General features: G+C 41.1%; 1 protein-coding gene and 1 long non-coding RNA gene across 5 annotated transcripts; both read right to left on the bottom strand.

Moving 5' to 3' along the window:
* Positions 1 to 25121: 25121 nt before the first annotated feature.
* LOC121680005 (potassium voltage-gated channel subfamily C member 1-like) lies at positions 25122 to 71723 on the bottom strand. 4 transcript variants are annotated; one of them, XM_042059148.1, is made up of 7 exons: positions 71709 to 71723; positions 70700 to 70773; positions 64395 to 64450; positions 50923 to 51583; positions 38519 to 38521; positions 29182 to 29261; positions 25122 to 25960 (listed from the first exon to the last, which is right to left on the bottom strand). In XM_042059148.1, the coding sequence occupies exons 3-7, from the start codon at positions 64432 to 64434 to the stop codon at positions 25950 to 25952; spliced, it is 795 nt and encodes a 264-aa protein (XP_041915082.1). In that variant the 5' UTR covers positions 64435 to 64450; positions 70700 to 70773; positions 71709 to 71723; the 3' UTR covers positions 25122 to 25949. The 4 variants fall into 4 exon arrangements, with proteins under 4 accessions (XP_041915082.1, XP_041915080.1, XP_041915079.1 ...); XM_042059146.1 differs by lacking the exons at positions 38519 to 38521; positions 50923 to 51583; positions 64395 to 64450; positions 70700 to 70773; positions 71709 to 71723 and adding exons at positions 31014 to 31590; positions 41999 to 42095 and having other exon boundaries at positions 29182 to 30067; XM_042059145.1 differs by lacking the exons at positions 38519 to 38521; positions 50923 to 51583; positions 64395 to 64450; positions 70700 to 70773; positions 71709 to 71723 and adding exons at positions 31014 to 31590; positions 41712 to 42092 and having other exon boundaries at positions 29182 to 30067.
* On the bottom strand, positions 48390 to 49033 carry LOC121680019. The gene is made up of 2 exons (XR_006021526.1): positions 48981 to 49033; positions 48390 to 48923 (listed from the first exon to the last, which is right to left on the bottom strand). It is a non-coding gene; the product is annotated as an uncharacterized LOC121680019 (long non-coding RNA).
* Positions 71724 to 72089: the final 366 nt, after the last annotated feature.

The raw sequence follows: 72089 nt of genomic DNA, 5'->3' as shown, positions 1-72089 counted from the left end.
AGTCAAGGAAAGCGCGAATGAAGTAGCCAAATGGGACCCACTACACAGTAGCTTAAGGTGTATTGCTAAAGCAGCCATAATGAAATGAAGGTGTCATTATTTGGATACTTCACACACACGTGCTTTTTAATTTCACAGACTACAACTACCAAGCTGTAATCAAAGCACATCGATTCCCCTCTCACACCCTGCTTGCACTTAAAACAAAATAAACAGGCGTCTCAGTCTCACGCATGTATAGGCAAAACTGTATCAGACCGTTGTAACGTTGGTAAATCTTCCATTGCACAGAATTATTTTTGTAGTACGTGCAACAAATGACAGTCGAAAGATACAATTACAGTGCTGCTATCAATTTGCTTGGTATAACCGCATTTATAGTTGTCTACAAATGCAATCAATCAAATTGGCCTCCATCACTCAACCAACGCTAACGGTAACATATAGGTCCTTATTGATATTATAAGATTAACGTACCTGCAGTAAAAACCAAGCATGTCCGATAAACATCCTCAGATTTATTTCGGCTTCAAGAAGAAATTGGAATTACATTTCATGTGAACATCGTCCTATCCTTATTAGACATTCTCTGCAGTAAACTACAGTCCTTGTAAGCGTCCATTGTTTTTCCAACCCACTTTTAACTTCCAACAAAATTACGTCTCACTGCAACGATGCGCCATCTAGTGGACAAACGACTACTTATCGCCAATACTGGAAATGCAGCCATGATGATGATGAATATTTATTTTGGCTTTCTTTTAATCCTACTGAATTTGTAATTATGTATCGGCTGTTCTAATACCGATAGTATGTGGGTGCCTGTGTGTGTGTGTGCATGTGTATATGTGTGCACCGCCATCTACAGGCCAATGAGTGTACAGTCACTAAATGTACACATAACCTAATTTTTTTAGACCCCCCCATGGATGAAATTCTACGAAACTTGGCATACCTCCAGAGAATGCCAGGTCAATCATACACATAAAATTTGGTGCAGTTCTGAACATCTTAACTGAAGATAGGGGCGATTAAATCACAAATGAGTGATTATGGGCCAGGTTGATGTGGGCCCTTGAGACCAACATACCATAAAAGATTCTTCATCCTCAGTGCCACGGTTCAGGTAGTTATTTAGGAAAAACTGCTTTTTTTGTGGTTCGGGGGGGGGGGAGTGGCCCCCGGGGACGAAACCAAATTTTGTGCCCCGGTGGTTCGGTGTCCCGGGTATCGTTGAGCAAAAATTCAGGAAGTAGATGCCGTCGCTAGCGGCGGTCATAATAAAAGATTAATGGCAAGTGTTACAATACACATTAAGGTGTTCTTCATCAAATAACATATTATTCAAAATAGGATAAAAAAAATAAAAAAAACCTTTTTCTGAGAAAAATCACCAAAATATGTATGACAACATAAAAAAAAACAATGTTTATCCAGTGAGCTGTGTGCTTTATGCCCTTAATACAGTTATTATTCAAATAACTACTGGCTAACAAATTGATAATAGTGAAATAATGTGAAATATACCCCCATAGTCCCCCATATTGCGAGGTGATTTCCTGAATTTGGCAACAATTTCGACCATTCATAAAGGTTAATGGTTGGCCACCTAAATATTGTCCAATTTACTTCAAAATTTACCAGGAATGTTTTTTTGCTTATTGGAACATAATAGGGACAGATTCATTTGCATATGTCAAGGCGGATGATGCACCCTAATGGCCATTTTAGATGACTCCAACACTAAAGAAAGTGAGACAAAGGTTCACCGTGTCTGTGCGGGACGGGAGTGCATGTTAATCTTGAATCTAGCACATGTGCGGGAGTGCATGTTAATCTTGAATCTACCGCATAAAGAACAGTGTTTACCAGGAGAAGGTGGACCCAGATCGATGCCCACCACTGTTCCCAATGTCTCCTCTTAGTATCACATAGAATAGTGATATATTCTTTGTGTTGACCTACTGCATCAGATACAGCCAATGACAGAACCAGGATACAGATGCTTATCCACATCAGTTTTCCCAGATAGTTCCACATGGTTTGTCCTATTCTGAACAACTCGGTGGGAGCAAACTAAAGGCTTTTAGGTTATGTAAGTAATGACATACCAAACTGGCCTTTTACTTTGGTAAATTGAAGACTAAAACAGTTCCCAGTTTGGCAATTCCAACTGGAGCAGGTTATGGCCTAGTGCAGGGGTTCCCAAACTTTTCCACAACAAGGCCCCCCAAATACCACTGAGTTCTGGCCAAGGACCCCCCTTGATGAGTTATTAAAGCAACACCAAAGAGTTTTTTGTACCTTAAAATAATTTTTCCAAAATCGTTTCAGTGGTTCATCAACTTGTAACAGGGTGAACAGCACTTCTGCATTCGCTTCGCAGCCCTCTATCGGCTATAACCACACTATGTAAGTTTGCCAGATCGGGTAGCGGATCTGTAGTTAAGATGGAATGAGACATAAGAAACTACAAATTTGACTTGCGTTTGATGTTGCAATACATCATACTTTCATAAATCATGCAACATATTCTACCTTGTCTGTGGACATTGTTATTTGCAAAGCCGGTGCTGGATAAACAAATAGCATGCGTGCGACAGAGGGACAGTTCTTTGGTGTTGCTTTAAACCCATCAACAATACTACGGCAAATGTAAAAATACATTAAGCTAATCCTAATAATTATTTTAGCCACAAGCACTTTGCGATGAAGCATACAGTGTGTAAAAATTGTATTTGGGGCTTTCTGCTATATGAGAGCTATCACTCTACTATTATTCCCAGTCATTATCATGGGAAATATAATGTTCAGATATGCGTCACATTATTATAATGCCATTGTAGAACAACCCTCATAGTAGGTATATTTTAAAATTGTCAAATGTATTTATTTGTTGCTTTAATTTTTCCTTCCAACTTGCTGAGGCCCCCCTGGCACCCCTTTGTGGCCCCCACTTTGAAAACCACTGGCCTAGTGGACATTAGTTTTCCTGCAGGTAGTGCACATTATTGGCTTTGAAAGAGTGCATTCGGAGTGGTGTATAGGAAGAGGTGGAATTGTTTTCATTCAGTTGTTTACTTTCAAAACCCATCTTATTCCTGCTGGTTTCTCCCCAATAATTTACTACAGGAGTAGGTTAACTGAAGAGTGAATATGAAAAATATCGTAGTATCATCAGCCTTTATATGCAGTGTGGCACGCTGTGTAGCAAACGTGCCATGATAGTCAAAGTTTGAAACTGATTTGGACCCTACCAATTGAAGATGGGGCCAAATGGCTCCAAAGTTGTGTGGTTCACACCTTAATTGTTGAACTCCAATTGATTTGAATATTAATGGGCACAATGCCAAAGGTATTGGGGCAGTGGAATAGAACAAACCACCCCTATTGAGTCAAGATATAAAAAGTCAGGAGTTTTCAATGAAAGACTTGAAAAGGCAGTTCCCAAATCTTTCATTGAAAACTCCTGACTTTTTATATCTTGTCTCAATAGGGGTGGTTTAGTCAGATTTTTTTTCTTTTTTTTCTTTTTCGCATGTCCAAATTTCCGTCAAGGATTCCCAGGACACTGTAAGACCGGGTATACGAAACTTGGTGGGCATGTAACCCCACATGGATAGCATGGAACCTCCTTTTTTCGTTTTGATCTGTAGCCCCCCCGCTGGACTGGACCCCCCGAAAGGAGGGTAGGGCAGACACAGTTTTCTGTGAATATCTCGAGAACCGTAGGGTTTAGGAGGACCATTACTTTTTGTATGTTGATCTCAAAGGGCCATGTCAACCCATTCCATAACCACTCATTTCATGTATAGCGCCACCTAGTTAAATACAAAAAAGTAAAAATGAGGTGTTGTAATCGCACGTATCTGTGACCTAACATAGTCAAAACTGCACGAAACTGGAAGTGTAAGATCATTATGACACCCTCTGAATTCACGCCAAGTTTCGTGGAATTCCGTTCATGGGGGGCCTCACAATAAATTAATTTATGTTACTATACACCAACTGGCCTGCAGGTGGCCGGAGACAGTTTCTGTGAATATCTCGAGAACCGTAGGTCCACCTTTTTTTTGTATGTTGGTCTTAAGGGGGCATGTCAACCTATCCCATTACCACTTATTTCATGTATAGCGCCATCTAGTTAAAAATTAAAAAGCAAAACATTAGGTGTCATTTTCATCACAATATCTCTGGCTGACATGGTCAAAACTGCACGAAATTGAAAGTGTAGGATCATTATGACACCCTCCGAATGCATGCCAAGTTTTGTGGACTTTCGTTCATGGGGGGCCTTACAATAAAATAATTTATGTGTACATTTAGTGACCGTACACCAACAGAGTTTTCTGTGAATATCTTGAGAACCATAGGGCCTAGGATGACCAATTTTTTGCGTATGTTTGCCTCCAGGGGTCATGTTAACCAATTCCATGTGCACACATGTGCATAAACAGATACACACGCACACACATACATTCACAGTAATCATACGTATGACACATACTCACACAGTAGACATATGTACGCATGCATGCACATGCACAAACACACATACGCAGGCAAACACACAAGCACGCACACACACAAGCACACACACACACACATAAACATAAACGTGTACATGCACACATGCACACAATTCAAGAATTTCTCAGAATTATGAACAGGCAAGATGGGGGTGGGGTTGTATAAAATGAATTTTACATGTGAAATCTATGAACTAATCATGTTTTGGTACTTGTTGTCTAGCAGATACCAGTGAGAATTGAGTGTGGATAATGCAATTTAGTGAGACAGTTACAATCATATAGGCCTTTCAGCGTGATTTATTTTTGTGGAAAAAATGTGCTGGACTGGGCGGCGGTCATATTTTGTACCGCTCATTTTTTGTACTGCGGTACATCTAGTTCTTTAATGATGTGGTCTGATGTGGCCCTCCAATCAGATGACATTGGCAGAAGTGGCCCCCAGCTCATTTGAGTTTGAGACCCCTGCTCTAACAACATCCAAAAACCTTATGTAATTCTCAACACTGCCAATACACACTTGTAAGCAACATCTTTCACTCAGAGAGAAAACTAATTGCCATAATCAGCTTGCTTTAATGTTGCTCCACTTCGGAGAAACGTCTTGTTACATATTATTGACAGATGCAAGATTTTGGGAACCGATACGGGAACTAAATTTATGGGGACAGATACTAGAATAGAGTAGAATAGGTCTAAACAAATAAATAAGAAAAATACATAATAATTTAAGTGCTAGTGTTACCTAAAAAATGAATAGAAACATATAACAGCATACATAAACACACACAGTCATACACACCCAGTCATTGCATAAAAACAGTATGAACATACAAGATTTATGGTATCTACTTCAGTCGAACAGGGAACTGTTAGTGCTGTTACAGTTTTTTCTGAATGCTTAAACACATTTTTTGTAACTAAGGCTTTTTTTGCAAAACTCTACACTCAAATGGCAAAACCACTCACTGAGTTCGCAAAACTAAAAGCACAAACACTGCTTTGCACTCAGTTTGCAATTTTGTAACACACACTTTGCACAACTGTAGGCACAATGGCTATTATTTACACTATTTTGCCAACTCTCTGGCACACTTTCTCATGTGAAAACTGTTTTAGATAATTAGTTCACTTTGCAATCAGCCTAAGCACTATAAATAAGCCACAGGTAATGTACAATGGGTACGATGGAGTGAGCAGGAAGAGTGAGAAGAGAAAAAAACAGTCTACATGTGGGGATATTGTCATGTCAGGCCTGGATACGTCATTCCAGAATATATTTTTCCCGGTGCCTTGGACTAGGACATTGCATGTGATGTAGACAGAATTTTGAGAGAGACGACCCGATGCAGACTGATTTGTTTTGTCTCAGTGAAATGCTATTTTGTGTTTTGACTTGGAAAAACACACTTGTGTTTGTTTTGATGTGTGTAAATAAACACTAATACTTGAAGTTGGGATCCCTGTATGTTTACAGAACTATGACAAAAGTATGACCTCAAACTGACATAGTCTACCTTGTGCACAGAGAAAGCAAAAGCCAGATGTGTTTTTTATTCATACCATCAGTGTGTTGTTGGCACATTGTGTGCTTACTATTGTGATGGCTTGTGTTTACTGTTAGATACGAAAACACCATTTCTACGAAGGTGTGAAGAGTTAAGCAAGGTGTGTTAGCTTTTGCAAGAGAACTACAATGTTTTGCTGATTGCGTGAGAGGTTTTGCCATTTGTGTGTAAAGTTTTGCAAAAAAAGCCATAGTTACAAAAATGTGCTTAAGCAATCAGAAAAAACTGTAAACAAGTCATGAAGAAGCAGTATCCTTAATTCTTCTGCAATGTAGAGCTAGATCGTTTTGCTTTACAAATTAAGTAGTCACTTCTGTTGCTAGACAACCCTAAACAAATGCTACGTGGTCTATTTTTAACATTTAGTTTTATTGCATGGTATTCAGCTCCAAAAGCCGGTTCAGTCCCAATTCGGCCGTGTGTGTGTTTCTGAAAATAAAACAGATAATAAGTACGTGACTACGTTAAATAAACCACTGCCTATTTAGAGCATGTTACATGCATCACGTAATGACAGTTATCTGAAGAAATGCGCATTGTAGGCTAAGCTAGAAGCTAAGAACAGCGACTTTGCTAACGTTACACCAAGCATCACATCAGCTAACATTTTGATAAAATCCCTTCCCTAGTTTGTAACATTATACATTAACGTTAAACTTAAAATGTATGTGCTACATAATTCAGCAATTTTGAGTTTAACGTTCACAACCCTTTTCCCAGTTTATGAAGTTGTGCGTCTATGAGCAAAGTAGACATATGGTTCTACTTTGCTCTTAGACGCACAACTTAATAAAATGTATGACATGTTACCTTAGACTACGGTAGGCTAATGCAGCTACTGCTAGAGACTAGATAGATAGATACTTTAGTCATCCCCAGACGTGTAACGTGAAGTCGTGCATGGATGTATGTCTCCGTCCTGCAGGCGGTAGCCAGAGCGCTCTCAACTCCGCTGCCATGTGTGAATAAACAAACGTCCCCCCCATGTCCCCGGTATAACGTTATTGTCGGGTCAAATGCAAATGTCATCCGAGTGACCTGACGGTGACGTCCCCAGAAAGTCCTGCACCGGACATCACGCAATAACCAAACGATAACTTGCTCCGGACATCAATAAGGTCACCGGAACGTCCGCTAGAGAACATGACGTTCGGGACCAATCGGGGACGTCGTGAATGTCGGCATAAGGTCCGGGGGACGTCCTGTGTTTGTCGGGTAAATAGTGCTAGTATTTGAATTTGTTTTTAATTGGTTGGTATTGTGTTTACATTCTATTATTTCATATTTTTAGTTTGATGTCGTTTCATCTGAGAACCTTAATACTATCTTAATGAAACTAGGATTTTATTTTATTTAAAGAGACACTATGAGGAAAAAGAAAGGGCACACAGACATCAGGCACTTTTTTGGTGCTAAAGGTTTTATACACTGTTCATATGTGTTAAGGAAAGGAGTGCTCAGCAGACAGGAGAGACACAGAATGAATGCCTTGAGCAGGCCGCAGGGAGACGACAGGATATATAAGAACGATGAGATATTCTGTAGCCTACTGATTATCAGTGTTTGGACCTTGTATGTGTGTTGCACAACACATGTTGCACTTGGCGATCACGGTGGGGATTGATATGGTAGTGGACCATGATGGTCTTAAAAGAAGTGAAGGAGCAGTTACCCCCCAATTATGGTGGGGTAATTCGCGCTCTGATCAGAATCAGGCGCGCCGGAAAGAATTTCAAAGTGAAGTGGCCAGATAACGAACCCCGCCCCCCTAATCGTGTGCGCTGTCATTCTGTGTGCGTTCCAAAAAAGCCTAGTGTGTAATTTTGCTTCATAAAGTTGAACAAATGCATGTGGTTATTTTACAGAACAATATGAATAGCCTACTGTCGTGCAGCTTAAGGGCTACAGTGCACAGCTGGTAAGTTATGGTAGGCCAACTTTGAGTGAATATATACACAGGGGAGATTCTTTCTTTACTCGTAGCTGAGTAGCCTGATGGTACGCACAGCGCGTACGGCCATATACCTGCAGGCGCCACTGGCTACAGACAGCTAAATGGGACCAAACACGCATTTGCCACGGTTTCAGCCCCGCATATAATTTCAAAAGTAGACAGACAAAGCCTATTTGAAGCTAAACAAAAAACCTAATTGTAGCCATACACCTTTGAGTGCGGTTCATGACGCTGCTTATGAAAATAGACGCAGCAGGTCTCTTTCAAAATGTCCTTTTGTTACAACTGCAGTTAATCTCCCCGACTATGTTGAATAGAAAGAAGTCTATATGAAGCCATTTTTAAGCGAACGAGAGAGTCAGATTTTTGGCTTCTGGTAGTAGCTTGCTAATTAACTAAAGCAAGGCTTGAGAATGGATATCACACATTTGAAAGGGAAAAAATGAAGGCAACAAGTGGCGGGCGAGGCTAGACTTCGAAGAGTCGTGTGTCCTGTAAACAAAGGACGTGAGAGTGCCGCAGACTGATATAATAGGCTCAGGTAAACCGCACGATGTGCACAAACCAAGGGCATAGGTTTGGTCTCAGCTTTGGTGGGGACACATCCCCAACTCCTGTTGACACAAAAATGATTGTTTCAATACCAATACCAAGTGAAGAATCTCAATTTCGATACTTTTGTGATTTTTTAAAATTTGATTTGATTTGGGGGCCCCCAGCACCTTGACGCCATCAGTAATATTGAATATTGTGTGATCATTCACATCAGTGGCAATCATAGAATTTGATTGACCCTACACACACACATGCACACACACACACACACACACACACACACACACACACACACACAAAGTAATGGTTGTCATGGGTTTCTATTTCATATTTTGGAATTCATATAAACTTTAGGCCTATTTTGTTAATTATTTATAGTATTTTATGATCTGCATAATTACTAATAGCTAAACATATTTGGTAATTTGAATACATCTTGTTGATATTTAAATTATTAGACACTTGTCTTTACTGTAATATCATCACATTTATGGTGTGTACATCTAATTGAGTGCCTGTCACTTTAAGAAGAAGAATGTGAACGTAATTAGCTTTCAGTCTCAAGGTTTTGGGCCAGTGGAAAATAGTTTCGCATAATGCAAGGATATATGGATTCAATTAATCATATTTGCTATGTCATTAAATAAAATAAATGTTCAAAAAACTAACAAGTCAAAGAAAATCTTTCTGGGATGAGATCAAAGAAAAGATAAGTGTCTCACAATGTTCATTTATGGAAATACCCATAGTTTGGCACCATAGTTTAATTTAATTTTCATTAATTTTCATTCATTCCTTTGCATTGTGCAGGCTACATTCACAAATACATTAGCCTACATAAACAGAATATAGGAGCAGGAAAATGTCTCAGATCCATTGTTTATTGCGACTGCAAGGTTATAGCCAATTAACAGTGAGTGGCATGGTGACTTCTATTCTGTGCTATATGCACACCTCTATTCAACATGACTCCTAACTTGGTTGAAAGATTACAGAAGCTAGGTGTAGCTGTGACAATATCCTGGGTAATATCCTAACAGTTAACACTATTTTTCACTGTAGAATCTGCATTTGAAAGCCTGATCACTAGCCTAGTTGCCAGTTTGTGTGGCTAGTTATTTTGCCTACTTCGACTCTGCATAATGAAAAAGCTTTGAATATTTCTTTTCGTCTTTGGTGGCACAGCTGATCTACAAAGCACAAAAAGGGGCAACATGTGCATGCTGAAGGGCGAAGGGAATATTAAAATGTTTTACATTGGCCTTTTTTAGGTTATGTATAGGTAGACATCCCTGATAACTTAGCCTATACCCACACACTCGCTGGCTGTGTCACCACCACAAAGTGAAGTAGGCTATGCTTTGACCCTGTTGTGCTTTAGTTTCTTCACTTGTATTGAAACAATCATTTTGGTATCATGACAACAGGAGTTGGGGATGTGTCCCCACCAAAGCTCAGACCAAAACCTACGCCCTTGGTCCAAGGCCAGCCAGGCATTTGCTTCCTTGCACAACACCTGGAACTCCAACATCATACAGCTGGAAACTAGGTTGTGTATATTTTAATGTAATTTTAATTATAAGTTGGTAAACTAGTTATTAGCCGTAGTGGGTAGTGGTAGTTGATATTGTTTTCATTACGGCTGTCTGTTTAATTGCGCTTAGACTGGCCTTGGTGTCGTGAGGTTTTAGAGGGGGTGGTGTTTTTAAGTGTAGCTGGACTAAGTAGATTCGTAACGTTAGCTTTACTGAACTCAACTGGTTTTTTTTCTGGAGCTGCGTCCGCACTTGCTGTAAGTTTTAATTGTATGGGAGTCTCGTGTTGTTAAGGGATTTGTTTACGTAGTTGTCATAGTTACAAGGTGGTAAACTAGTTATTAGCCGTAGTGGGTAGTGGTAGTTGATATTGTTTTCATTACGGCTGTCTGTTTAATTGCGCTTAGACTGGCCTTGGTGTCGTGAGGTTTTAGAGGGGGTGGTTTTCCGCGTGATCAATTAGGACTAGCATTTAAAGTGGTTATTGTGCTGGAGCGTCAGCGCTCGTGTGCAGCCATCCTCGTGTCAAGACTTAGCCTACACGTGTCAAGACGAATCGAGTCTACCTGCGACGAGTCCACCGAGCAAGGACACAAGCAAGGCACCTCTCAGATAAGTTTCACTCTTGTCTCACCTTGTCTTGTTAGCTGACAATCCTTCTAATAATGTGCCTTCAACATATCCCTGTATCCGGTCAGGTTAATAAGCGTACTGGTGTTGAAAGGCAACAATCAGTTCAGCAGGCTTGTCCTACTTTTTCTGTAGGGTTGTGGAATTGCCAATCTGCAGTGAATAAAGCGGACTTCATTCCTGCTCTGGCCTCACAGTTATCGCTTCAATTGCTTGCGCTTACAGAGACGTGGATTAGGCCGGAGAATACTGCCACGCCTGCAGCGTTGTCGACCAGTTATGCTTTTTCGCATACCAGTCGTTCGTCTGGTAGAGGAGGCGGGACAGGCTTTCTCGTCTCTGATGATTGGAGGTTTACACAGTTGCTGCCTGCTCAGGTCCACAACTCGTTTGAATATCATGCCATCATGATAACTGAACCATACAAATTATACTTGGTGGTTATTTATCGCCCTCCAGGACAACTTGGGAACTTTGTGAACGAGTTGGACATTCTACTGTCTGCTATTCCAATGGATGCATGCCCATTATTAATCCTTGGCAATTTTAATATTCATTTGGATAACTCGTCTTCAATTGACTTCCTGTCCTTACTCTCCTCATTTAATATCACACGTGTCCACAGTGCTCCTACTCACAAGGCTGGTAAAGATCTTGATTTAATTCTGGTACGTAACTGTAATACAGACAACGTTTTGGTTAATCCATTACATGTATCGGATCATCACTTTATCAGATTCTCTGTGCGTCTCCTGGATAACCCAGCAGCTCCTCCTCCGATAATTTCGTTCCGGCGTAATCTCAGAAGCCTCTCAAGCGACCATTTTGCAACATTAGTAACATCTGCTTTACCTACTCCTAGCTCATTCTTGGCACTTGAGGTTAATGACGCTACAGAGACTCTCTGCTCTACACTGGCATCTTGTCTGAATGCAGCATGTCCTCTTTCCTCAAGACCTACTCGTTCTAAACCTCGCCATCCATGGCTGACGAACAGTATAGTCTCAGTACGAAAGGAACTTAGAGCTGCTGAGAGGAAATGGCGTAAATCCAGAGATGGAAATGATTTTAGTAACTACCAGTCTTTGCTGTCATCCTTTTCATCCACTGTTACACTTGCAAAAAAGGCATTCTATCAAAGCAAGATTGAGAGCGCCACTGACAGTAGAAAACTTTTTTCTACTTTCAAATCTCTTCTCAATCCTCCACCACCACCATCAACTACTTCACTGTCAGCAAATGACTTTGCAACATTTTTCACTGAAAAAGTTGCTAAAATAAGTGCTCAGTTTGATGCTCCTATAAGGAGGGCTTTGCCTTGTGTTAGTATGACCGCATCATTTGACTCTTTCTCTCCTCTTGATGAGGAAGCAGTCTCTCAATTGCTTCAGCGATGTCGTCCAACAACATGCCCATTAGATCCTGTCCCGTCCACTCTTCTACAGTCTCTCACCCGCTGTTCTACCAGCAGTCACACATGTATTTAATGCTTCACTCAGTTCTGGAATAGTTCCTTATTCTTTTAAACAGGCTAGGGTTACACCTCTGCTAAAGAAAAGTACACTTAATCCAACTGAGGTGAAGAACTACAGACCTGTCTCCCTTCTTCCTTTCTTGTCAAAGGTTTTGGAGAAAGTGGTCTTCAAGCAAGTTTGTGACTTTCTTCATCAGAATAATCTACTAGACCCTATGCAGTCTGGTTTCAAGAGTGGTCATTCTACTGAAACTGCTCTTCTGTCTGTGACTGAAGCATTGAGAGTAGCTAAGTCCTCTGCTCAGTCATCAGTATTAATTCTACTAGATTTATCTGCAGCCTTTGATACTGTTAACCATGACATACTCCTATCTATACTATCTGAACTGGGAATTTCTGGAAAAGCTCTTGACTGGTTTGAATCTTACCTTAAAGGGCGTTCTTTCAACGTGTCTTGGCAGGGACAGGTATCTAAGTCTCATGACCTCACCACAGGTGTGCCTCAGGGATCAGTATTAGGACCCTTGCTTTTCTCTATTTACACCACTTCCTTAGGTGATACCATTCGCTCCCATGGATTTGACTATCACTGTTATGCAGACGACACTCAACTTTACCTGTCTTTCCCACCTGATGACTCTAGTGTTTCCCACTGGATTTCTGCATGCCTTAAGGATATTTCAGCCTGGATGAAAGATCGGCACCTTCAGCTTAATCTCTCAAAAACAGAGTTTTTGGTGTTTCCAGCTAAAACAGCTATTCCCCAACAGATTAACATCCAGCTTGACTCAACTTCACTGACCCCAACTAGATCGGCACGAAACTTGGGCGTTGTAATTGATGAGGCCATCCTTAAAAATATTTTCGTTTGCCGTAACCCGACCGACCCTGTCAATTTAGAACCGACCCAAATATTTATTTTTTTCCCCTTTTAGTCCGACCGACTTGCCGGTTGTAAACTTGCGTTAATACCGACCGATTGTTTTTTTTTACTCTAAACAACCAATACAAATGCAATAAAATAATATTTCTTTTAGTAGGCCCAAGTATTGTGAATATAAATTGCCTACATGCAAACGTGGCTCACTTAAAAAAAAAAAACCTGTGGCGTCATCTCTACACCATTGGTTTTACGCATGTCACACTATGGCCTACGCTTCGTTTCATTCACACAAACTGATGACGCTTTTACTTGGCACGAAGTTCTGGAAGAACTGTGGCCAGATCTTTTCTCATCCCTTCTCCCCCTAGTCTAACGGTGACCGTGTCGGAGTATTGAAATTGGTTGTGGTCTATTCAGCATTTCTCAAAATATGGGTCCGCAACATGGAGACTGCTGGTCCGCGGAGTCGTGGAGTGAAATTAGGCCCGGTGCTTCATCTGATAATTTGCTGCGCAGTTGATCAAGAAACCGCGGATCGACGAAAAAAGAAAACAAACGTTTCTGCTATCGATGTCATTAAACATGGAGCCCTACAATTAAGTGGTGGTATGAGCATTCATTCAATGCGCGTCTGCGCGAGAGAAACTGAAACTAATCGATAACGTTGGTATCAAAGCTCCGCTTAAACCTGTTGGAAGGCTATTTATTTATTTAACGAAACTTAATAGAACGACGTTGTTTTTTGGAACTTCCTTAGAAACAGAGCAGAGACTGTATAATACACTGTATAGCATTGAGTATTGTATAGTCAAATTTCAATATAACGTGGCCAAGAGCTATTGTAGCCTTCTTTCTGGGTACATGTAGATGAGCCCTATGACCCAAAAGTCTGCCATGACCGGGCCTCAGGTCAAAGAAGTTTGAGAAAGGCTGGTCTATATAACCTGCATCAGAATGAGGTTTGCAATGGTGCGCCTGAAGGCACGGGTTGAAGACCCAGTCAGTTACGTCACGATATGCACATTTGTGTAAATTTATTCCTACGTAATCACCATGACCAAAATTGTACTTTTTTTTTTACTTTGAATCTTGAAAAAAAAAAATATTGACCTACCTACCGACCCATTTTTATTTTTTTTTGGCTGTTACTGCAAACAAAAATATTTTTAAGGATGGCCTGACCGACTTAACTTCTCTGAGCATATAGCTTCTATTGCAAAATCATGTCGGTTTATGCTTTACAACATTAGCAAGATCAGACCTTATCTGACACAAGATTCCACACAACTTCTTGTTCAGACCATGGTCATCTCTAAGCTGGACTATTGTAATTCACTATTAGCTGGCTTACCCGCTTGTGTAACAAGATCATTACAGCTGATTCAAAATGCTGGAGCACGCCTGGTCTTCAATCAGCCAAAGAGGACACATGTAACTCCTCTCCTAGTTACTCTCCATTGGCTCCCTATAGTAGCCAGAATTAAATTTAAATCTCTCACTTTGGCCTATAGGACACTAACTAGATCTGCTCCTAGTTATTTTAATTCAATAATCAAGCCTTACATCCCCAACCGCCCACTGCGGTCTTCTGGTGAGCGTATGTTGTGTCGACCAGTCATGAAAACTGGGTCTAATTCCAGACTCTTTTCTTCAGTGGTTCCATGTTGGTGGAATGAACTGCCCAGTGCTCTCCGTTCCTGTGGTAGTTTTGGGTCGTTTAAGAGGGGTCTAAAGACATTCCTATTCAACATATACTTAGTTGTTTAAGCGCTTATGTGTTATAGTTTATATAATGTTGTTTTATTTTAATTGGGCTGTTAATTAATTTGACATTATTGTTTATTATTGATATTCTCCTTAATGTAGTCTTAGCATGTCATTGTTTTTATATTATTGATTGAATTGACATTATTGTTTTATTATTGCCTTTCCCCTTTTTTACATTGCTTTTTATTAGGCTATTGCTTGAATTGATATTATTGTGTACTACAACTATTCTCCTTACTATATTTGACCTACATTTTAATCTGTTCCCTGTTCAATTTTAAATATTATTATGTTGTTTTGTATTTATGTGTCGCTTTGGACAAAGGCGTCTGCTAAATCCATAACCATAACCATAAATCCATATTTAAGAATAATGTCTATGGGGAAAAACATGTGTGTTTAATACTGTAGCGTTGGCGTAGGAGACTGTGTGCTACGGCTCCCACAATGCAATGTGTGTGAATGTTAGATTGTGTAATGTCAGTTTATTGCATTCTCCTTGTCATGTATGTGTTAGCATGTGTAGTCTTTCTTTGGGTTGTACCTCATGTGTTTACCCCGTGTGTTGTACAGTATGTGACTACCCTGTTTGTGTATTGTGCTTGTTTTAGTGACTTCCCTTGTGTTTTCTTTGCAATGGTGTTTGAGTGTATGTGTGATCCCCGCTTCTGCTAAATAAACCTTTGATTGGACAACTGTGAGTCTCTCATCAATTGTTACAATACATTTGAATTTGAAGATAACACCATACTAGTTAGATAGGCTAGGCCAACTCAAAGATGGCAAATTGTCTATACCTTTCAATGCATAATGTTGTCTTATACCCCCCTCTAGTGGACAAAAAATCATGCCATCCCAATGCAGAAGATGGCAGTGTAACATTTATAGATGCAGATGTTACAGCCAAATGCCCCACTGATTTATCACTAGTTACTGCCTGCATTGCAAAACCTGACATACCAAGTGATATTAACCTAGGGTTATAAAGAAAACAATCTAGTTGGTATTGTTTTTATTTCTTGTAAAATCATCTGACTTAATTTAATACCTGTACGAGTTTGACTTATTTTAAGACACATTATCAAGAAAACAAGAATATTTGGCTGCAAATTTGTCTTGCTAAATTTGACAGAAGAAGAGCAGTGACCGTGTGGAACAAAGCAGCAGTCTACTAAGCTGACCTCTGACCTCGGGCTCTATACTCTCTTTAGTACCAAAGCTTGGGGCTGTTTACTACAGTACATTCCTGTGCATGTGTCCTTTATCTAAGTCTGGTCCATTGACTGCTGCATGTCCAGTAAGGTCTTCAGACCATTCATTATGTAACCAGATGCAGAGCATACAGTAGGTTACTATGTTCAGACACATGGCGGCTCTATCTGTAAAAATAGAACAGTGCACTGTATTGTATTATTATGACCGCCGCACAGCGAAGCAGCGGTCATATATTTATAGTGGCCTACTGGTTAGTCTCGGACTTGTAACCGGAGGGTTGCCGGTTCGAACCCCGACCAGTAGGCACGGCTAAAGTGCCCTTGAGCAAGGCACCTAACCCCTCACTGCTCCCCGAGCACCGCTGTTGTTGGAGGCAGCTCACTGCGCCGGGATTAGTGTGTGCTTCACCTCACTGTGTGCTGAGTGTGTTTCACTAATTCACGGATTGGGATAAATGCAGAGACCAAATTTCCCCTCACGGGATCAAAAAAGTATATATACTTAATATATACTTCATATAGGTTTAGTCAGATTTTCCATCAAGGATTCCCGGGACACTGAATGACCGGGGTGCACGAAACTTGGTGGGCATGTAGCCCCACAAGGATAGCATGGAACCATTGTTTTTCGTTTTGATCCATCGCCCCGCCGCCAGACTGGACCCACGAAAGGATGCTAGGGCGGACACAGTTTTCTGTGAATATCTCGAGAATTGTAGGACCTAGGAGGACCACCTTTTTCTATGTTGGTCTTAAGGGGCCATGTCAACCCATCCCATAACAACAATTTCATGTATAGCGCCACCTAGTTAAAAATGAAAAAGCAAAAATGAGATGTTGTAATCGCAGGTATCTCTGACCTGACATGGTCAAAACTGCACGAAATGTAAGATGTGGAAGTGTAGGATCATTATGACACCCTCTGAATGCACGCCAAGTTTTTTGGAATTCCGTTGATGGGGGGCCATACAATAAATTAATTTATGTTACTGTACACCAAGTGGTCTGTAGGTGGCCGAACACAGTTTTCTGTTAATATCTCGAGAACCGTAGGGCTAGGAGGACCACCTTTTTTTTGTATGTTGGTCTTAAAGGGCCATGTCAACCCATCCCTTAACCATTCATTTCATGTATAGCGCCACCTAGTTAAAAATTAAAAAGCAAAAATGAGGTGTTGTAATCACAATATCTCTGGCTGACATGGTCAAAACTGCACACAATTGAAAGTGTAGGATCATTATGACACCCTCTGAATGCATGCCAAGTTTCGTGGACTTAATTTATGGGGGGCCATACTATAAATTAATTTATGTGTACATTTAGTGACTGACACCAACAGAGTTTTCTGTGAATATCTTGAGAACCGTAGGGCCTAGGATGACCAATTTTTGCCTTCAGGGGCCATGTTAACCCATTCAATATGCACACATGTGCATAAACAGATACACACCCACACACATACATTCACAGTAATCATACGTATGACACATACACACACAGTAGACATATGTACGCATGCATGCACATGCGCACACACAGGCATACACACAAGCACATGCATGCACGCACGCACACAATTCAAGAATTTCTCAGAATTATGAACAGGCAAGATGGGGGTGGGGTTGTATAAAATGTATTTTACATGTGAAATCTATGAACTAATCATGTTTTGGTACTTGGTACTGGTACTAGATACCAGTGAGAATTAAGTGTGCATAATGCAATTCAGTGAGACAGTTAGAATCATATATGCCTTTCACCTTTTGTTTTTAGCCGGCAGCCAGACCAGCAGATACCTTGACTTTGCTGAATTTCTGAAGCTAAGCAGGCTTAGTTAGTACTTGGATAAGAGACCTCCTTGGAAGAGTAGGTTCCTGCTGGAAGTGGTGTTGGTGGCTGGCCAGTGGGTGGCACTCTTCCCTGTGGCCAAAAGCCACCAAACAAATATCAATCCCAATGCCCTATTGCAGTGACCGGGACACTGTACTGCAGGAGATGTTTTCCTTTGCATGAATGTTAAATTCTGACTCACCATGGTTGTTAAAGATCCCATGGCACTTATCGCAAAGAGTAGGTGGTTCCCTGATTTGCTGGCTAAATTCCCAACCTGGTTCATTCAATTTGGCCTTGTAATCATCCTCCCAGTGTGTAATTGGTTCATTCACTCATTCACTCTCTACCTGAAACTAGTGTGTGGTGAACATTCTGGCACATAATGGCTGTTGTGCATCACTTAGATGGGTGCTACACATTGGTAGTGCTTAGTGAGATTCCACCTCTCCTGTAAAGCACTTTCAGTGTCAAGAAAAGTGCTATAACTGTACGTACTGTACACACCGCCGCCGACAAAGAAGCTCTGGTTGCCCTGTCAAGGACGCTTGTCAAAAAAGTACAGGGAAGCTTTGGACGCTATGGCCACTCTGACGTGACAGCATTTTACGTTCGATCATGTTCTATCTTACTTTATTCTATTCGATTGGTTGCTGGTAGCTGGTCGCTGAACCGCGTCATAGCTCATTACCATAAAGCTGACTGACTTTCAACTTTCTGCTTGACGCTCAAGTCGCTCAAGACGCCCAAAATGCGACGCCGACGGATTTGCCGCTTCTGGCAGCTGAGAGAATCCGGCTTCCATTGAAAATGAATGACTTCCTGAATCATTGGAAGCTCAAGTCGGCGGCGGTGTGTACAGTAATATGTTGTTGTTAGGGACTGTTCTTAATTTATTGAAGGGGCGACCGGAGGAAAATAGGGGAGGGTCATGTCTTTTTATTCTTTGTTAAAGGGAGGGTCACCCAACTTTTTTTTGTCTAGGAGGGGGGGTCACCCAACTTTTGTATTCGTGAAAACAGCAAAAAATCAAAGTGGCTTGTTTGATTGTTGATTTCTGTCACCATATAACGTTCTCTTTCGTTCCATAGCTGTCAACATTGAACATTGAAAATAAGGGAGATTTCCCGGGGTTCTCACCCAAAATACGGGAAAATGTCAACATTCGTCCCCATTAACGTTGGAAGGGTTGGAGCAACAAAGTAGCCTACTTTATTCACACCTAACAGCCTATACTCATTTGGTCAACTTTATACAGCCCTAAAAAGGCTAAATTTACTTTTGGTTTACTTTTAGTTTACCGTGTAGCCTAACTTTAAACAGTGTGCATGCTTAACATAGTAAAGAATACTTGTGCTTCATTCATCCACACATCCAGCTCCTAACGTTTTGACAAGCATTTCTACCAATTGACCTTGATCTATAGCTTTGCTGTCTCCATCCTTTCTGTTTTTGTTGTTTGCAAAAAAATATATAGTATTTATTGGTAACCAGCAACAAGTGCAATTTGTTAATCGCTGTCATTTTCTCTCCTGCGCAAACAAAAATGTGTTACGTTCCAAGTAGCTGTGCGTAATTCTGCTTCATAAAGTTGAACAAATTTGGTTATTTCGTATAAATAGACAGTTTATGGTCTGCAGTGTAGAGTTGGTAAGTTATGGTAGGCCAACTTGGAGTGAATATACAAACAGGGGAAATTCTTTGTCTACTCGTAGCTGAGTAGCCTGATGGTAGGCAGGTGCGCACATAGACATACGGCCGAACACTGCAAGCGCCATTGAATCGTGCTCTCATGACAACCACGCCGTTAACTTAAATGGGTTAACATCACTCTAAGTTCGCATTCAAGCAAGCAAAACGATGATTTGAAGACATCTGTTTCGCTGGAAGGGCAAGGGACAACAGGACAACATAGAGACAGGTCAGATGACAGGACTAATGTTATGAGAGTATTAATATGGGATATTCTACGGGAAAATATTAAAACGGCAAGACAGCAGGGGGAAAGTTAAAATACGTGATAAACCCGGAAAACGTTGGCATGTTAGGTATTTTTTGGCCACTGTGATTATTTGTGAAATTGTGCAAATGACTGAGGAAGCCTAGAGATGAGTCCATAGCAACCAGTTCATGTGTTGAATTTGTTATTACCCAGTGTGCTTTGTTGAATGGTCTCAATGTTTTATTGTTTTATTTCATGTGAATACTATTTACTAGAGGAGTAACTTATTTCAAGTAGGCTAATGCAGTCATGCAGGAAGTGTGCAGTTTCCATGCTTATTGTGTTTCCACAACAATGTTAGTGAGTAAATCTACTGAAATGGCCACCATCTTGGTGGAGTGTGATGTGTAAGATCAGAAAGCAGAGGTTGATTTACAAATGTTCGTTTTTGTCAGTGTGTTTTCATAGCGCAAAGAGGTGCGGGCGGAAGACACCGACAAATGGCCGGGAAGGGTCATGTTTTTTTTGGAAATTATTTTGGAGGGTCATTGAACATTTTCATGCAGGCAAGGGAGGGTCATGCAACTTTTGACTGAAGCACTCAAAATCCCTCCGGTGGCCCCTTTTATAAATAACAGTCCCATATATTAACCCTTCTCACCCCACCCTACCCCTTTTTACTCCTGTATATATATATATATATATATATATATATATCTGATGTTTGTTAACATTGTTAAATGATGGTGATTCACTAGTTCCCTACAGTATTTTGAAGGAAGGAACCAGTTCTGTATGCATTATTGTAACAGATGGGCTAGGTTATTAGTTAGGTAAAGTAGTTGAATAGCACACTAAGCACACACACACATACATGCACACACATGCACATGCACAAGAACACAAACACATAAACACACATACACACACCCTCACACACACACATGCACAGAATATAATTCACAATCTTCTTTAGAATTTAGGTTATACTTGCGGGCAAGTGCAAAACTTCTTACAGACGAACTTTGGACTGAACAGGGGGGCAAACATCTCGTCATTACAAGTTTTGCACGGAGCGCAACATACACAGGCTTGATTATGCAAGACTAGGGTATAGGCCTACTACGAAGCACGTTAGACATATCTAGGCCATCTAGACATATCGAAGTTACACAAAGCCTTAACTCGGGGTATAAGTTAAGTGATACTACTAGATAGATAGATAGATAGATAGATACTTTATTGATCCCCAGGGGAAATTCAAGACTATACTATATATATATACTATAGCAGTTATGTGATATATTTGTAAAACTAGGCTTCCAGCTCAGATCTGTGCGCGTTCTCGCGTTGGGATGATGTTGGCCAATCGTGAAACGTGGAGACGCACAAGACCGCCTAAAAAACTATTACTTCCGCATTTATGAGAGATAGCGTAATCTAGACTGCGGTCATAGTGTCTAGCCTATAACATCAAATAAATCGATTGTCATCAGATGTTGCATGGTATGCACGTCCATAGTGGCATATTTGCACACACAACATTGTTAAAGCGTCTGGCATTGGAAGAGGCAGAGCTTCACCTGTAAGATACGATATGACAGAATCTTACACGTGAGCACATAACCTGCTCCCGACCAGGTTTGGTTGGCAGCATAAGACACCATGGTGATACAAGTGACGCTGAAACAGAGCCACTTTCGAGTCACAGCATACCCTGGCTTAGAGCGCAACATGCCTTGCCACTAATCAAAATTCATAGCATAGCCCATAGGAAGGGAATGGACAAATCAACTTGTCGCGTCTGCGGCAGCCTCAAGTGGTCCAGATACACCCATGATAACTAGCCAACCAATCATTGGTAACTGGAACAAGGGAGAGAATATTATAATTCCTGATCCTCTGAATAAAAACAGAAAATTGCAAAAACAATTTAAAGATCCATTTTTTTTAATTTGTCAAGGCGGAAAAAAAAAAATTGGATATTTGAATCCATTTTTCTGTTTTTCCAAATGTCTGTTTGTGTTTAGAACTTATAAGCGTTACACGGACCATTTCAGCGGATGTTTATACATTTTGTAACTGAGTTGATTGCACTTCTGCGTGCTGTGATAGCCTATGATGACCATTTCAATTCCTCTCCCTGTCTTTTCAGTGTTTTTGTCAGAGTTCTAGAGGCAACTAGTCATAAACAAAAAGGGCTGTTTGTGTTATGTATAGTGATAATGAAATCCGTTTACAAATAAATACTGAAAACATTTGGTGATGTATTATCTTTATTTTTCATTACATGCAATGTCATGAGTGGTTTTATTATTAAAAGAGTACTAAAACATGTATTTAAAAGCATTGATACCAGAGATAGCGTCTGACCTTGACATGAGATATGAAGATGTCTGATTCATTCTGGATCCAACTGCTATCTGAACACTTACAGATAATACAATGTTGCAATGTTACAGTTTAAAATCAATCATGAAGTTTAAAGTCATTCATGAAAGTGTTGTTACTCAATGAAATCAATATAAACAAATAAGATGTTAATGTAGGTTAAGATCTGAGATGAGATTTTTTTATATCTGTACTATTGGTTAGATATAATTGGTTCTAAAACGCATGACTGTAAATACGTATATTTTGAGTCGGCCACACTAGTTATTATGACGGACTGCAGGTCAGTGAGAAATAAAACTGCCAGTATAATGTGCAGTAAACGGAGGAGAAAAATAAAATAAAATTAATGTTATAAACCTCGGGTATAAGAAATGTTGGTTACACTTTACTTGACAGTGTTGACATAAGAGTGACATGACACTGTCATGAACGTGTCATAAACAAGTCATAAACGTGTATGACATAATGCTTCTGTTATTAAGTGTCATTCGATTTTTATCATAACAAGTTAGGGTTAGGATTAGGGTCAGGGTTTCCGTTGTCCGGTAATTACTGGACATTGACCGGAAAAAAAATTAAATGTCCGACAAAATTAAATCTCTCCGGTCAAATTGTCCAATTGAAATTGGCTAATAATCCCGTCCCCCTAACGCAATCTGAATTTGAGAATAAGCCTTAAAATGTAAGCCTATATTAAAGCAATACGTCCTTTGGCTATGTTTTTAAATGTACAGGCTCTACCGTTTGAAAGCTATTAAACAACACGCATAGCCTGTGCTGCATTTCAAATACTGTAGGAAACATTTCAAATAGGAAGCGCACGCTTAAAACGTCCATGTTAAACAACGAACAAATGAGTAAGGCGGTTCAAACATGGCCAGGCCCAGGCAGACTAGCCTTAAAAGTTTTTTTCAGAGGACAGACGCGATGGATGATGATAAATTGGTAACGTCTGAAGCCTCAGATGTCCGGTCAACTCCACCACCACCACATAAAAAGCATAAGTGTCGGGCGTATCTGTCGGAATCATGACGTTGGAAGTGGAGTTGCGGGGTTGCCGCTCCAAGACACTGTCATTCTCCGTGTACACTGGACATGCAACTGTTCTGTACCCAAAGCATACAGTAGGCCTATGCTTTCTCTGTCTATGATCTGCAGGGTTAGGGCCTCCTCGACGAGGAGATTGCTGGTCCGCAGATCATTTCCGGCACAATTAAACGATATCATTGAACCGCGGACCGAAAGAAAAAGAAACTAAACATTTCCCAGAACAGGAAATATTTCTTAATTTATTGTTATCAAATAAAGAGGCATAGCCTTAGGGGGTAGTGGTGTGAGTGCTCATTCTTGTGTGTGCGCATCTGTGCAAGTTAAACAGTGGAACCACTGGAGATAACGTGGGTAGCAGCAACAAACAACGTAGCCTTTTTAAAACAATGAACGAAGCGGACTCTTGCTGTCCATGAAAACATAGATACTGGCTAGATCTTGTTAGGCATGTTTACGTAAGTTAGGCTAATGAACATGTTGCATTCTATTCAGCCTGATTATGTCATTCTTTAAGCTACATAGCCTGTCTCCAGTGTTCCTCAACTTGACTAGGTAATTAAGAAGCGATAATAGGACATTTGACCGGCATATCATCAAAATGTCCGGAAAACGAAACCTCTGCCGGTCACTTTGACCGGCACCATTTTTTCCTAGCGGAAACTCTGGTTAGGGTATGAGTTAGGGTTAGGGTTAAAGGTTGAGATTAGGGTTAGGGTTAATGTGTCATGACAGTGTCATGTCACTCTTATGTCGATACTGTCAAGTAAAGTATTACCGAAATGTTAAACATTTTAGTTTGGATAACATTACGTGGTCGGATAATAAACATGGGTAAAAAGTGACATTGTCCGGCTTGTTAGCTGATTTTCAGAGTAAATGTAGTCTGTTAAACTATGACCTTTTAGACTCCAGCACTTGGAATGGGATGCGTTTCAGATATTTGTTTATATAGTACACCTATATTACAGCTGTGAGTGAGATGGTCTACTTAAATTAAAAACTAGAATTACTGCGTTACGCTGGTATACCTCTGCGAAGCTGTGTAGGCTATTTCCGGTTGACATACATTTGTGTGGTGAGGCATTTGATACATGGATTATAGAGTGGAAAATACTTGTTGATCTTTTAGTCAAAGTGAACGTTCATACCAAATGTGAAGAATGTGCCTCAAGGCGTTCTTGAGATATCGTGTTCATGAGAATGGGACATATGTAGTCACAGTGACCTTAAACTTTGACCTCCAAGATTTAATCAGTTCATTTGTGAGTCCAATTGAGCATTCATACCAAATGTGAAGCACGTGATCAGGACGGACAGACATACAGTACGTACAGACATGGCTATCGCCAACATGGAGGAATAAAAACAAAACATAACATCGTCTTAAAGATCCTCATCCACTTTTCCGGTTTCCAGCTGACAATAATACTAAACATAAGTACTTGTGAACATCCACACATGGACATACTGCAGATGAATTTGTTTTTGTTTTTTATTGGCGTTCGCTGTTGTTTTGAAATGGTCTCCTCAGGTTTGTGATCAGCAATGCTATATTTGTCAACACAAAACACACTACTACTTTTTTATTAGTTTCTCTTTATTCTTGAGGCTGATAACTCTTTCTGTTGTCTGGGACTTCATTAATCCATCAACAACACTAAACCATCTCATGTGTTGAGCCACTCCTAAATCTGGAGGTAATCTCTTATTAAATGTTTAAGCTGTGAGACTTCCACTGAGCCAGTTTTCCTTCCTTCTTATCGAAGTGGATTTGTTTGAGACCTCATTTTTTGTAAAATTATCTACTAATCGATTGACTAATGGATGACCAAAGAGCTTTCTGTTTGGATTATAGTAAACCGAGATAATACCATGGTAAATTGGCCTATGCAAAAACCATGGTTCCTCACACCCAATTAGCATCATCAATTGTGTTGTACAAAACCATGGTAACATAGTTACCATACAGTATAATGCTAACATAGTTACCGTAAAGTGCCATGTTAAAGCATATTTCCAGAGTAATTTGAGGCTCCCGGTACACGTACTAAGTTCTTGATGCTTTGTTTTATGTGTAGGGACCCTATTCATACTACTGCAAAAGTGTAGTGCTATTTTGAGCATTAGTAGTGCTTAAAAAATGGCGGTTTGGAATGGTGGTTTAGCAAATGGACCCCTAGTACTTGCACTGTTAGCCATTTGGGCTGTAAGTGCAAATGCCGGTCAAACTCGGTACTCCTTTGAACAGTGTAATCTAGCTCTCGAGGGGTGTTCGACCCGTTGTCATTGTGAAAAAGGTTCAAATTACTCCTAAACTACACTTTAAAACTGTAGTAGTACCATAGTTACTATGAAGTGCTATAGGTAAACCATGGTAGTGCTACGGCTACTTACAAGTGCTATGGAGAGTAGTAGTACCATGGTTAGGAGCATAATAATCATAAGCACAATGATTTGCCATTGTACAACCATGTTTACTGTATAAAGACATAGGAAACAGTAGTGAATTTTTGTAAAGGTGGGAGTGATCTTCAAACACATGGTTTGGGTTGTTGACCATTCAACATTATCTGTGCTCTACGTGATGCGAGCCAACCTTGTCCATCAGTGTATGGCCTCCTCGTTCAAACTGCCCCTAAAGAGAGAGAAACGGAAAAGAAAAAAAAAAACATGCAGAAGATTTAGAGAAATGAAACATACAGAAAGTGTACAAATATAAGATCTATACTATGAAAAAAGAATACTGGCTTCATTTTAGTTTTAAAATGAGAACAACCAGGATTGTCATAGTGATATGAATATTTAATCTATAAATCTTTTGACAGAATACAAATATAGCCTACTTATCATAAGTAAACACCCTCTTGGAAGAGCTTTACAAACTGTAGGTGCTGGATTGAATAGATCAGAACAAACTTACTTCCAACCCTTTATTTGTGTGAATTTCATTATTCTTAATTCAGATGTGTTAAAAAGACCTCATCCTCTAATGAAGTTCCGGAGGATTGTGTGGCGCACCCAAAACAGGTGACCACATTGGTCATATGTTTATCAGTAAATGAATATGATGATGTATGTATATATTTACACTGTCGTTTCAAGGAGTGGCACAAGCAGTTGCGTTCCGGTTGCTATGGGAACGGACCTCCACTCGCTCTCAGATGCAATTTGGGAGAAAACATGGAAAGCTGCTGTGTCTAAATCTCCTTTTATTTCACCTGTCTTTCAGGTCAGTAATGGGTAAACTGTCCATCTTTACTTGTTGGGGTATCACCCTTTTTCTTAATGTCTGTTTGATAACTGATTGTAGTGTTGTTTATAATCTAACAATAAAAGTATAAATAGAAAGTTTGCCGTTGATCAAGGCAGCTAGCTGAGGTAGGCTACTGTAAACAGTTAGCTAGTAGCTACCGTCTCGCGAACAAGCTGTGGCGGCAAACTAGAATAACAGTACTGCAGACGGCTAGCTGCCGTCTCTTGGTCCATGTTCATGTAACATAGCATTTTGAGCTCCGACACTCTGCTTGTTAGAAGCGGTTATGTTGACACGTTTAATGAGTATGATTTAGCAAATTCACACGGGTGAAAATTAATAAGTATACACACTGGTTTTAGAAACGGTTATTTTGGCAACTTGAACAAGTATCAATTAGTCCACACACGGGTGGATGACAAATAAGCCTGAAAAAAGGAATTTAAAAAAACTTCAAATATCATCCCTAAAAAGTGTTTATATGTGTTGCTGTCTAAACTTGACTAATATACATTTTTTTTTTCAAAAAAAAAAAAAGTGAAATATATATTTATATGTCAATTTGTCATGTTAGTGCCTAAAATTGTCATATGGTGTGACGTGAAAATAATTTGAAATAAAATGAAAATTAGATACTTTTTTCTACTTTAATTTATGTCACTGTACATTTTAATCACGTTTGCTTTGATTTGCAACATTTCCTTGTGAATATTTAGAAGAAAAACCTAAAATTTAACAAGTTATTTTGTCAAGGTGGAGAATGCTCCTGATGTAACCAGATATTTTAGCTTAATTCTGATATTTCTTGTAAGAACTCACTCAAAATTCTTGAGGTTCTTGCAGATACCATTTCCTTTGTGTGCTATTGATGTTTTAATGATTTTTCAATTATAAAGTCTTTTTTATTATTTTTATTATTTTATTATTTAATGTCACACCAAATGACATGGTGTCATGCCATATGATGAACTGCACCACTCCACCATGTGTCAGAGCAAAACAGGGTTTTTAATGACAATAAAATCATTAACAATGAATTTTGAAGTCACTGTATGAATGGTGTATGCGTGTAACAGCAAAATAGATGAAAGTTTAGTATTTATTTTTTTAAAAAGTATGAGAAATATGAATTGTACAGATACATTTTTTTCCCAATTATCACAGATTTAACAAAAAAACATATAATATCTGAATTTAAAACATGTTTTTACAAGAACTTTTATGTAAAAATGCAATTTGGTCATAGGGTGTGACAGAAATGTCATATAGTGTGACTTGAAAAAAGCTGTCACACCATATGATGCAGCGTCACACTATATGACATTTTGACAGTTAAGCTAATTTTCTAGACAGTTAAATACAGCTAACTATTATTTAGCATGCAACTGACCACATGGCAGCAGTGCTTTTTAAGAATTCATGAAGAATATTTGTGGAAAATAGCTACTTTTTAGGCAAATGATGTCACACCATAAGACACTAAAATTTGGCCACGATTGATGATGTCCAATTCAAAGCTTTTTATATAAAAATCTAAAAAGCAGAACTCACCTCTTGACCATGCCAATTACTCCTGACATTCTATTGTTACTTCCTGATTAAGCAGGGTCCTCTTCACAATAATAATGTCCAAATGAATGCCCGGTCAAAATATACAATATAGTGTCACGCCATATGACAACCATTTTATGGACAAAATATATTTGATTATAACTTAGTTGGACAGCATGCATAAACATAAAAACTTTCTGTGGTTGTAAAAAACATCCAATTATTTTATATGCATGGTAAAACTTTAAAGTAATTATACTTTTTATGGATATACACTCTTTTTAGGAAGTTCGCACACATGGTGGACAGTCACACCATATGACATTTTTTATGTTTGGATGATTATTTTAAGTCAAAAGTGAAATACAAATCCAATAAATTTAATATGACAGAACTTGAACCTACCAGACCTACAACATTTCCATATCAATTCTTAACAATTGCCATTTTTTATAAGTGTGTGACACATGGACAGTCTGAATTCTGCTATTTGTCATCTACCCTACACAGGGTTTACAAATGGTTTTGTAAATGGTCATTGCTGTTTAGTTTAAATGATTTAAAGTGATTCTTATGTCTTGTAGCCTTTGTCAGTAATCAAATGCAGTTTGAATGTTTTAGTCCAGTATTCGCTAGGCAGCTATATGCAGCTACAACTTTAATTACAATGTAGCCATGTTAAAGTACGCTATGAAGCCACAGTGGCCTTGGATAACTGATATGTTGGAATGTGAATATAGAGTATATGATATGTGATATTCTGTTATTTTGGGAGATGGCAATATGGCAATGTTTTGTATGAATTGTTATGCATTGGGGATACGATTGCTATCTACTATTATATGCTTTATATATTGTACACCAAACTGGACACAGATATTTTGTGATTTATTCTGAATAAACAAATCAGATGCAATTTGGGAGAAAACATGGAAAGCTGCTGTGTCTAAATCTCCTTTTATTTCACCTGTCTTTCAGGATATTTATCTTTGTTACTACAGTCCCATATTTGGGACCTGTAACAATTGTTTGGTAGTTTAACACCCACTAACCTGCACTGCTGCTCTTGGTGTCCTCCTCTGACTGGTTGACCCTGCTGTGGAGGTTCTCCACGCCCCTCCAGACAGGGGCACTGGCCCCCGCAGATCGCCCATCCCCCCTCCTCCTCTTGGCCCGTTGTCTTTGCCTGGCCTCTGTCAGAGCGTAGTACTTGGCAAACTTGTTGACGAGGATAGGGATGGGCATGGTGATGAAGAGGACTCCTGTCATGGCGCACAGACTGGCAATCACCATACCAGGCCACGATTCTGGATACATGTCTCCGTACCCCACGGTCGTCATGGTAACCACGGCCCACCAGAGAGCCATGGGTACAGTTCTGAAATGTGTGAGGTCGTTGGTGATGTGCTCAGCACAGTACATCAGGATGGAGAACACGAGGAGGGCCACAGACAGGGCGATGCCCAGGAGGCAGAGGTCGCAGATGCTGGCCCGCAGCGCATGCCCCAGCGCCCGAACTGCCGTCACGCACCGCGCCATCTTGAAGATCCGCACAAGTCGAATGCAGCGAGCTGCACGAAGACATCCCAGGAAGAACAACGTGGTCCCGGACATCCTCCCGCGCCAACTCACCTCCATGAAGAAGGGCAGGATGGCCACAAAGTCAATGATGTTCAGGAAGTTCAGGACGAACTTAAGCTTGTTTGGGCAGCAGATGACGCGAATCAAGAACTCAACGGTGAACCAGATATTGCAGACGATCTCCACTATCATTAAAGAATTTGTTTGGTAATTGCTGACCTCATACTCTCCCTCACTGTATTCGTGTACAACGTTTAAGAACATTGGCCCCAAGACTTCTGGGAACTCCGGATGGGTCCCAAGGCTGAAAGCAATTGTGGACACCAGGATGAAGAGCAATGAGAGGATGCCAATGATCTGTCAATGGAAATAGCAAACACACAACATGTAGCACAAACTACAACAATAAACATCAGAAAAAAGGATTTCTGTGCAGGTTGTGAAAATGCAAACAATTGGCATAAAAAATAACTCATAATCTGAAATGTCATATCCCAAGAAGAAGAGCTCAAATAGCACACCAAAACAAGAGGGGGCGCAATTAGGCCTCTGGTTCTACCTAACTGTGTAATCCAGAGGTGAAGACAGGTGTTTCTTTCAACCAATTAGGCCTCTGGTTCTACCTATCTGTGTAATTAGGGGCAGCCGTGTCCTACTGGTTAGCATTTCGGACCTGTAACCGGAGGGTTGCAGGTTCGAACCCCGACCAGTAGGCACGGCTGAAGTGCCCTTGAGCAAGGCACCTAACCCCTCACTGCTCCCCGAGCGCCGCTGTTAATGCAGGCAGCTCACTGCGCTGGGATTAGTGTGTGCTTCACCTCACTGTGTGTGCTGTGTGTGTTTCACAATTTCCCTCAAGGGATCAAAAGAGTATATATACTTATACTTATACTTAATCCAGAGGACAGGTGTTTCTTTTAACCAATTAGGCCTCTGGTTCTACCTAACTGTGTAACGGTAACCCAGGGGTGAAAACAGGTGTTTCTTTCAACCAATTAGGCACATCATGTAAAGACATCACTGAAGTCCTGCCTGTAAATGCTTTTCCAACCATGTGACCTAAACTATTAAAATAATGTTGTGATTATTTGGGGATATTATTGTTCTAGGCCATCATTGTACTGTACAATCCTGTTAATGGGGTGAAGCAGGTACTTAATAGAACTTAGTTAGCAACTATGGTTTTGGGAAACGCACCCCAGGTAATTAATTACCCAAGTGAACATAAGGCAACTTATTGAGCAAAAAGATCAAGCACATACATGGACTACAGCAATGATCAGAAAAGTAGCAATGAACGAACCATGGCTGGCACAGATGAATGGGGATCATCAAAGAGGGCCCACATCTTTGATATCCAAACTCTAGATGTCTGCATCCTCCCTGGCCCCCCCACCAGGGTGCTGTAGTCTGGGGGTCCCTCGTCCGGCTCAAACTGAGCCAGCGCCTCCTCTTCATCCTGATGCTGTCGGAAGTTTTTCCAGCAACACGGCTCCACGTCGGTTTCACTGACTCCCCAGAAGGAAAGCTCCTCTTCAAACGACTGACCGCATACATCTGCCGGGCAGTGCAGTTTCCCAGTGCGGTAGTAGTTTAAGATGGGGGCGAACGCTCCCGGGTCCCGGTCGAAGAAAAACTCAGAGGTCGGATGTTTCTGTGGGTCAGCACTGGTGTCAGAGGCTAGGTTGGCGAGGCGTGTGCCTGGGATGGACATGAGGGTGCTCTTGTAAGTTTCATGTTGCACGCCACCAACATTAATTACAACCCTCTCTGCTTCAGAGGCTGCAGGTCCAACTTGCATCAGGTGAGTAGGTGGACTGGTGGCGCTGGCCATTTTGTGGAATTAATATAAAGTCCTGGAGGCGGTTTAGTTTTATGACCTGTTTTTTAAAAATGGATATAAGTTAATTATGTCATCTGTTCTTTAAGATGAAACCAGTAACTTAGTTATAGCCTATAAAACTCTGATTAAAAAAGTAGAACATTATTCTTCACATAATCTACTGTATTTGCTGTAAAGAAGTTAAATGACTCAAAATGTCCTACTTTGTATATAACACCCAGCACTAGCCCTCATGGCTATTTGAACAAACCCCCTTGAACAAACTCCCTTTCTTCCGATGCTTCAGTAAGCCATTACTGTTATATTCTCTGTTATAAGCTTCATACAACGTAATTCAAATAATGTTTATGGATGGTGTAATTAGGGTTCTGAAGTGGGTTAGATGTAATGTATGACCAGAGATCGGATTGGATTTATGACCAGCTGGTTTTATTTGAGAAACAGCACTCCCAAAAGTCACACTACACTACACTACAATTTTGTGAGACTGAATAATGGTTTATGTTGCAGTCGGGGGCATTATTGGGGGGATGGGGGGGGGGGGGGCACTTGTCACCCTCAACTTTCAAAAAGTTTGCTAGCCACTGAAGAAAGACTTAAGGTATAATGAACATTCTGAAAATTAAAGGAACTGCAGTCGCACAATGCAGGCTACTCGGAATGTACATCTAAGAAAATTATTATTATTATTATAACAGCAATATCATGCGCTTTTTAGTTCAGAATACGGTAATCAGCCCGGCCCAAAACAAATTAGTGAATTCTCCAGATTATCACTCCGTTAATGATCAAGTCAATGAGGAGCAGGATAGCAGTGGAGGACTCTCCTGTTGCTGTATCAGCAGATGAGAAGGGCCTCAGTGCGCCACTGATGTGACTGGCTAGGCTCACAGGTTGGTGAAGGAGGATGCTCGTGGCCAGCTAGTTAAAGGAGAATTCCGGTGTGGTTTTGACCTAAAGTTTAACCCTAGGCGCTAGTTAGCCAATGCTACCAACAGTTTTTCGTTGGGGGTGCCTCGGGCATCGGCCTAGCCATGCAAATAAATCACTGTTTTACACAATTTATTAGGCTCAAAGTAGCTCCATACTTCATCGGTAGACTTCCAAGGGCCTTGACATTTAAAACGAGACATTGAGAACTTTGAAAAAGCACTGGTAGTTTACTTACAAGACAAATAGTGCTGCGTATTATTGTTGTTTTATTATTAGGTGTCATGTAGCCTAATGTTTTTGTTGTTGTTCTCTTGCTTACACTTCATGTACATTCGATGGACTTCAAAATTATAGTTGTTCTCTGTGGCGCTGACGCTTGTAAGACCCGCTGTTGCGGGCATGTATAGCCTATGTTGTAAAATTATGTTATGATGAGTTTAATAAAGGGCCCGGTCATGTGCCCCGCCCCCGGCCCGGCTCTGACTTGTTCCGCCACTGCTTACACATCTAAGTTTTCTGACTATTTTTCTTACCTTCTTTTTCCGCTGTGGATGTTATTGAGTTTGTAGAAGTTTTAGCTCTTACGTTCTGAACATCTCGCACTGCCATCGCCCGATGTCATTTCTGAGTCATATATCACTCTCTGTCTCTCTTTTAAATGCCTATTCCCTGAATGGTTGGCTACAATTAGGCTACTATGTATTTTATATATAGGCTAATATCGAAACAAAATAACCCAGGCAGTCTCATCTAGGATATAACACAGGTTAAAGTCAACGTCAAGTTGGTTCTATTTAGGGAGGTGAATGTGTGTAAACATCTGTAGATGACTCAGAAATGACATCGGAAGACAAGGAGTGAATAGTGGCAAGAGGCAAGCCGAAGCCTGCTGACAAGGGCCCGACGGTAATTGTAAAGCAATTTACAAAAGATTCACTGAACAAAAATGCTGATGTGGTACATGAAAATTTAGCTAAAAATGTGGAGAATGTAATGCAATCAAGCATTTTGGACGATATATTGTCACAAGCTGGCAGAATAGGCATAAGGCCGATGTGCGTTTTATTTGGAGACTGTTTTGCGAGACAGAGACTGAGTTTGCTGCTGATATTCTGGGGATAGGCTACAACATAGCCAATGTACGACTTTAACCTTTTAATATATTTGCTGCATTGGATCAGTATTTCTAGAACAGGCAAGGGCTTTCTAGCCTCACATCAGCAGCACTGCATCACCCATATAGCCTAAATTAAAACAACCAGCGGATGGTGGGCGGGTGCGGTTTTGAAAATTGGTCAAAAAACTTTGGTGCTGATGGATGGCTGATGGATGATAAGTTTTGCTATGCAGTTATGGTTGAAATAATAGCCCATCAGCACATCTCTAGTGTGTGTGCCTCTCTCTCGCTCAGAGGGGAGGGGGAGGCTGAGGGGTCGATCAAGCATGGATTCTAAACTCTGTGGTGGATAGGATCTACAATTAGGTGTTAATTAATATTACTACGCTAGGTCGAAGTACTCCCAGTGCTATTGCGCCACACATTGTAGTTCTCCTGTTTATTCGCTTGGAAAATCGCCACGTTTCATGTTGTGTGGCCGAAGAAATTTCTATCAACTACTCGTGCAACTGTATTTAAGTCGGGAAAACGTGGATGTTTTTGATTACTTCTACGGCTGGCTACGGCAAAGCCCGCTAGCATAGCAACATGCTAACACAGTCCAGCCACGAACCAGAGCGTTTGAGTGCACGTACCGACACAGGAGAGGTATGACTCAACTCGTTAAAGTTAAGGTAAGAACATATATTACTACTGACATTGGGTGGAGTGTTACTTTAAAACGTCGTATTAGTTTATTAAGAAAATGACACCGTAGATGTGAAAGCAGCACATCCTAGCCCGGTATAAAGGACCATGTCTACTCATCATTAGTGTAACGCATTCGGAGAATGTGATTTCATACATGCGTGAAAGTATGGGGTAAGTGAAGTTGATTGTGTAATTGTAGAGCAAGTCATAAATGCGTGTTCATGTTCCGTCTATCTCTCTCCTAGCAGATGAAGCTTACAGGATGTAATACCATACCATATCGTGTTTCATGTGTTTTTTTTTTTTTACCATCGCGGAAATATAAACGTTGCGCGCATAACGTCGCGGTGACCATTACAGCACGTCCTCTCAAAGTCTCGTGGACGTCTTTTAGACCTCCCGAACAGAGGTCCGCAGGACGTCAAGGGAACCCTACACAATGTCGAGGAGGTGCATTAACCAGGGGACCTTTAGGGGACGTCGCCAGGACTTTATTTTGTTTAGGTACTTTTTTGGATAAAGTCTCTTACTTTTATTCTTAACTTCTTGGTTGACTAACCCTCTGACCCTGACAATGTTACAATGTTTATTGTTTGCCTATAAGAAATTTTACCGCGCAGAGTGAGGAACCACGTAGAGCCTATAGAGGAATGAAAAAGAAAACTTGCCGTTCATCTTACCCAGTTTCACAAATGCAAAGTTTGCGTCATCATTGCAATATAGCCTACTATATATTTAATGCCTATGTAAGTTCCACAAGGAGCCTGTTGCTGTTTGCATGGTCATGGTTAGACTAATGTATAGTCCGATGGATAATTGCTGCTTGTGAAAACGATTGTTGCCGTGTAGGGGAGACCGGGGCTGGTTGGAACACTTTTCACTCTCGGTTATATTTCTCCGTCTTACAATGCGTTGAAATGGTCAAATTGTGATTAACTGAAAGCTTGGGATCTCAGCTACAAAATGTATACATTCAATGTCAACAAATGATCCCTTGTTTTGAGTTATTTATGATTAAAATGGTGTTGTGCATGTGTGCCAACCTGCCCCATGCACGGGGTTGGTTGGCACATGTAGTCGGGGTTGGTTGGAACACCTATGTTATAGTCCTTTGCAGTACTCCTTTTGGTTTTGTTTGAAGTGCTCATCTATATCACTGCCTGTAGGGCTTTGCTGATGTCTTTCCTGTGTGTTTTTTTTCAGTAGGGTCCACCGTCAAGATCAATTTGCTACCTACCGATTTTTTTTTACTTCAAATGTTTAAATTTGTCTGAAAATGTCTGAAATGCTTCCAAATGTAAAACTATGTTCAGTAATTACAATAACAATGTTAAAATAAAGATTGATGATGTTTTTATGCATAAAATACAAAGTTTATAGATTTGTCACAAAATAGCCATAGGGAATGTATGTGCCAACCAACCCCAAAATCAGTGTGCCAATCTGCCCCGCCCACATTATGTCAAACTTTTTTGCACAAATGCTGTTAGCCTGCTAATATCAGTCACCTCAGGTTTTCAAACTTCATTTTAAATTATAGATGAGTCCCCTAGCAATCAATTATAAGCAATCTTTTTTTTATATCCCTAACTATTACCCTTCTAGGATGTATTTAGTGGGAGGTGCATATTCTAAGTTTTGACACTACAAAATTAAAAAGTTGTTCTCACCTAAAGGGTTAATGACCTGGAGACCAGTTACATACGTGAGTTTACTCTACTCAATAAGGCCGTCAATTTAGTGTTGGAATTTTGTTGCAGCTCCCTCTAGTAGCCTGGATATTAACAGTGAACATTTCAACCTGCCCCTGTTCCAACCAGCCCCGGTCTCCCCTACTTTTTGTTTTTTACATTTCACACACATGCAGTGCAGTGTTACATGTTCTGAAATTAAAATAAACATTTCCCTGTACACACATCGTTGTTTAGTTTTTTTAGTCAGAGAACAGGGTTTCCCACAGCACTTTGCAGTCAATGCGGCCGCCTTGGCAAAACATGCCGCCTTAACTACGTCGTCAAAAAAAAAAGTAGTACGCTGTGTTACTGTCCTGATTTCTCCCTTTCATTCCAAACCGTGACCAACGCCAGTCTCTCTTCTTCGTAGAACGTATTAAAAACCTGCCATAAATCGAAAAATAATCAGTTACATAAGTGATCCGAATCGGAGCTAGTGAGCGGAGCCGCGCAAATATCCCGCTAGCTCTCAGAATCAGTCAAATCGCGAACAGCCACAGATCCGTTTACTTGTCAGGTGTGATGAAATGCGTTCATATTCCACTTTTTATGTCATAAACTTTGCAGGCCTATAGAACGGTTTTGTTGTAGGATTGTCCAATGGTCAAGTTGTTGCTTCAATTTGTGTTTTAATTTATGCGACGCACCGGTGCTGAGTTCGTCAGTTTTGCGCACGTTTAAAATGTTTAGCCGACCGCGTAATTTGTCATTTTCGTTCTATAAGTTTCACTTTTCATGTCATGAATGTAACATGCCTATGATAAGGCTTTGCTCCCTATACGCACACTACGCAAGTTGCTTAGGTCCCGGTCCCCGCAAGTAAATGAAGGCCCCCTCCCTCGTCTCCCCTTCAGTCAAGCTAGTGACAGACAGGTAGGCTATACAGTTAAAGCGAGAGTGTCTCATAGGCTACATTAAGAAGGTGAACATGAAACCGAATTACCATTCAGGGCATGAGAAACGGAAGAAGAAACTTCACGAGAATGAACAGCGGGAACTACAGTCGGGTATACTTGTGTTCGTTCCATGGTTTGATGTCACCATACAGTAGCTCTCCAGCGCGTGTTGCTGTCCTATTAGGCCTACGGGCAGTGAATCCCCCGATCTGTCTGCGGCTTGCTTGCAGCCTTTCCCATGTCACAGTACATCGCAAAGTTGTGAAATATAATTGCATATTCCGTTTTTTAAATGCGGGCGACTGGCTACATTTATATATAACCGCGTCTTTAAATGCGTTCATAATAACGTGCAGCTGGGGATGAAACTAGCGGTCGAAACTAATCGGTGATTTCACTCGTCCAATACATTTTTAAAAGAAGTAAATGGTTTTACAATAATTTCAGTCAAAATTTAGTTGGTTTAGATAGCCTACAACTGAACGCAGCCTATGCCAAATGGAAAGTAGCCTATTGATTTGCTGTGCATACTGGACAATAGATGCACAACGTAAATTAGGCCTACATGAAGTATTAAAATGATTATTATATTATATAAAAAATATTGAAGGGAATCAGGGGGAGCCAGCTCAGTAGCCTATCCTATGTCTTTGGCAAGTATAGCCTACTGACACAGGTGAAGAACAGTCAGCCTCAGCCAGTAGGCTACAAGCAACCAGACCCTTTAAAAAAAAAAAAAAAAAAAAAAAAAAAAAAACTACATTAGCTTACTTCAAGTGTCAAACTGCAGATTTCTGAGTATCAAAACTGCAGTTTTGGAGGAAATATTTGCAGTTCTTATGCAGGAAATGTATTTTGGACACAACAAAACGGCATTGTACTGCTTATAGTACTGTATTTTACTGCAGAAATGCAGTATTTTGGACATGAAAATACTAGGCTACTGCACTATAGCCTACATAGTAGTATAACTGAACTGTACTTCGAAAAAAAATGCAGTTATTTTTTGTAATGGGATATGTACAGCAAGCATCAAAAGCAAGCAGCCCAGAACCTAAAACTGGGCATTTATAGCTGTGAAGGTGATTCACACACAATTATTTTTATTTCTCCTAGTCCTTTAAGGGGAAAAACACTATATTTGGCACTTTCCGTAGAAATCCTAAATGGGGTGGGATGATTGTATTGGGAGCACTGAGGTGTCAGATGCGACTGTCAAAAAAATGATTACAATTTGGCCCTCAGAGTTCAGGTTGGAGGGCCCCTTAGCAGGATTTTGCTTAAGGCCCCATGGAGGTCTGAACCGGCACTGTCCAAACCACACACTGTGTGAAACAAACACTATCATGGAATTTGGACATCACAATAAATGAGGATACCCATAAATAATCTACACTGATAAGAGGTTTAATTGACATAAATTACTTTTGTATGTGTAGGCTATCATCTAGAAACTGCAACAGAGCCTTTCTTAGCAGCCCATCGGTGGTTCGCAAAGCTCTCAAAAGTTCCACAAAAAACAAAAAACATTATAAATTTGTATTGTTTGAATTTGTATTGACTTATTCCCCCGTGTGTAACGTTTCGAGCTTATACGCTCTTCATCAGACTTGAATATCAGTCAGACTGTCGCCATATTTAAACAAGTACAAAAGGTCACATGACCCATCAGAGTGATGGGCTATAATTACATAGATTTACAAAACATTTATATACATATACACAATGTCATAATATCTACAAAAAGCATGTACTTATAGACATATTGACACTCTACTTCTTTAACGTGAACTGTACTGGAAATCTCTACTAGAAATCATGTGACGCGGGCAGAAAGGGCAGAAGAAGATGTGGTAGACCATCTTCTGAACCTGCAGCAACACCTCCAACTGCATCAAGTCCATCTAGAGGGACTTTGTACACTTGTTCAGCAGCAGCTGCTGCCAGCATATAGATAAGTGCTTCTTCTGTCAGAAGCAGACAAAAGAGCGTCTTCATGAGGTCTCTTTCAATGCAGGCAACCAACCAAGAGATATAAGTAATATTTTGAAGTCAATGACTTTTAACAGGTTGCCAGTGTAGAGATGCTAGGATGGGGGAAATATGTTCATATTTTGTGTGTGTGTGAGCAGCTGCATTTTGTGCAAGCTGTAAGATCTTTAGACGGGTATTATTACAGCCAGTGTAATAGCATTGCAATAGTCTATCCTTGAGGTGACAAAAGCATGGATTAATTTCTCGGCATCTGGTAAGGATAAGGACTTCCTTATCTTTGAAATGTTCCGGTAAAATGAAGTTTTGGTGATCTGTTTTATGTGATTATTTAGTGATAGGTCCTGGTCAATTATAACTTCTAGGTTTTTAACACTTGTGGATGAGGTCAGTAGAAGATCACTATATGTAGCCTGTGATGTGGATAGGATATCCCTCATATTTTTAGAACCTAAAACCTTGACTTCTGTTTTATCTGAGTTCAAAAGCAGGAAATTATTCGTCATCCATGTTTTTATATCTCTTATACATGTGTCAAGTTTGGCTAAAGGGGTTAATTCATCAGGTTTTATGGAGAGGTATAGTTGTGTGTCATCTGCTAAACAACAGGGGCCCCAGTACTGAGCCTTGAGGCACTCCATATTTTATCATAATCTGGGTAGATGGTTTATTATGGACCTGTACAAATTGTTGACGGTTAGGAAGGTATGATCTAAACCAAGCGAGTGATGAGTCTGATGCCTATCAAATTTTCAAGCCTAAATAGTATGTCATGGTCTATGGTGTCAAAGGCAGCGCTGAGGTCCAGAAGGCCCAGTATTGATACAAGGCTAGGCTTTTTGAGGGAGGGCTTAATAGCAGATGTCTTAAACGACTGTGGTACATGCCCTGATACCATTGAATTATTTATAATCAAGAGCAAACATTATCCAGGAAGGGGAGAGCAGAAGATGTGTAGGAATAGGGTCTAGTAGACTAGTTGTAGATTTTGATGAGGAAATTGTGGAGGGGAGATCTAATATGTTGTGTATATGTAAATGTTGTTCAAGGTCTCATCTGTGATTCTGTTATGTTTTTGCTATCTTTCAGCAATGGAGTATGTGTATTTGGTGAAACTGATTGGTTATTGATCTTATCTCTAATTGTTTGACATACAATCATAATACTGACATACAATCATACTGTTGAAAATAACTGTTTTGTGAACTTTATTCAACATAGCCAGTGATTTAGGCGAAATGTATGGTGTTAATTACAGTGAAATATACAATTTCAAAAAAATAGGGTTGAAACAGGTAAAAAAAATGGAGACATATTTTTTCTCCATGTTCAATGACCTCTAAAGACAGTCCAACCACTCTCCAAAAATTAACATTTCAAACCCACAGAAATCATATAGGCCCCCTTACTATAAGCCCCGAATGTTTTTCAACTCTTGGTGACGCCCATGATCACAAGCAGTCCCTGAGCAGTTAATGAGCGAGTTTCGGGTTGGCTCTGTTCAACGCATTTTTTGGACTGGATCTCTAAATGGGACGATCCATAAGGAGCCATCTCCAAATGGGGATAGCTTATTTTGCAGATGACAAAAAGAAAGGGGACATTCTGCGAGTTTATATAGTAGGGGAGACCGGGGCTGGTTGGAACAGGGGCAGGTTGAAACACTGTTAATATCCAGGCTACTAGAGGGAGCTGCAACAAAATTCCAACACTAAACTGACGGCCTTATTGAGTAGAGTAAACTCACGTATGTAACTGGTCTCCAGGTCATTAACCCTTTAGGTGAGAATAACTTTTTGATTTTGTAGTGTCAAAACTTAGAATATGCACCCCCCACTAAATACATCCTAGAAGGGTAATAGTTAGGGATATAAAAAAAATATTCATTATAATTGATTGCTAGGGGACTCATCTATAATTTAAAATGAAGTTGAAAAACCTGAGGTGACTGATATTAGCAGGCTAACAGCATTTGTGCAAAAAAGTTTGACCTAATGTGGGCGGGGCAGGTTGGCACACTGATTTTGGGGTTGGTTGGCACATACATTCCCTATGGCTATTTTGTGACAAATCTATAAACTTTGTATTTTACACATAAAAACATCATCAATCTTTATTTTAACATTGTTATTGTAATTACTGAACATAGTTTTACATTTGGAAGCATTTCAGACCCTTTTAAACATTTGAAGTAGGGTAGGGACCAAATTGGTCTTGACTGTGAGCCCTACTGAAGAAAAACACACAGAAAAGAAATCAGCAAAGCCCTACAGGTAGTGATATAGATGAGCACTTCAAACAAAAGCAAAAGGAGTACTACTGCAAAGGACTATAACATAGGTGTTCCAACCAACCCCGACTACATGTGCCAACCAACCCCGTGCATGGGGCAGGTTGGCACACGTGCACAACACCACTTTAATCATATATAACTCAAAACAAGGGATCATTTGTTGACATTGAATGTATACATTTTGTAGCTGAGATCCCAAGCTTTCAGTTAATCACAATTTGACCATTTCAACGCATTGTAAGACGGAGAAATATAACCGAGAGTGAAAAGTGTTCCAACCAGCCCCGGTCTCCCCTACTGTCTTTCTGGTAGAACTAGTGTGAACCGAACGTCTGTTCTCCGGAGTGCATTTTCGGAGTGCAGTCGCAAAAAGGGGAACGCATTGTGCATGATTGTGTTGTTGGACCTCCACTGCATTCAGGATTTGTATCAGGATGTTCAATTTCGTCGCATGCTCTGACAAAATTGTTGAACAGATCAACATTAATGGATGATATGCCTTACCTTCTTATGATTTAAAATCACACTGTTCAGACACGACGGATCTGTTCGAGCCAATTCACATGTGCAGTTAATATGGTTTCCAGGCAGTACCTGCTTCCTTGTCAATATTGCCAAACGTTGGAGATCAAACATAGGGCTTGCTACAAGATTAGCAAGACTCGCACTCTAACAGCAAGTCACCGATTTAGTCAATGCCAGCTACCCCCTATAACTTTTACTTAGGCTTCTTCATTAACTTAGTCTCGAGTCAAACATCTAAAATATTTTATAAAGGCTATTTAGCTTACATATTCACCTTACTTCCTTTCCCCACAGAATGAAATAGTTGCGAAATGTTTGCGCCCAGATGTTTTGGATCAACCGCATTTGCTTAGCCCCTTTCACACAGTGCCAGTCCCTCGACCCCTCCCTCTTCCATAAGCCAGACCCCCTTTTGGTCTATTGATACCGGAGGTTAGCTTTTTACTAACATGGTAGCCTACAATCCATCGTTCAACTAACCACCATCTAAGTTAAGACTGTTTCCGAAAGCCGTCAGTAGGCCTAATAGGCTAGTGACAAATGGTCAGAAAGGGCTTTAGTTTTTGAGATACCCCTACCTGAGGTAGAACTAAACCCAACAATGTTTTTCCTCATCTCTAAGGTCTCCCATATATGAAATGGATTCTTGGCTAAAAATATTTTACTGCTAATATTGTTAAATTAACAGATATTGTTATACACCCCAAAACCAAAAAAGGACTAAAATATAGCCTGTCCGTATTGGAGTTAAGGCATATAAATTAGTGCAGATCAATTACACAAGCTCTGAGACCTTTGAAACTTGGCATGTTTATAGTCAGGAAGTTGCTTTACCTACTAGAAAAGACTGGATGTGAATATCTTGCTGCTCATGCAAAAAAATTATATCGATGCAGACTGTTTTCATTTACTTTGTGGCTGCTTTGCCAGGGATTATCATAGAAACACATATGATGGCTTGTTGGAAAGGTGGGGTTGTACTGAATCCAACAATACCAAATATGTAAATATAGTATGGCAAAGTAGGGTGTTCTGTCACTCAATGTATGAGGTGTCCAAAATGAAAGAAAACAGAACACTGGCAAAATACAGTCTCAAGTCTAAATCACATTATCTGTGGTGAGAAGAATGTTGACAAATTCATTGCTACTGCAAGGTAAGTGCTGATCTATATCTACACTTAATAATGATACATTTCATATGAAACACAGATCCAATTGAATCAGGTTAACATTGGAATGAAACACCTTTATTAAAATATTTACATTCACTTGAATTTTGTTTTGGTCAAGTCATTACTGAATAATGGAAAATAATATTGTTAGCTTTTGTCTGTCCAGACCAGCAGTGGACAGTAGAGCCTACACTGCTTACTTCACCCCTAAGTAGCTAAACAGTTAGTTGTAGAAACTACTTTCCCTAGCTAAGAAAGTACTTAGCCCTCTGACTAATGTTGCATGTGTAATTCAACTTGATTTGCATTTCAATGAAATATCTGAAATGTATATCATTTTTCCTTTTCACTAGTCTCTTGAATTATGGAGAATGTCTTACAGACATTGGATCCAAAGCTTTGTATCATTTGTGGAATACATTTTGAAAAGGGCAAGAAAAAAGATCCCTATGTCCAAAACCCTTGCTCAGCAGAGAGAGAGATGGTGATGTCCATAAAACTCTGGCTCCATATACAGATGATAAAGTTTCATATCATGTATCATGTAGAGCGAACTACTAGCCTGGTGGGGCATCCTATATCATTGAAATGTATAGTCTGGAATTGAACCATTCACTTCGCTTAATCCATGGGGCGGGCAGAGAATTGTCTTTCAAACTGCCTAGGCATGCAATAGGCCAGCGCTACGACCATATCCGTATCCGGTCGGCAAAACGGCAAATACATCCTTCTTCAAAAGGAATGACTTAAGTGCATTGTGTTGCTCAACTTTCAAAGAAAAGCACCAAGTCCAACTCCTCCAAAGTTGACGCCAACGCCGATTCAAACAACCGCTCTTCGTTTCGCCATAGCCACCTTCCTTGTTGTTCACCGTCGCAGGACTGTCGTTAAGCCCGCCTTAGACTCTCTAACAAAATAGAGCGCTGTGATTGGATGACGTCCACGGCGTCAGCCAATAGAAATCCCTATGGTTTGATACTAGACATACAGGCTGAGCAAATTAATTTGCCGCCGCTAGGGTGCGTCTAGATTTCTAGGCTAGCGAACTACTGCAGTAAGACAAAAATCAGTGAGCAGCAGCAAGTTGCAAATGTTGAGAGTGAGAGCACATCTGCACCAAGAAGGCTGAGTAGGGTTGATACAACATCATTTCAAATAAGGAGAGATTGTTTCATTTGTGGGAAGGCCAGCTCTAAACCAGAACCTCTGACAGCAATTTCAACTGGAACAGGCGCAAGTACCAGAGACAAGGTCCTTCGGGCAGCTTCTGAAAGGCTTGATGACGATAAAAAGGGAGATCCAAGGTCTAACAAGAGCTAAGGAGCAGGACCGGAGCACTAAATGCTTAAAGTGATTTTTATTAGTGCAAACTGACTAACGTTTCAACGCCCAATGCGTCTTCTTCAGAGTCAAAACCAAAGATGATGAAGATGTACAACTTTAAATTCTTTCAAATCTCTTTGCATACGATACCAAATACCATACCTGGACTTGTAACCGGAGGGTTGCCGGTTCGAGCCCCAACCAGTGGGCCGCGGCTGAAGTGCCCTTTCTTTTCCATTTTTTTTCCATTTTGTCCATTCTTTTGTCCATTCTTCACATTCAGGGTGTCTTTATTTTGGTCAAAGTTGCTGATGGCTGCATCAAAAAAATTCCATGTTCAGCAACTCCAGTGAGGCCTGTTGGGATGTAAACACCACTCTCTGTCCTTGATATCTGGTCTACTGCAATAGATGTGACAAGTCCCTGACTTCTGTATAGGAAACACAGTACCCCATTGCACTGAGCTCATCGATGACTGTCTTACTACCAAACTCATGATGTATCAAAATGGGAAGTCCCAGTGTGATTGGCGTATGGATGTGACAGCTCTGTTCAATGAGATCATGACAAATTGCGATAACACACAGATTCTCCTTTGAAGCTGGGTCATCATTAACCTGACTCTCGCTAGATGAATTTCGTTCCGCCTAGCTCCACTCATCCATCTGGGATCGATCCATTGGAGTGGTGCTTCAGAAGGCTGGGCCTTATTAAAAAATCCTTGCATAAGATTGGATAAGCCACTTGTCCGTCATCTATTGACGTGCTACTTCAACCACTCACATCGAAGCCAAGCCGTGACGCTGAAAACAGTCTCACAGTCACTTCTATGCTAGGGCACATCTATGAAACTCCCGCCCTGCGTCCTGATTGGCTCTACCATACAATCTCGTGCTGAAATCACTCTCAACGGAATCAATCCCAGATGGATGTGAGTGGAGCAAGGCGGAACGAAATTCATCTGGCGAGAGTCAGGTTAGGTCATCATCACATGTTTGGTAATCTCTGTGGGCATGTTAATCAACACACCAGTTCACAAAGTCATACAGGATGTTGGGTACATATTTGCTGCATTGGAAAAATAATAGACAGTCACTGCTGACATATTACTCACTGTCATACTCTACCTGATCCATGCTCTTCCTCAATATGTCTGCAGCCCTGTGTAATATTTGGATTTTATGTCTGTGAGTTTAGCAGCTTCCCTCAGTGCACAGTATGGTCATACTATCTGAGCAGATCAGATCTGACTGTCTTGGACGTGGAACAAATGCAAGCCTGTCTTTGTGCTATATCAGCTTTTCCTTTAGTTTCCAGGATCTATATTTCTTGTGTTGAACTATGGACACACCTTCTTGTTCAGCAATGGTCTTTAGTATGTTGTCATAGCTATCAGTCGAAGAATTGAGTCCTCACTTTCATATCTTTGGACAATACTGTTTTATCAATGTCTTCAGTGAGCTTAATAAAGGCTTTGTTATAGACATTGGTCTGCTTTTTTTTATTATTTTCTATGGCTGCTGTTACATTTCGTTTAGATATGTACTGTAGTGTGCAAGGCACATTTTATGGTATTTGACATCATATGCAAAGATATCTGGGCATGAAAGAATGTGAAGATGTACATCTTCATCAAGCCTTTCAGAAGCTGCCCGAAGGACCTCGTCTCTGGTACTGGGGACAGCCATGGCCTACTGGTTAGGGGTTCGAGCATGTAACCGAAGAGTTACCGGTTCGATCCCCCGACCCAGAAGGAAAAAAGGAAAAAAAGAGGGGGGGAGTGGTTGAGCACTGCTCTCCCATGCCCACATCCACGGTGCCCTTGAGCGAGGCACCTAACCCCTCACTGCTCCCCGAGCGCTGCTGTAGTAAAGCAGCTCACTGCTTTGGGTTAGTGTGTGCTTTACCTCATTGTGTTCACTGTGTGCTCTGTGTGTTTACTAATTCACGGATGGGATAAATGCAGAGACCAAATTCCTTGTATATGCAAGTATACTTGGCCTATAATTTACATTACGCCTGTACCAGTCGAAATGGCTGTCAGAGGTTCTGATCTAGAGCTGGCCTTCCCACAAATAAAACAATCTCTCCGTATTTGAAATGATGTTGTATCAACCCTACTCAGCCTTCTTGGTGCAGATGTGCTCTCACTCTCAACATTTGCAACTTGCTGCTGCTCACTGATATTTGTCTTACTGCAGTAGTTCACTCTACATGATATATAACTTTGATTTTGGAGGAAATATCATCTGTATATAAAGCCAGAGTTTTATGGACATCACCATCTCACTCTCTGCTGAGCAAGGGTAAGTATGCGTTGGAGGACTTCTACTGTGGGGTTTTGGACATAGGGATCTTTTTTCTTAAGCAGTGTAGGCTCTACTGTCCACTGCTGGTCTGGACAGACAAAAGCTAACTATATTATTTTCCATTATTCAGTAATGACATGACCAAAACAAAATTCAAGTGAATATAAATATTTTAATAAAGGTGTTCCATCCCAATGTTAACCTGATTCAATTGGATCTGTGTTTCATATGAATTGTTTAATACTGGGACATATGAAATGTATCATTATTAAATGTAAATATAGAGCAGCACTTACCTCATGTAACTTACCTTGCAGTAACAATTAATTTGTCAACATTCTTCTCACCACTGATAATGTGATTTGGACTTGAGACTGTATTTTGCCAGTGTTCCGTTTTCTTTCATTTTGGACACCTCATACATTGAGTGACAGAACACCCTAATTCGTCATACTATATTTACATATTTGGTATTGTTGGATTCAGTACAACCCCACCTTTCCAACAAGCCATCATATGTGTTTCTATGATAATCCCTGGCAAAGCAGCCACAAAGTAAATGAAAACATTCTGCATAGATATTAATTGTTTGCATGTCTGCTTATTTTAGGTGTTTGTTTACATGTCTCTACTCATTCCATACATGAAGATATTCACATCCAGTCTTTTCTAGTAGGTGAAGTAACTTCCTGACTATAAACATGCCAAGTTTCAAAGGTCTCAGAGCTTGTGTGATTGATCTGCACTAATTTATATGCCTTAACTCCAATACGGACAGGCTATATTTTAGTCCTTTTTTTGTTTTGGGGTGTATAACAATATCTGTTAATTTAACAATCTTAGCAGTAAAATATTTTTAGCCAAGAAACCATTTCATATATGGGAGACCTTAGAGATGAGGAAAAACATTGTTGGGTTTAGTTCTACCTCCGGTAGGGGTATCTAAAAAAATTGGGGCCATTGTCACTAGCCTATAAGCCTAGATAATGGACCAGTTAGGCTACATATTTATACATACAATTTCTGAAAACTTGCAATACCAAAAATGTTATGTAGCGTAGCCTATATATATAACTTTATTTACAGACTCAAGATCCAGATAAAAAGCACACACAGCATATTATGGTTATGGTATTTAGCAGACGATTTTGTCCAAAGCAAATTATATAACATAAGGTATACAAAAAAAAAAAAAAACAGGATTAGTTATTGTTACGCGACTCTTCAGAGTGCTGCAGAAAGTTCCATTCACATGAAATGGCCTTCCCCATGTTTGGAGGTTTGTTAAGTATGGGATAATATAGAGCACTGGTCATTATCAGAAAACAGGACCCCGGCGAGCGCATGCGTGCGTGAGTGTTCTAGACTAAAAACTCTTCTTTCTGCAAAGATCTTCATCAGTCATAACAGTTGATAAGGGAAGAATGGAAAGCTTATGAAATTGAAATATGGTCCAAAATAAGTAAAAGACTCAATTCAAGAGTCAGTTAATAGAGGGAATACATTAACCTGGGTACACCCACACACATCTCTGAGCACATTTGCTCTAGAGGTCCATCTGTCAAACCATCACACAACTCACCTATGACCAAAGTTGTGTGTTGGGTGTGTGACTCACCTCTTGACTAGCAAGATGGCGGTGAGCAGAAAAACCAAGCGAATGTGTTAATGCACCAAGTTTGGGTCTTCAAATTTGTGTGTTCTTTCTTTTTTGCTACATTCTGAAGCTAATGTGCTACTGGGACTCCTGGTTATGCTATAGCCCATTCTTTCCTTTAAAACGAGAACACAGCACATGTTTTATGTCGACAGGCTATTATGGCAGTAATCGCACTGAAAAAAAAAAAAAAAAACAGTTGACAATGGATTTATTTACATTTACAGATTATTAATCATTAACAGAGATTACAATATCTGTGTGTCAGAATATCTAAACCATATAGCCAATGGTTTCAAAATAATGTATCAGTATCTTTACAGGACAATAGCATATTAGCCTAAAAAAACATTGTAAATGTAAACATAGATGCCGCACCGAAAAACAGGATAACACAATTCAATGGAAAACATTTTAACCTGCCTGTCGTATACTGCTTAAAACAGTTGTCTTTGTAATCCTTTTAGCTAACTTTGCAACTCTCTAGTACAGGTTTGTTTTTTTTATTTGTCTATAACTTGACTTAGGGGCGAGTCATTTTAGTTAAAACATTCCAAAAGGATATTGCCACAGAATTTGAAATACATAAGAAAGAAAGAAATAACTCACTTGGTTACTCACTCATAATACAACTTATACCTGAAGAGTTGCCGTTTCAAATATATACAAGTCAATGGAAGTCTGGTGGTGGATGTAATGGCTTGTTCAGGACAAATACCACATTACCTCTTTAACATACCACAGTCTACAGTACCCTCCAGAATGGCACCTCTGCTAAAGTTGACTAAAAACAGGAATATAAAATCATCTTTTAGAAATTTATCTTAATGCCTTAAGTAAAAAATGAGGAAATATCCAACCTTTAAGGACACCAATTTTCTTTGTGAATGAATAATGTATCATAAATAAATAAATCTTCCTCCTTAAAACCCCTGGTCATAAGTATTGGCACCCCTATGTTAAATCTTCATAGAGACAGGCAGATTTTTATTTTTAAAGGCCAGTTATTTCATGGATCCAGGATGCATCCTGATCGGCCTTTGGAATTAAAATAGCCCCACATAATCACATACCCTCCACCATACCTTAGCATGGTTTTATTTCAGTTAGCCTATTAGCTGGTTCGATTTGCTCAATTTGCTCAATGAGCATAAAAATAAAACCATGCCAATCTAGGTATGGTGAAGGGCTTATGGCCCCTGTAATTTAACAAAGAACATTTATTTATTAATGATAAATTATTCATTCACAAAGAAAATTGGTGTCCTTAAAGGTTGGATATTTCCTCATTTTTTTTACTTAAGGCAAATTCCTAAAGATGATTTTATATTCCTCTTTTTAGTCAACTTTAGCAGAGGTGCCAATAATTCTGGAGGGTACTGTATGTCAGAAAACCCCCACAGCTACTGTAAGATGGACTAGCTGGTTAAAGGTGTTTCTGTGAAGTTCACTATGGAAATTGATTTCTCTGTGACGCTACAAGTGAAGGTCAGCGTTGATGGTAATTTTGATACCATAGATTTAATAGAGACCCAGTCAGACCAATAGTATGAAAAATCAGGAACAGAGTTTATTTACAATGATGCGCATCAAGGGAGAGACAGCATGACTTTACCTAAAGATCCATCAGCTGCTCTAACTAGACAAGGAAATAGTTAGGGTTTAAGTATCCTTCCAGGCTGACGGGAGATGGCGTTGGTCATCCCATCTCACGTGGACTACACTGAATCAGACCCTGATTAGTGGCAGCCTGGCAATCCGGAGCAGATAGCTACTGACGCAGCCATGCAGAACAGTGAAACACTGCAAAGTCATAATATTCCTGCTTATCTCTAAACACAGTCACACACAGATATACACAGGGACGGTACAGATATCATACAGTCATTACATAGAATCATACTTTTAGTATCAAAGTGACCCACTAATGAGAAATGCAGAACATTAAACCACATATTGGAATATTGGACATAATGCAGAACATTAAACCATATATTGGAATATTGGACATAATGTTAAATAAAAATAAAATATAAATGATTATACAATTGGTTCATTAAAGTAAGTCAGATCAAAATAAGCAGGTACATGATTAGATATATGATTTAACTGATTTCTTCATAAGTCATGAAAAATAATAATACGTTCTGAATCCAATACTCTCAGCGTGAAGGTCATGTGAAGGTCAACGTTTGCAGAGCAAGCAGCAGCAGCGTAAGAGCCAGAGGAAGAGCGGACACAAGTCTGGCCTGTGCCGACGAGCCAGAGGTGGTCTGCGCAGAGGTTGTAGGAGTCGCTGTTGTCGTAGTTGAAGAAGTAACTAGTTCAGAGGAAAAGTGGTGTTGAAATCAAACCAACAGTAAGTACAGCTCATTTAAATATAAATTAATAATAGGCCTATATCAGTTGAAAATATCAGTTACATATCAATAAAAAATATCAGTATAGATGAATTTGTTAACTTCAACTTTTATAATGTGTCAAAACTTACTTGCATTGATGCTGCCTGCCACTATGTCCAGGGTAGTTGAGTTGGCCAAAGTAGATACCACACTACTGGTAGATGGAACTGAACTTTGTCTGTCAAACATAAGCTCTGAGGAAACAACAACTGAGCCGCTCCTGAGGAAACACAGACAGCAGAGTAAAGGACAACCCGTACTACTGGACTTCTTTATCATGAACTCAGAACCCAACTTATTTGCAGTGTAGCCCACTCATACTCACGTAGTAGCCACAGGGGCAGCTGTAGAGGCGGCGGGGGCAGCTGTAGAGGCCACAGGGGGAGTTGTCGTAGCCACAGGGGCAGCTGTAGAGGCCACAGGGGGAGTTGTCGTAGCCACAGGGGCAGCTGTAGAGGCCGCAGGGGCAGCTGTAGAGGCGGCGGGGGCAGCTGTAGAGGCCACAGGGGGAGTTGTCGTAGCCACAGGGGCAGCTGTAGAGGCCGCAGGGGCAGCTGTAGAGGCGGCGGGGGCAGCTGTAGAGGCCACAGGGGGAGTTGTCGTAGCCACAGGGGCAGCTGTAGAGGCCACAGGGGGAGTTGTCGTAGCCACAGGGGCAGCTGTAGAGGCCGCAGGGGCAGCTGTAGAGGCGGCGGGGGCAGCTGTAGAGGCCACAGGGGGAGTTGTCGTAGCCACAGGGGCAGCTGTAGAGGCCACAGGGGGAGTTGTCGTAGCCACAGGGGCAGCTGTAGAGGCCGCAGGGGGAGTTGTCGTAGCCACAGGGGCAGCTGTAGAGGCCACAGGGGGAGTTGTCGTAGCCACAGGGGCAGCTGTAGTAGCCACAGGGGCAGCTGTAGAGGCCACAGGGGCAGCTGTAGAGGCGGCAGGGGCATCTCTAGAGGCGGCGGGGGCAGCTGTAGGGCCAGTGGTTGTAACAGCAGCAGTCACTGTAGAAGTAAGGGTGAAGAAAGTAATACATAATTATGACCGCCGCTAGCGAAGCGCCGCTCAAGGGCCCACATCAACCATGCCCATAATCACTCATTTGTGATTTGCACCCCCCCGGTAAAAAATGAAAATGCAATATCATTCTGCTTTAATCGCCCCTATCTTCAGTTAAGATGTTCAGAACTGCACCAAATTTTATGTGTATGATTGACCTGGCATTCTCTGGGGGTATGCCAAGTTTCGTAGAATTTCATGGGGGGGTCTAAAAAAATTTAGGTTATGTGTACATTTAGTGACTGTACACTCATTGGCCTGTAGATGGCGGTGCACATACTATGTGAATACAGGGGCCCAAAAGTTCATAATCCGCCATGACTGTACTTAAGTATCAAAAGTAATTTTCTGATATTTAATGTACTTGAATGTAGTAAAGAATGTTTAAAGTATTTGAAGTAAAAGTAAAAAGCAAGCGGTTTTATTTTGAACTTTTATTGTGAACTTTATTTTGGCTTTCTTATAGTAAAGCATAAAGCATATTCAGGGTTCCCATATCTTCTTAATCTCACTCATCAAATCAAAATCACATTCTTTTCTATGACTTTTCAGGCACAATTCTCTTAAGTTCAAAGAACAAACAGCATATGTTTAGAGCTGACATCAAAGAAAAAAACAGAAACAGAAATGTCACTTTTGTATGAACTTCAGGTAAAAATAAAAAATAAATAACTTATTTCTTTTTTTTTAAAAAAATGACCTGCTGGTAGGGAGAACATTTTGGCCATGTGGTATGAGCATTTCTAGGGCTTACTCCCCAGGTCACCATCTCACTCTCACACACACACAGGCCACCTATGTCCAACAGCTACTAATATGTCATTAGTTGAAACTGATAAGGTGTCTGCTCATCTTCAAAAGAAGCTGGTTTTCAAAGTTGCCAGAATTCAGTGCCCGGAAGTTTCAGGCCCAAGACCGGCCCACGTTTTCCATAGTGGTGGAAATTGGATAAATTAAGCATTCAGAACATTTGAACAAATGAAGCAACATTTCCGCTCTTACTATCCTGTAGTTTTTATTAGTACCATGGTTCAACAAATGTGTAAAGGTTATATAACTAGATGTACCGCAGCACATTTTTTCCACAAAAATAAATCACGCTGAAAGGCCTATATGATTCTAACTGTCTCACTAAATTGCATTATCCACACTCAATTCTCACTGGTATCTGCTAGACAACAAGTACCAAAACATGATTAGTTCATAGATTTCACATGTAAAATTCATTTTATACAACCCCACCCCCATCTTGCCTGTTCATAATTCTGAGAAATTCTTGAATTGTGTGCATGTGTGCGTGTACACGTTTATGTTTATGTGTGTGGGTGTGTGCGTGCTTGTGTGTTTGCCTGCGTATGTGTGTTTGTGCATGTGCATGCATGAGTACATATGTCTACTGTGTGAGTATGTGTCATACGTATGATTACTATGAATGTATGTGTGTGCTTCGCTGCACGGCGGTCATAATAATTCACTTCAACTGAGAAGTTAACAAAAAATATTCCACTATTCCACAAGTTAACAAAAACAGAAAAAAGAAAGCCTTTGAAATGTAGCCTATCCCACGCTTCCACAAAATGTTTAGGCTACATGTTTTTTGCATGGGTAGGCTATATTGTTGTTTGGTGATTTAGCCTACTCCTTTACTACACCCTCTTCTGAGCAAACAAGGCATATAGGTTTATCATGTAAATAACTTACATTAAATAACTTTAATTTATCCTCTCTACTTGTCCCTGTAGTCATGGCCTCCTCATCACTAATTTCGGGCTCATCATTTTCAGTGGTCGACTGGTTGATCTGCTGCTCAGTCTGGCCTCTTCTACCATCCATCCTTCCTGACGCTTGTGTCTACTGTAAGGCCGGCTCGGCTATCCTTATCTGAGAAAACTTTTTTTGGAAAAGACGGGCTATATGGACCCAACCAACTCTTTTTGGGAGGGGAGAACTCCCTCACGTAGGCTACAACCCATGCATAGGCATTGCATTGGTGTCATGCACAGGATGCGGAACGTGTCCTACTTTAAGAAAAGATAGACTAACGTGACAAATGACAATGACAAAAGTTTTTCCTCGACCGGCCCAAAAGTGAAGCGGCCCACCGGGAATTCTCCCGATTACCCACCCCGGGCCTGATTCAGTCTTACTCTTCTTGGACTGAAGACAAGTCCTGCAATGCTAAATAGTCTTTCACAGGCCACTGAGGCAGGTAGCGGAGTGTTCAGCTTCACAGAAGCTGCCAATGTACAGAAACATTTCTTGCAAATACGGCCAGGGGTGTATGACGTTATCTTGACCACTACCCTGTTCACCGAGTTCACCACTATCGTCGGGGTGGTCGTCTATGATAACGGGAGGTCCTCCAGTATGCTCGTGCTCATGGCGATTTCAGTTGTGCGTCCTCCTCCTTTAGCAACAAACAAGCGCTGAAATAGAGCGCGCAGCGTGCGGAGCGTGCGTAATGCAATCTAGGAGCAGTAATTCGCCAAACCTCCCTTATTGCAGTCACACACATTTCTTCTAATTTTATGTTTTAGTAACGAGTAACGAAAATGCTTAGTGGAAATATAACAGAGTAAAAGTATACATTTTATCTAGGAAATGTAGTGGAGTAAAAGTGAAAGTTGACATAAATTTAAATAGCGAAGTAAAGTACAGATACGTGACATTTCTACTTAAGTACAGTAACGAAGTATTTGTACTCCGTTACATTACAACACTGGTTACAGTTTTGTCATAACTCCCCGCTCTGTGACTGACAGTGGGCCCATGACATCGACGGCTACCCGCTCCATGGGAGCCCCGACTGCGTATTGCTGCAGCGGAGCGTGCGAGCATCGCGTGGGGCCCTTCTTCGCTGTACAGGCGTCACAGCAGTGAACATGCAGTTCAACGTCCAGCCTGCATCCCGGCCAATAGAAGTGGCCTCTCAGCCGACGAAGAGTCTTTGCAATGCCGAAATGAGCCGCCCCCACTGCCCCATGCACATGTTCCAGTACACAGGCTCGTAATCCAGCAGGAACCAGCAACTGGAAAATGTCAGATTGTCTATCGGGAGCTCGCCAGTGTCTATACAACAGTCCTTGACGTGCTACTATTCCCGGCCACTGTGAATAAATCGCTTTGGTCTCTGGATCGAGTGCTGATACGTCAGTCCATGGTGGTCGCTGACCGGCTTCGATCCATGACCACACTCGGCCGAGCGTGGCGTCTTCCGATTGCGCCTTCCGGATCTCCTCCCTCTACATCACGTCCACCGGCGACTGCGCGTCCGTGGCCCCAGCTGCCGCTCTGCAGTGCTGCGTTGTGGTGTTGGGCAGTGGTGCGTTGTCTCCGGTCTCTCGATCACTGTAGCTGGTAGCGGAAGGCGGCGAGACGACCTCGGGGTGCTGCTGGCGAGCGTTGACTCTCTCGCTGGCGTGAAGCTGGCGAGCGGTGGCTCTCTTGATGGCGTGCCGCTGGCGAGCGTTGAGTCTCTCGCTGGCGTGCTGCTGACGAGCGTTGGCTCCCTCACTGGCGTGCTGTTGCTGAGCGTTGACCCTCTCGTTGGCGCGACGCTGGCTAGCGTTGAAAACAGCGACTCTCTCTCTCTCTGCCAGCGGTGATGCAGCCTGTAGCCGACGAGCCGGCTCCGGTTGAGCCGCGGCCAGGCTCCTCTCCTCCCTCCAGTGGCAGTGTTGGCACTGGTCTGCTGCACACGGACGCCTGGACAGGGCGTCCGCGTTGCCGTGAAGGCGCCCCGCCCGGTGTCGAATCTCCATGTCGTAGTCCTGGAGCGCCTCCAACCAGCGAGCCAGCTGGCCCTCTGGTTCTTTGAAGTTCAGCAGCCAGGTGAGCGACGCGTGGTCCGTTCTCAGCAGGAACCGTTTGCCGTAGAGGTAGGTTCGGAAATGGCGCACTGCCACCACCACAGCCAACAGTTCTCTGCGGGTCACGCAGTAATTCTTCTCCGCTCGGTCCAGTGAACGGCTGAAGTATGCGACCACTTGCTCGCCCTGCTCGCCTGCTTGTGAGAGGACGGCGCCGACGCCCACATCGCTGGCGTCGGTGTCCAGGATAAACGGCAGTCGAGGGTCAGGGAAAGCGAGCACTGGGGCCTCACATAGTGCCCTCCGCAGCCACCGGAATGCCGCGTCCACTCGAAGAGTTGGCCTTTGTGCGTCAATCGATGCAGCGGGCTGGCGACTGTAGCAAAGTAATATGACGCCAGGCCCAGGAAGCTCCGCAGCTCAGCACCGTCGCGTGGAACAGGCCAACGTCTCACCGTCTCCACCTTAGCTGGGTCGGTGGCCACTCCGGCAGCCCCCACAACATGGCCCAGGAACCCAGTTTGCCTCCGGAACAGGTGGCACTTTTCGGATGCAGTTTGAGCCCAGCACCTCGTATGGCGTCGAACACCTTCTCCAGATGTCCTATGGCACCGGTGAAGTCCGTTGCATGACACAGGATGTCGTCCAGGTAAACCACGCAGCATGTTCGTGGAATGCCCGCCAGGACACGCTCCATTAACCACTCGAAGTTCGCTGGCCCGTTGCATAGGCCGAACGGAAGTACCCGGAACTGCCACAGCCCTTGCCCAATGGTGAACGCTGTCTTCGGCCGAGCTTCCGGGGCTAGCTCAATCTGCCAGTAGCCACTGTGCAAGTCCAGCGAGCTAAACAACCAGGAGCCGGCAATGCCGGGGGAGCGGGTTTTCCCCGCCCCGCGGTCTTCCCCGCCGTGTGCAACACTACGCTGCTCGTCCCCAAGTGTAGTGTGAACCGGGAAATGTCCATCACAGCCCCCCATTTCTCTAGCACGTCCAGGCCGAGAATGCAATCATCCTGAATGCTAGCCAACCAAAGCTGGCGGCTCGCCGTCTCACCGTTGATGCACATGCACACCACTTTTTGTCCATACAGTTCCGCTCGCTCTCCGGTAACTGTGGTGATGCGTGTTTTTGTCTCTTCCCAGCCTCTGGGTCTGGCTACCAGCGTGCCGGGTAAGAGACCGGGGCGCACCAGCGAGATGGTGGAGCCAGTATCGATCAAGGCGTGACACCGAGTCCCGTCTAGCATACAGTCCACATAGAGTCCTCTTGAGTCCTCCCTAACCATTCACTACCTCCAAAGAATGTATGAAGATTATACGATTAAACATGTTTTAACTTCACATGCGTGTGGTTCTAGGAATCGTGCTACTCTGCGTCACTTACGTTCGGTGGTGGTGTAACGTGTAGCGAGACGGTATAGGAAAGGAATGTCATTCTTGCGTGTTCGCAGGTTCGCTTCCCATACGAAGTATTAAGGCTACATTGTTTATCACCTTGATGATGGCATTTTTAGTTATAATCTTTGATGAAAGACATATGTCTACTGCTGATAAAGGGTCATGCACATTTGGTAGGCTGTTCAGTGACATATTATATCTGATGCAAGCCAAAGGATAATTATTCTGTAGCCTAGGCAGCGAATAATTAAAACTGCTTCATGTGTCGACGATTGTTCATGAATGTCAAATCAACTGTGTGCCACACAGATCAAAAACTAGGCATAAATTGAATTGAAAGCCATTGCATTTCCGATAATTTTATTTCAAACACTTTGGGACTTATGGGAGACAGGCTATTATGTTGATACTAATTTATTTTATGACCACCTACACCTAGACAATAATTTGGAGTGAACTATTTTAATATAAGAACGTAGGCTATAGATAGTTTTGAATATATGGCAAAGTTTATACTATTTATTCATTCACAAGCATAGACTGTAGGCTATAGTCTATGTGTTCAAGAGTGAAGCCAATCAAACTCGCAATTGATTTCAAACCATTAGCATTGTTGTTTTAAATGTATGCTTTCATTATTCTCCAATTTCTGTAGGCAATCTATTTTTTTCTCTCGATGTTAAATTTGATGACTTTCGATGAAAATCCTGTAGATGGCGCTTGCCTATCGAACAGAAATCATCTAGTATTGTCTTAATTTTACGACATATATAGTCTTTTCGTCAATCTACTGTTTTGGTCTACTTTTCTACCTCGTGCACGAGCAGAGATGAAGCTGAACTAAACCTCGCTTGAATAAACGAGGCCAAGATGCCGCTAACTTGAGATAATGGAACGGCTTCAGCCCCAAGTGAAAGTCTACGCTAGTTCAAGCCAGGCTATTTCTGTTAAGCGCCGCCTTCATTAGCGAGGTTGATGGAATACCCCCCCGGTTATGAACACTGTAATCAACTATAAACATAAACACAACAGTCAGGACGCACAACATTGGTAACTTGCATGGTTAACATTAACATTCAACATAACACATCAACCGAACAGCATCATGGGAGCACAGTCATCAACAGCTAGGCTCAGATCATTACAATATTGTACTCAAGTAAAAGTACCAATACCTTGATGAAATATTACTTAAGTACAAGTTAAAATACCGATCTGAAAATGTACTCAAGTAAAAGTAAAAAGTAGTTAATTTAAAATGTACTCTACCATAACAACCAGTTTTACCAAAGACTTTCTAATGAGGAGATACAGCACTCAAAAAAAAATCCTCCATAGTAATGCATGGGGTTAGTTTGTAACGCCAATATGGCAGTTGTCTACACATCATATGTCTACACATATCACAACCCTTCCGCGGCAAAACGTCGACATGTGAATACATTGAGCGAATCATGTGGTGTGTTGTAAAATACATTGAGCCAATCATGTGGTGTGCTGTGAAGACATCGTGCCAATCATCTGTTGTGATCTCGCTGCTGGAGCAAGATTGGTGTCGTGAAGCCTTACGCACACGCATTTCTGCTGAAATAGATGCAAGTGCTCAAAAAGTAATATGGCCGCCGAGTGGAGGTACTTGCCTGAAAAGGATGTTGAGAAATGGAGATCTATGTGAAAAATCACCGGAGTTCTCCTTTAAGTTTGAGCAGTAGTTGATTTTCAAAGTTAGTTGCACTCATCCTTGGGTCGCTTTGCAGTGAACAGTAATCCAGCACAACTGAAAAGCCCCTCACAGGCAGCTGAGGTAGGCAGGCCAATATTGAGTTGCAGAGAGTTTTTTTATATTTGGAAACGAGCAGAAGGTTCAGCAGATTAAAGGGCGTCGTACTGGGGGGGAAAGTGGGAAGTATAGGGCCCCAATGGAGGAGAGGGCCCGTGAAAAGTGGAATACAGGGGGCACAACATTTTCACCAGGCATTAGTAATAACTCAGGTAATCCACACATAAAAAATCCAAACAACTCCATAAATAGAGTCATGTAATGAAGTGGAATAACACAGGGGAGAAGTATTAAACACGCTAAGAAAAAGCACTAAGGCAAGGAAAGGGAAGGAACGAGCTGGAATCTGTATAGAGAGTAGTTATCCTTTCTATCTGTGCAAATTAATATAAGCTTGGTTAGTAGCCTACATAGGTTTTTCATTACCAAGGTGTCACACAAGAAACATTTCATGATGGATAAAAGCAAAAAGCTCTCCCAAGACCTTTGCAACCTTATTGATCAATGCAACTGGTTACAGATGCATTTCAAAACATCAGAATCTTCCAGTAAGCAGCATGGGAGCCATTATCTGCAAGTGGAAGAAACATCACTGCATCATCAACCGGCCATGCACAGGATCTCCTCGTAATATTTCTGACCAGGGAGTCAGAAGGATAGTCAATTCCAAGAGCCAAGGACCACTCGGAGAAAGCTCCAGAAAGACTTGAAGGCAGCCAGTTCTGGAAGTAGCTAAAGATCAGGATTCACAAGAGGGACCCCTGGAATCTGTTTAGAACAATGGGCCAAAATCAGACCTGATACTGTGACCAATAAGTTTTGTCATACAGGAAATGTCTTGAAGCTGTCTTTACAAACAAAGGCTTTTCCACAAAGTATTGAAGAAATGTCAGTAGGCACGTTCAATACTTTTTTCCTGTGTCATTCCACTTTAATACACAAAACTCTTATGTTTGGATTGTTTGTGTGTTAATATAATGTCTGGTGAAAATTTCGAATAGACTCACTGGAAGTTTAGGCTAATTACTGGGGGGGAAAAATAAGCGTTCAATACTTATTTCCACCATATATTTATTTTACCTGAATATTTTAACTTCCAAATTCAAAATGAATGTCAGACGAAATTTAAAGTTTGACTGACTGGATTTTGTATACAAAACATAGTGAAAACTGTGTAAGGTCACTCTCACTCTCCCTTGCTAAAGAGCTAAATGGTTTAGTCCGCCTGCACGATTCATAAGGTAGTCTATATTTTGTTTATTTAGTTGAGCATCGCTAGTAGTGGACCGCTAATTGTTTTGCTGCTGGTGCAATGTCTTTCTCCAAGAAAGCCAAGTCAGGTTACTAAAAACAAAGGCCAAAACGGGGAAAAAGAGAGACATCAAAATGAGGGGAAACAACTGCTAATAAACTTCTTTCCAAAGAAAGGTGAGCACAAACGTCAAAACACGAAATTCCATGCTGTTTGCTTAAATATCTCCGCAATCATTAGTGCTGAGACAACTGAGACAACCGATTGGAATAGCGGAAAATACACTTTCATAGGTTAGGCTAATCTGATGCATTTCGTGATCCAGTCTCCATCACTTTCAGAAAGACTGCATGGCGCCAGCTTGATTCATGTCCTGTTGTAGGCTACATGTATGCTGATCATTATCACTAGGCTAGTGGTTTAGGGCAGCGGTCCCCAACCAGGGCCGCAGGACATTCCTAACCGGGCCGTAGCCTACGACATGAGTTTAAAAAAAGATGCATGCAAACTAAACTAAATTTAATTCGCAATAATGTCACGTTTTTACATGGCATAGTCCTATATGCAGTTGTTTGATTGCACGCATGTTTGCATTTTGCACGGTCTATTTTCTTACGTCTGTCTGTCCCGCCTTCAACACTTTTACATATTGCCTTCAGCGCTGCGCAGCCTCAGGTCAGCTCACTTCACTTGATCAGTTCTTGGCGAATGGTAGTGTCACACGAAGTTAGCTAAACTGCTAGAATGAGCAACAAAAAACAAGCATCTTTAGCAGGTCACTGGCCAGAGTGTTTGAGTTGCGAGAGCAGAAAAAAAGTCCCCGTTAGCTGCACATTTTAGTGATGAGGACTGGGTGTCAAAACTCACTTAGCCTACCTGTGTGACATATTCGGGTTGCTTAATGACCTCAACCTGTCACTCCAGGGGAGAATGACGACTGTCTTTAAACTGGCAGATAAAGTCGCTACATTTAAAGCCAAGCTTGATTTGTAGGGACGACGAGTGGACCGGGGTGTATTTGATATGTTCCAAAAAGTAGTGGGGGTTTTGGGAGAGACTGAGGCAGGGCCCTTTCTCTCGCAGCTGGTGCGCGATCACCTTGTTGCGCTCTCAAATGAGTTTGAGCGTTACTTCCCATCCTTCAAAGATTCACGGCAAACCAATGAGTGGGTCCGCAACCCATTTGTCAATATCCCGAATAGTCCTAACTTGTCAGCGCAGGAGGAAGAGCAGTTGATCGAAATTGCAGATGACGGTGGTCTTAAGAGTGTGTATAAGGAAACCTCTCTGGCGGGTTTTTGGATCAAAACCAAAGCAGAATATCCCGAGATAGCCGTAAAAGCGCTGAAAACGTTTCCCACCACGTATCTACAGTATGCGAGGCCGGGTTTTCGGCAATGACTGCTAGACAAATTGCGCAATCGACTGGACATTTCAAACACACTGAGGGTGTCACTGTCTTCCATCACCCCCAGATGGAAGCTTCTTGTTGCAGGGAAACAAGCAGGGCTCCCACTGATTATATTCGTAATGCACGTTTAGTTCCCATGTTTTGTTCCCATATTTTGTTAAGCATGTTCACACTTATAGATGTAGCTTCAAGTTGTTCAATATTCATAGTTCATATTGTTCAATTTTCACTTCTTCAAGTTCACGTTTCTCACAAGAGATCGTTACCTTCACTGTTCATACATAACTGGAGCTAGTTCTTTCCAAGTAATGCATGCACAACACATATGGAAGGAACATGGAACCCCCCCCCCCCCCCCCCCCCCCCCCCCCCCCGCCGGTCCGTGAAAAAAAAAAGGAATCAAACCGGTCCATGATACATAAAAGGCTACACATGTAATATGATGCATCTCGTGATCCAGCTCCATCTCAATCACTTTCAGAAAGACATGGCGCCAGCTTGATTCATGTCGTGTTGTAGGCTACATGCTGATCATTATCACTAGGCTAGTGGTTTAGGGCGCGATTTTTTTCTCTCCTTTCCGTTTTCGTTAGTCTTTTTTTTTACTCAAGTAACGGATGGGATTTTCGATGTAGCGAAGTACAATACTTCACTCAAAATGTAATCAAGTAAAATTTAAAATACCGATTTTATAAACTACTTAAAAAAATACAAAATACACAGAAAAACTACTCAATACAGTAACGTGAGTAAATGTATTTCGTTACTTTCCACCTCTGGTTTTTGATAGCTGTTGAAAACGGCATGGAACTGACAGAGATGTTCTTGTTTATTAATAAATAAATAAATAAATAAATAAATAAATAAATAAATAAATAAAAATATAACATTATGCTGATACCTTTTGCTTTTCCCAAATACAATGTAGCCTACAGATGTAAGTGACCTTTCATCAATCCAGTTGCAATGGATGAACTGTGATGAACTGCCCTACTTGTGATTGTTTAGAGATTTTAAAGGTTTTATAACAATGCTACAACTTCTTTGGCTATTCTACAATCTATTCACCTTTTCAGCGCCAGTAGGCTACTTTCTGTGCAGCCGCACACACACACACACACACACACACAGGCATGCCAAACAAGCATACACAAAAGTTTCAAGAGTGGGGGATGGAGTAAAAGATGGAAACAAATTTTCCAATTTGTCTGCTGCATCTCAAAATTGTTGCTGGAAGTTATAGCCTGTGGAGACTATTAGTATAAGTATATAGTATAGTATATATACTCTTTTGATCCTGTGAGGGAAATTTGGTCTTTGCATTTATCCCAATCTGTGAATTAGTAATACACACTCAGCACACAGTAAACTCACAGTGAAGTGAAGCACACACTAATCGCGATACATTAAGATGCCTACAGCGGAGCAGTGAGCGGTTAGGTGCCTTGCTCAAGGGCACTTCAGCCGTTCCTACTGGTCGGGGTTCGAACCGGCAACCCTCTGGTTACAAGTAAGAAACGCTAACCAGTGCCACGGCTGCTTTCTGCTGGGCTGGACCCAGCAGGTGCTGCGTGATATCATTGTGCTGCTGCGCCCATGAGAGTACGCCGCAATTAGAGTATAGTTCCATGTCAAATCAGCCTAGAAAATCGCCATGTTTCATTTTCCATTGGTCTTATTACACTTTCTAACTTGAGAAGAGACAAGTTTTAAATACGAAAATTAACAGAAATCTTAGTCACTTTTAAGCGTGATGCTAGCGGGCAAGATGCTATTGGTCTAATCTGATTCAATGATCTACTGTATGCTAGGCTGCAGCTAAAAGTGGTATTGCCAGACTCGGCTGGATGAACTGGAGAAAGGTAAAAATCAATTGTTTAACTCGAGGGGAGGTGGAAAATGAGCGTATTTCCCCAAATGGTGGAATATCTCTTTAAACTAATAAGACCATCTTAAAACTTATTTTTTATACTTTATACTAAAGACACTACCAAGAGTGGAGTTTTTGCTTTTGGTCATCCTTGTAAGGTTCTGGGTGATATTGATTAGGGTTTGCATGCCTTTCAGGTAGCTACCACTATAAAGGAATACGCGAGTCGGATGAGAGAACGAGAGCAAACACGAACTGGTGGTGTGAGTGTGGAGTGTGCTAACCCATGCCGACTGAAATGGAGTGTTTATGCTGTGCAGAGTGGGATAAAATACTGCCATCGATGGTGGGCAACGCTCCCGAAGAGGAGCGTGAGCGCACTTGTGTCACTGCTACCGACGACTTCTCAGCAATGATCCATCCTGCAGTCCTCAGTTTTTTTTTTCCACACTCCACACTCACACCACCAGTTCGTGTTTGCTCTCGTTCTCTCATCCGACTCGCCTTGACTAGTCGCAACGTCCTCTCTTCCCAGATCCAAAGCTCGCAACTCCTCTTCAGTGAACTCAGGTTCGAAAAGGTAGGGTCTTGGATCTTGGTAGTCGAAGTCATCATCTTCGTCTATCGTGTAATCTTCCATATTCATCGCCATTAGAACTCTCAGAGAAAGCCCACCTGTCAGTGTCAGCCTAGTAGCAGAGAACTTGGTAGTTACGCTGGTGTATTGGCGGAAGTTGAGGGTTTACAGATGCTGCGTGTTGTCTTTGCGCCTGGCAGCGGTGCTATGCCCGAAAATCTAAATTGGTCTAGTAAATCCCTTCGTGTTAATTTGCATTGATATTTGTACTCGATGTGAATGTACAGGTTACGAGAAATAATTATAAAAAATCTTGAGTTATTTGATTCACTTTTGCAACGACATGCTAGCTGGCATATCCGGATTACAGTGACTATGCTAAGATAAAGCTAACCGGGCCGTTTCTAGATTAGGACAATGGCTGGGTCGGCTATAAAACGCTTTGGCTCACTCATCCAACTCTAGGGACTGCGGGGAGTGACCCAATTTCACCTAGGGGTGGCGTATTCCTTTAAGACCAAACCTACTGCATAGCAAGGAAAAGAGTTGGATCAATAAATAATAACTGCCTAGTAGCAAATCTTGTAATGCACAGATAATGCAGGCCAGAATATTGTTCTGCTGTGAAATGTGAAGGCTTCTTTGCTCCTCGACTTACCTATCAAAGGAAGGAAGACCAGGAAAGGAACCATCTTCATCTTGCCTCCTGCTTCCCTTGAAGTAAATGACAGTTAGAAATATTTTGCATTTGGATTAAAAGTGGTATTTGGAGTTTTTTTAACCATCCAAAGCAATGACCTACACATAAACTTAAATAGATTATTTTCCCTTCATTGCTGTATTTAAAGTGTCCTTTAAAGTCAGACCATGTCCAAGACACGTGTATAAGTTATAGACTTTTTTTGCGTTTTGTAACATCATGTTCCTTTGATGTTACAAAAAAACGCTACACAATTTCTAATTTCACAACTGATTGTTGCTTTATTGCGCCCTGCAACGTGTCATAAATTAGCAAATAATGGTATCAGCACCTAGCCTGGTTTCACCAAACTCACAACTTAATCACAATTGGGAAATATTTCCAGCCCTAGCATCATAACTGGCGTAGACTTTGTGGTAACTTTGATATCATGGGTCCAACATGCCCAATTTCATTAACCAGGGATAAATGCATTTAGAGGAGACAGACTATCTCAGTGAGATACAAATGAGTGGAGATAGGCAGGCGGGGCCAGGCTAAACAGCACCTGCATGATTTCCACAGCGCGGTGGGAAACTAGTTTGCTCTGGTATGCTCTGATGCAAAGACTTCACCTGGCAGCATCCACAACCAGTTTATATCCAGCAGCAACCTGACCTGACAGCAACATTCTCACATGCCACATGTCAAGATAGTCATCAACCTTATCTACCTCAGGTTTAGGAAGGAAACTTCAAGACTGAACCACTTTTAAGTGTGACGGCCTGTGATTAGTTCCTGACTGTGGTTGTGGGGTGGTCCTGATTGTGGGGAGTAGTTCCTGACGTCTTAAAGTGGAGCAGCAGTAACATAACCGACTTAGAATCTGTCAGGGTCCGATTCCTGTCTTTGCAATTCTATGTCACTTTGGATTAAAGCCCCTGTTAAAATCCAGTTAACTTGAATGAAACCAGGGGCGGTTCTAGGGGGGAGGGGGGGGGGCACAGGGGCCCGGGCCCCATCTGAAATCTCATTGGCCCCTGACTGGCCTCTGTACCGTCAATCATCAATAAGTGTCAAACTTGTTGAGAACAACGATCAGAGATGCAATTCCATTCCCAAACAACTGGTGACAGTAATGCACCTATGAAGCTTGAAAGCTAAAGCAAACAGTGAACTGTAAAAGAAACAATACATTTGGCTAACCAGAAATGTCTCTGCTAATGTGAAGAAACGATACATTTGGCTCACGGAAGTATCAGCTAACGTGAAGAACCGATACATTTGGCTAACGAAAGTATCAGCAGAGCCCGTTTACGGAGAGCCGGATCACTCCCTATTAACTCCATTGTACCTGCAATATGTTGCAGTTCCGCTAGGGGTGATCACGAATAAGTGCAAAAACAATGGGGGTCTATGGAGCTAGACGGCTAAATTTGTCTCTTTCACCTGGTTGTCGTTGAGAAATTGAAGATTTGATTGTGGTTTCTGCAAGCTCAATATGGATTACTGTATAGGTCAAAAGTTGAATGAACGAGTAGTCACGTCCTTTCGATTTCTTACAGGTTGGGTCGTTGTTGCCCACAACACACTAGCTTTCTGCTAATGAATGACATCATTGACACATTCGAAAGGCTTTTTAGAACAAATAAGTGACTCAAAATATAATACTCAGCGGTTTGTATTTTCTCTGCCCCCTCTTTTGACTGCAACATTCGAATTTCTGGGCAAAAAATTATATCCCGAGAAAAGTGGATTTGAGGGGTACAGCTCCATAGGTCTCCATTCATTCTGCACTTATTCGTGAACGCCCTCATGTGGAACCAGAAAAGGAACGGCAACCAGTTCAGAAACCGGAAGTTTCCCGAGAGTGGCGGTTCTCCCCTTATTAGACATTCTCTGGTATCAGCTAGAATTCTAACGTGAAGAACCGATGGCAGCGTTTCATCCTCCACAGAAGTTTCTTGGTGAGTCACAAATCTCTATGTTGGTTATCATCATTATGTGAAAGGGACATTTATTTGTTGCTGTCACAATATGTTAAGTTTGTCAATTAAATTACGAAGCAGCAGCAAGCTTGCAGTGAACTGTTAACATTAAATTAACGTTAGGTTAGGCCATCCTTAAAAATATTTTTGTTTGCAGTAACAGCCAAAAAAAAATAAAAATGGGTCGGTAGGTAGGTCAATATTTTTTTTTTCAAGATTCAAAGTAAAAAAAAAAGTACAATTTTGGTCATGATTACGTAGGAATGAATTTACACAAATGTGCATATCGTGACGTAACTGACTGGGTCTTCAACCCGTGCCTTCAGGCGCACCATTGCAAACCTCATTCTGATGCAGGTTATATAGACCAGCCTTTCTCAAACTTCTTTGACCTGAGGCCCGGTCATGGCAGACTTTTGGGTCATAAGGCTCATCTACATGTACCCAGAAAGAAGGCTACAATAGCTCTTGGCCACGTTATATTGAAATTTGACTATACAATACTCAATGCTATACAGTGTATTTTACAGTCTCTGCTCTGTTTCTAAGGAAGTTCCAAAAAACAACGTCGTTCTATTAAGTTTCGTTAAATAAATAAATAGCCTTCCAACAGGTTGAAGCGGAGCTTTGATACCAACGTTATCGATTAGTTTCAGTTTCTCTCGCGCAGACGCGCATTGAATGAATGCTCATACCACCACTTAATTGTAGGGCTCCATGTTTAATGACATCGATAGCAGAAACGTTTGTTTTCTTTTTTCGTCGATCCGCGGTTTCTTGATAAACTGCGCAGCAAATTATCAGATGAAGCACCGGGCCTAATTTCACTCCACGACTCCGCGGACCAGCAGTCTCCATGTTGCGGACCCATATTTTGAGAAATGCTGAATAGACCACAACCAATTTCAATACTCCGACATGGTCACCGTTAGACTAGGGGGAGAAGGGATGAGAAAAGATCTGGCCACAGTTCTTCCAGAACTTCGTGCCAAGTAAAAGCGTTATCAGTTTGTGTGAATGAAACGAAGCGTAGGCCATAGTGTGACATGCGTAAAACCAATGGTGTAGAGATGACGCCACAGGTTTTTTTTTAAGTGAGCCACGTTTGCATGTAGGCAATTTATATTCACAATACTTGGGCCTACTAAAAGAAATATTATTTTATTGCATTTGTATTGGTTGTTTAGAGTAAAAAAAACAATCGGTCGGTATTAACGCAAGTTTACAACCGGCAAGTCGGTCGGACTAAAAGGGGAAAAAAATAAATATTTGGGTCGGTTCTAAATTGACAGGGTCGGTCGGGTTACGGCAAACGAAAATATTTTTAAGGATGGCCTTACTTAAGTTGAAGTTTGATTGTTTGTTAGCATGCTGATAGATTTCATGTATGGAAAGGTAATGTATGAAGTGTTTGAAATGGTGTTATATGAAATGCAGAGAAATGGACATCCTGTTTGTTTGGGGTCCGAAATGAATAATAGGCCTATTACATGCGCTAGTGCGCCTTACCAAATGTAAAAAAAGTTTGGCAGCTGCTAACATGAACATTAGAATACATGCCTAATAGCTAACGCTACGTTTTTGTAGTTAATTTGAGCTATCATTGCAAAGTTATTAACCACTATTCTGAGTTTATTTGATTCATGGGCTTCGCATGAATTCTGTCTCAAAGTGTTAGGACAAGGAGAGTTTCATTGAGATAAATTGGTTAAATGTTCTACTCACTCAAGCTTTATATGATTTAAAATAATAATAACTGATTTTACAGTTGCCAGACGACATGCTGAATACAAGCATGGATTTTGTGAAACACGCATTTGTGTTTCACCTACAGATTGGGATGGCGCAGGAGCTGGTGACTTCAACCCACAGTCTTCAGAACCACCAGTCACCAAGCATAGCTGCTCCTAATGGTATGATGCTATTTCCTATTGCCACTACAGTGAGCATATTTTGTCATTCATTTTAGAAACGCCAGGTTGACAGTGGGTTATGCAAGTTAATAACAATTAAGTTACTCAAACTTGTTTCATTTTCTTCTCTCCAGACATTTCCCATTCTAGAGCAGATGGTTCTGTGCAACCTCTCCTAAACTGGTATTCCGCAAGATGCAGCACGGAAATAGGAAGAGGCCACTCAATGACTTCTGATACAAAGACTTCAAATGGTAGGAATATTCCATCTTTAGTGTTTTGCTACCCCTTCCGTAATTTTCGCTTTCAAATGACCTATCGTCAGTCTTCAAATCAGAATCAGGCTTTTCTAACTGGAAGCAAGACAGTGGCTTCAAAGACCATTCCAAATAAGACCATTGTAAAAATAGTTGTTGAAAAAATTGTGTAAATATGATGTAGTTGTTGCCCACATGCTGTGTGTGTGTGTGTGTGTGTGTGTGTGTGTGTGTGTGTTTGTTTTAATGTACGCAAACTGGCAGTGAAAGTGGTTTCTCTTATCAACAAAAGGGGAAACAGTTAAAGTAAAACTTGTTTAATTTAATGAAAAATGTGTATATGATGATGTATGATTTCTGTTTAAAATAGCAATGTATTTCCACTGAAGTGTCTATTATATTTTAGTTTTATATTGTGTTTTCAATGCACATTATAAATAAATGGGAAAATTGTTAAGAATTGTATTGGCTTTTTTGTTTTTTTAGCATTTAGCATTCAAGTATTTGAACAAGGTAAGACTGGTGAAATGTATGCACCTTACTGCTGTAGTGTAGTCTAGTTAGCTGTAGTGGGTATACTGTGATGAACCCCAAATATTAATACCTATCCTTGTCTGTTTTAAGTGGGTATACTGAGATGGTGATGCTTTTTAAGTGGGTATACCAGAGACTTTCTAATGAGGAGACACAGCACTCAAAAAATCCTCCATAGAAATGCATGGGGCTAGTTTGTAACGCCAATGGCGTTGTCTACACATATCCCACCCCCGGCAAAACGTTGCCGGCAAAACGTCAACATGTGAATACATTGAGCCAATCATATGGTGTGTTGTGAAGATATCGTGCCAATCATGTGTTGTGAACTTGCCACTGGAGCAAGATTGGTGTCGTGAAGCCTTGCGCACGCATATTTCTGCCGAATAGGATGCCCGATGAGTGACCAAAAAGCGTTACAATATGGCCGTCGAGTGGAGGGACTTGCCTAAAAGGACTTTGGGTATACCGCGTATAGTCCTGCATGTCACGTAGACAACGTGCCTCTGCCTTACTGAACAAGAGATTTTCTGTGTATGGATGTTGACCGGTTCTTGGCCCCTCAGTGTATGATGTGGCCCCTTTATGGCCCCTGTCTCAGAAAAATCCTAGAACCGCCACTGAATGAAACCTCCCATGTGTAATCCTTGAGAGGTTTTATGTGTTATTGCTACTATTGTTTTGTTCACCCTGTCCACAGATTTCACAATATTGACACTATTCAGTGATCCACGGGTCATCTAACAGGTAGAACATGTGGTAGGAGAATCAAAATTATGTTTTCTGGCCCCAGCCATGTCGCAACTGGCTGGGGCACCTGCACTGTACACCGGTGACCCGGGTTCGATTCCCACCCTGTGGTTCTTTCCGGATCCCACCCTGACTCTCTCTCCCACTTAATTCCTGTCACTCTCCACTGTCCTGTCGCATTAAAGGCATAAAAGCCCCAATACTTATATATATATATATACATATATATGTTTTCTAACCCAAAATAAGGGCATGGAGCACCATATTCAAGTAAATGGTTCTTTGACTTTAAAATAGAATAATACCAAATCCCTCACCCCACAATATTTAGATTATTTTCACCAAGTACAGCAATGAGCCTTAAGAGCCTTGTCAAAAACATTTCACTTCATGGATTATTACAAACCAGCCGTATGTTATCCCTGTCAGTACAGAGCGTTGCCATTTCTTCCAATATGATAATTATTGCATGAGGTATAAAAAATACAAACAATTACACTCATTCTACACTCATCACATATATGTCAAAGGCATAATCTTTTCATTGCACTATACATTCACATATCACATCATTCTATATCACATATCTGCTGAAGTCAAGTACGTATCTCTCTTTCATTGCTCTAACGGTCAGCTCTTTTTGTCTTAAGTTGTGAAACCAGGCAAGCATTGAAACATGGCATTAGATACCCTGAGCTCACATTTATTCATCCCTTGGCTCTCTGATGCCTCAGATGAAGCATTAATTCAGAGCACAAGGGCAATTATATCAAATACAAAACACGTCAGAATATAATATCCTGGCGATAAAAATGTATATAAAGTTGTTCCGTTCGCCTTACCTGTTAATTGTCCTTTTCCAGATGTTTGTGTGACCAAAAGGACTGGAGGTTTCTAAGTGCGCTGGCAGTGTTCACTAGCAAATGATGCAGGAATCACAAGTGATCAGGATGGGAGGAGAGAACTACTTAAAGTAAAATAAAGAACTACTTAAAATTTGAGGGACTTGTTCTGGTAATGGCAACGGCCGAGGGGCATGTAGAGCACTGATTTAAAAGAAGATTCTAGCCTGTTTCGAATTCGAATTTTGTGTCAGGTTCAACTGGGTTTTCCCAGGTCATGGAAGAATGTGGACAATTTCAAAAATAATTGCTAAAGGGGTTAAACATCCATGATTGGGTTTCACAATCAGGGTGTTTTGTTTCACAAGGCCTAAAATTATGTGAACTATTTTCTCTGCTAAATAAGTTTAATCAGGTCAGCTATAATATGTTTTAAAAATAATTAAATTAGCATACCCGTTGTTTTAAATAATTCTGTGTCTTTTTTCCAACATCACAATTGTAAAATATTAGAAAAAGTAAAGTCTGGACCAGTTTTCTGACCACAGTAAAATTAAGTTCATATGATGTGTTGAATGGTTTAGTTTTAAACTGAAAATGAGGATGAGTTATCCAACATAGTCATATATTGTGAAGTACACAGACATGCATGTGGATAATGTCAAGACATTACTGATCAAGAAACTATACTCATTTAATGTTGTAATATTTTCATTATATAAATTGTAATTTTAATATACAAATTGAGTGTATGTCACAATGAATTTAGATAAAATTGTGCAGTCATCCTCCAAGATAAACTGTGAGGAGAGGAGACCATACATTCTAACTTCTAACTTGCTAATTGTAACTGCATTCAATTGGTTTTCTTAAAACAAAGTCTACATTAGTTGTCTGTAAATCTGGAAGAGATCAAGTGATTCTAAGTTCATGGTCTTTGCTTGAAAAACAACAATGTACATTAAAACACTGTACATTAAAACACACACTCAAACACACCCTCACTCACCTCTTTGCTTCTATGCCAGCCCCCACTGGAACCTTTCCCCAATAGAATCTTCCCCTTTCTGACTTGTATGAGCTCAGGTCAGTGAGGCCTGCAGGCCATAAATAGCAAATGGAAGTACAAAATTGGTTCTATCCCATAGAACACAAGTTGATGCAAAGGTCTATCACAACATTAGATGATAAGATGTGTGCTACTATGGATTTATAAAGTTATAATGCAGCGGTCATTTTTGACCGGGAACACAAAACTAGTACACATAAAGCAAACACAACAGGGACTTGTTCTTGTAATGGCAGTGGCTGAGGGGCATGTTGCTTCTGGAGCACTGATTTAAAAGATTCTAGCCTGTTTCGAATTCAAATTTTCTATCAGGTTCATCTG

Source organism: Alosa sapidissima, chromosome 13 (genome assembly GCF_018492685.1).
Source record: "Alosa sapidissima isolate fAloSap1 chromosome 13, fAloSap1.pri, whole genome shotgun sequence".
NCBI lineage: Eukaryota > Metazoa > Chordata > Actinopteri > Clupeiformes > Clupeidae > Alosa > Alosa sapidissima.
Note: the sequence above shows the minus strand (reverse complement) of the source record. Positions and strands in the feature narration are given on the sequence as shown.

Bases quoted from the DNA above. Each gene is read 5' to 3' on its own strand.
- LOC121680005 (XM_042059146.1), bottom strand. From the start codon at position 31,544: ATGGCCAGCGCCACCAGTCCACCTACTCACCTGATGCAAGTTGGACCT. The intron at 30,068-31,013 runs GTTCGTTCATTG...TTCCATTGACAG, and splicing joins ATTCATCTGTGCCAGCCATG to ATCATTGGCATCCTCTCATT.